At 40.8% G+C, this 71,320-nt stretch overlaps 2 protein-coding genes across 8 annotated transcripts; both read left to right on the top strand.

Moving 5' to 3' along the window:
• Nucleotides 1-11,571: 11,571 nt before the first annotated feature.
• TJP2 (tight junction protein 2) lies at nt 11,572-58,480 on the top strand. Of its 7 annotated transcripts, XM_086478995.1 has the most exons (25): nt 31,405-31,476; nt 32,095-32,113; nt 33,610-33,617; nt 35,277-35,330; nt 37,146-37,270; nt 39,661-39,763; nt 40,481-41,060; nt 42,535-42,638; nt 42,794-42,947; nt 43,970-44,078; nt 44,193-44,332; nt 44,865-44,931; nt 46,951-47,101; nt 47,869-47,977; nt 48,675-48,885; nt 50,205-50,392; nt 51,450-51,545; nt 51,654-51,733; nt 52,809-53,019; nt 53,424-53,524; nt 54,229-54,441; nt 54,795-54,905; nt 55,793-56,131; nt 56,553-56,638; nt 58,312-58,480. In XM_086478995.1, the coding sequence occupies exons 1-25, from the start codon at nt 31,405-31,407 to the stop codon at nt 58,478-58,480; spliced, it is 3,600 nt and encodes a 1,199-aa protein (XP_086335121.1). The 7 variants fall into 7 exon arrangements, with proteins under 7 accessions (XP_086335124.1, XP_086335121.1, XP_086335122.1 ...); XM_086478996.1 differs by lacking the exon at nt 33,610-33,617 and having other exon boundaries at nt 32,095-32,118; XM_086478998.1 differs by lacking the exons at nt 31,405-31,476; nt 32,095-32,113; nt 33,610-33,617 and adding an exon at nt 11,572-11,634.
• An 11,326-nt stretch (nt 58,481-69,806) lies between these two features.
• On the top strand, nt 69,807-70,364 carry LOC104353719 (interferon kappa). The gene has a single exon (XM_009960404.1). It carries the CDS (start codon nt 69,807-69,809, stop codon nt 70,362-70,364), a length of 558 nt encoding a protein of 185 aa, XP_009958706.1.
• The last annotated feature ends 956 nt before the right edge of the window (nt 70,365-71,320 follow it).

The following is a 71,320-nucleotide window of genomic DNA, read 5'->3' as shown; positions in this document are numbered from 1 at the left end:
CTGCCTCAGCGTGGGGTTCTCCTGCAGGAGACAGTCCTCCAGGACTTCTCCAGCATGAGTCCTTCCCATGGGCTGTAGTTCTTCCTGAACTGCTCAAGCGTGGGTCTCCTTCATGGTGTGCAGTCCTTCAGGAACCAACTGCTTCAGTGTGGCCCCCCACCGATAGGGTCTCTAGCAGCAAACCTGCTCCAGTGTGGGCTTCTCTTTCTCCACAGGGCCACAGGTCTTGCCAGGAGCCTGGCATGGAGTCCTCCATGGGGTGGAGGCAGTCATCTGCTCCACCGCCCATAGGCTGCAGGTGGACAGCCTGCCTCACCATGGTCGTCTTCACAGTCTGCAGGGGAATTGCTGCTCCAGTGCCTGGAGCATCTCCTCCCCCGCTTCACTGACCCTGGTGTGTGCAGAATGTTTCTGTCACATATTCTCCCTCCTCTCTCTCGCAATTACTGCTGCGCAATAACTTTTTCTCTTCTTAATTCATTTTCCCAGAGGCGCTATCACTATCACTGATGGGCTCGGCCTTGGCTAGCAGCAGGTCCATGTTAAAGCTGGCTGGCATGGGCTGTATTGGACATAGGGGAAACTTCCAGCAACTTCTCACAGAAGCCACCCCTGTAACCCCCCTGCTACCAAAACCTTGTAATGCAAACCCATTACAGAGTTGTAGAAAAAAAAGTGCCGTTCTTTTTGTAGCTGCAGACTGCTTATTAGTAACTCACTTTGCTAACATCAGCTTATCACTCAACTTCTAGAGGTACCCTGTCACATTCATATAGTAAAGGTGCTTTAAAATTAAGTGTGTGTGTGTAAGATAAAAGCAAAACATAAGGAGACAGTTTCCAAAACCTAATACTGAATGTAGGATATAGAGATCTGCATCTGTGATGCCTCACTGCACAAATTTGGGTGCATGCTTAACTCAAATACTTCCCTTATTTCTCTTAATTATCTCCTAAAATAAAAAATAGCGTTAAAGCGTGATGCCAGCTCCAGCACCATCACTGGAAAGTTGTGAAAATGCTGATTAAAAACCCAGACTAAGCCGCAAAAGAAAGTGGGAAGGGCAAATACGTTATTTTGCTAAGGCGTTCACTTTCATTTCCATATCAAAGACGTCATAAAGTATGTTTTTCTGCCTCCATTTTTGCTTGTAATATTGATGTGATTTCTGTGACAGATTGTTTTTTGTAACTTTTGGCATCTTGACACAGAGGCAAAATGATGGCAGCAGTGGTAGTTTGGGTTTAGCTTGCTTGTGTAACTTTCCTGCAGCCTCTGGAATAGTATTCTGTGTACAGCCTAGAAAAAATAAAGCTGATATTTGTTCATAGTGCACAGCATAGCTCTGGCTGCTCGTTTGTGATCATGGAAACTCATATTAAGCATCCCTTTGTTCTGTGGCTTCTGATATCATGCCTTGTTTATTACTTCTAGAAGGATGCTTTTAAGCTGGAAGAATCAGCAGAGAGGGAAAAGGGCCTTCTACTTTCACAGTGTGATTGTCTGGCCAGTGCTTGCATCTTTGAAGTTTTTAAGAAGTTAATCTGACACCAAATATATTTTTAAAGTGCCTTAGAAGTTCTAAGTTTGCTTTGTTGAACCTGGGACCTCATTACAATTGTGCTCAGGAAAAAGTGGGTGCCGTACCCAAGACACAGCAATAAAATGTGGTGTGGACTTGTAGATAATTGTTCTGCAGAATCCTTTCAGTATCTCTTCCTCATGGCTCTCCTGCTGTCTAGAAATGGCTAATGGGGTGTTAACCAGAACAGAAAACCTCCAACATATACATTGGAGAGAGGAAAAAAAAAAAAAAGGCGAACAACAAACCTGTTGCAAGTATGGCTCTACCCTTCTTTGAAGATGGAACACTTAGGAGAGATGCTCTTTGAGAGGAATTAAATTGATTGAGATGTATGTTTGCTTTCCTTTTAAAAACAAAAAAAACCCCAACCAACAGACCCTAGCTTCTGTTTCTATTTCTGTCAAAAGTTCCTCTTTCACCTCAGTTAAACCATTAATTTTCTCTTTTCCTACACAGGATAAGGGCTAGGACAAGGGGTAGGTGAGAGGAGGAGCCCTCTGACAGGGATGCTGAATGGAAGCTAACATACTGCTTGTGCATAGGAGGGGTAGCTCAGGCCTGTTGAGCAAGGCAAGGAGTAGAAAATTACATTGGGAATTGTTGCTTTTCCATCATTTGGCAACTGGAGCTGTTAAGTTACCAGTTGAAATCACTGGAGTACATGTGTCTGTTCTTACTGAGGTTATGCTCAAGATACAATGCTCTTACGAGCTTAACTTTGTACAATCTTGTGCAAGCTAAGCTATCAGACTAACAGTAAATTAAAGCAAAAGGCCTAAATTCCTTGTGGAGAGAACCAGTGCAGCAAAGGGCATACAGGCACACTTCCTGTCTATACCCTTTGCAGGTAACAAGAAATTAAGAAGGAGTCTTGATCTGCTCGAGGGCAGGAGGGCTCTGCAGAGGGATCTGGACAGGCTGGATCGATGGGCTGAGGCCAGCTGTACGAGGTTTAACGCGGTTGAGTGCTGGGTCCTGCACTTGGGTCACAACAACCCCACGCAGTGCTACAGGCTTGGGGATGAGTGGCTGGAAAGCTGCCCAGCGGAAAAGGGCCTGGGGGTGCTGGTGGACAGCCGGGTGAACATGAGCCGGCAGTGTGCCCAGGTGGCCAAGAAGGCCAACGGCATCCTGGCCTGTATCAGAAATGGTGTGGCCAGCTGGAGTAGGGGAGTGATCGTGCCCCTGTACTGGGCACTGGTGAGGCTGCACCTCGAATTCCTGTGTGCAGTGTTGGGGCACTCACTGCAAGAAAGACCCTGAGGTGCTCCTGGAGCGTGTCCAGAGAAGGGCAACGAAGCTGGTGAAGGGCCTGGAGAACAGGTCTTGTGAGGAGCAGCTGAGGGAAGTGGGGTTGTTTAGTCTGGAGAAGAGGAGGCTGAGGGGAGGCCTTATCGCTCTCTACAACTACTGGAGAGGAGGTTGTAGTGAGGTGGGTGTCAGCCTCTTTTTCCCAAGTAACAAGTGATAGGATGAGAGGAAATGGCCTCAAATTGTGCCAAGGGAGGTTTAGACTGGACATTAGGAAAATTTTTTTCAGTGGAAGGGTTGTGAAGCACTGGAAGAGGCTGCTCAGGGAAGTGATTGAGTTACCATCCCTGGAGGTCTTCAAAAAATGTGTAGATGTGGCACTTTGGGACATGGTTTAGTCGGCTTGGTGGTATTAGGTCAACGGTTGGACTTGATGATCTTAGAGGTCTGTTCCAACCTAAGGATTCTATGGTTCTATTTAGTTTGCAGAAATGCATTGTTACCTTGTGTGTAGGCTTGTGTGGATGCTTGAGGAGGGACAGAGCTGGAATTGAAGTTTGCAGTGTTGCTGTAAGTGTAAATATTGCTGAGTATCTCCTTTATTCAAGCACCGTTTCCACTTGATTGCCAGGAAATCAGGCCAAACTAACCGGGGAAATACATTTTATATCCTCTTTATCCCTGGGACTTCAGTGTCCCAGGCTTCACAGTTGCTCTTCTGTGATTATACGTGACTTAAATAAAACCTCTTTTTTTTCAGGGAGCAAACTACTGCACTGCCATCTCCTTGTGAGTGGGACTGGGAGCACAGCTGTACACCAAGCCCAAAGCATCTTGCAAGTAGACAAAGACACTCAAAAATCATCATTCCTCACAAGGTACTAGTAAAGTTGCATCACTTAGAACTGGCCATTAGTTTAAAATGGTGGATTCTTGTCATGTGCTAGCTATAATGTTACTCATTTAGTGATGTTTTAAAAGGTTTTAAGAAATTGTACTTAATAGAGTAATATGTTGAAATCGAAACTAATTCTTTTGGATTCCCAAAGCAACTTAGAATGAGCACAGGCACGTTTGCTGAAAGCTTGATGATGTACAACAGGCCTCCAGAAGAGGAGAGACTTCTGCAGTGAACTCAGTATTCTATTAAAGTTATGCAAATGATAATGCACAGGCCTGTACTAGTTCATCTCTTAGTTAAAACATTGGTAAAGAATGGATTTAATCTATGGTGATGTGTTTAGCAAATATAAATATTTAGCAGGGATTTGGGGATAAATGAATTACTTCAAGCATGGAGGGTAATATTAATGGGAATTGCTTAGTGACTCAGTAGAGTCCTGGGAAACAGAATAGCCACACACAGGGAGAGTTGTTTTGCTGCATATTTTCTTACAGTACATCATTAAGGTAAATATAATCCTTTTGGCATCTTAACCTTGCTTTTGAAACCTTTTCTTAAGTGCTTCCAGAGAGAATATAAAACGCGTCCTTAGTTTTATGTGTTGATCAAACATGCTTGGCTTGTTTTTATAAGTCACTAACATGACAATTTGAAGAGAGTGAAAGGTTTTTCTGCTGGTGTGTCGCAAAACTGTGGTTGACTTATCTTGCATTCTTAAGAGATGAATAGCTATTGCTGCTTTATTAAATTAATTTGCTTGGAAATGTGGATATCTGTTGTCCTGTCTTTCTAATTTGCGATATACTTAACCAAGGCTACTCATCTGGTAGTTTAATGTTCTGAGAGTGAGGGGAGAGGATGCTAGTTAATAAGACTCTACAGCCATTATAGAAAAGCGGAGGGGGAAGAAAAAGTTGGCATTATATGAAATAGCAAAACAAGAAAGCCCTGTTCACTTTGGGCACTGTGTAGGGGAAATTACGATATGAGAGTATCAGTGAAGCATAGCTAGGCAGGAATGTCCCAGTTGAGGTCTCTGGCAGACTCTAGCATTTTCCTCAAAATAAAAAACTTTTCAAGACATCTTGTCTGTGGGCTCCCAGGAGTTGTGGAACTGGTGAGTGAATGACTGGGGTGGCTGTGCCCATCTTCTTTCTCCCTGATGACTAGTCTCACTATTCTCCCTTGGACTCCCACCAGCTCATTTCAGTCCTTCCTGAAAAACAGCACCCAAAAGTGAGTATAGTACCCTGGCTGGGACCTTGCTGTTCCTCAATAGGGCTGCAGAACTGCTTTGTTCTTAATGAGCTCGTCAGCAGGAGGTTTGCCAGTATAAATAGGTTGGGGAGAGGCAGAGCTTTGAAGCATAGTTTTAGTGCTCTAAAGGACTAAAGTGGATGAAGAACTGCTGTCTGGAGCTTTGTTTTTTAAATTAACCTCTGTATCAGAAAAAAATCAACAAGAGTGTTTTGTGTGTGTTGTGTCTGGTGTGTTCTGCATATTCTTTTGCTTGTTCTTAATAAGTATAATGATCTCTATGAGAATGGAATCTTTGTTTTCTTCATTGTGTTGTCTTAATTAATTTGAGCTGTAACAGTTGATTACCATGGTAAAGTTTTTGATGATGTAGGGCTCGACTTTTAGTGAGGGAAGGCAGATAAATTGCTGAAAGCAGAGGATTGTTTCACAGCCTTGCAAGGAGTAGTCAAGAAGCATGGAGAAGAGAGGAAGGAAATGAGATGTAAGCAAAATGGGTGTTCAAACAGAACGTGCTCAATGTGGTCCCTCCTGTTTAAAGTGAACAAGATGGGGGTGGGGAAGAGATTTCCTTTCCAGTGTTGATATGCGCTTTTGTATGGTGTTTGAGGAGAAAAACAGTACACACTTGGGTGGTTTGGATCTGTTTAAATGACTTCATTATTTCTTTCTGTAGGTAGGTACTAGCTTTTGTGGCTTCCTGAAAAATAGAGGTCAAAGTGCTTATGCCAAAGAAAGTTGCTTCAATTTGCATAGTCCGTAGAGGAAGTGGGGTGGTGTGTTCAGGTAGGATCACTGTTAAGTCCTTGTTTCACTCTAGCAGTAAGGTCACCCTATTTAATTTGCTTGCCTTACTTACCAGTGTAATTTTCAAGGCACTGCAGTGTAGTTCAAAATACTGTACAGCTAAAACTGTGTTTAGAATAAATAGACTGTATTTCTTCATTCTCCCCACTAATGTTTTTATTGACTATTATCAAACACCTCTGCTTCTTTTATGATGTTTTATTAAACATCTCATGCTTTTTATCTGTCCTATGAAACGTGCTATACATCTATATTTTCTAATTTGCATGTTCTTTGCAAAGATAGAGAGACAAACAAAACAAGCAGCCTTCTGCTCTTTTTAGCAGAATAAACCTGTGATGTGCGAGACCTAGCAGAACCAATGACTAATATTTCAAAATTGTTGAGAAAAATATATTCCTGTGTTTCATATTGTTAATATCTTTAGTGCTGTTCCTAGTTGTTCAGTATATAGCAGTGTGTGTCACGTTAATATTTTTTTTCTTTTTTTTTTTGTGGTCTTGAAATTGAGTTTGTAATTGGCTTAGAACAGTGCTGCTTCTTGCTCTAGATAATTATCCGTGTTTTAAATTTTGTTGATTTGAAGCATCTAAGTAAATCTGTGTGTCTAGGTTTAAAAAAAAAAAAAAATCCTTACCATAAGAAAACATCAAAATAGATGGCCAGGTGAGCCACAGAGGACACTGTACCGTTGATTATCCCAGAAAATGTATGAATGGGGGATGGTGTTTATGTTGGGCTCTGCTTCTTCCAGGGACATCTATGCTTTCTAAAATAACAGCTTTAGAATTGCTGCTTTTGAACTCTGGAAAGTGTATATAGCTGTGCATCCTTACACTAGACCAGAGATGACCAGCATACTGGACCCTGCAAGCTGCATGCCAAAATATTTATGCTGCATAATCACAAGCTAACTCTGGAAGTGGAGACAAGGGGCAGGATAATGGACATGTTAGTTTGCTTTAAGCTGGACTTCAGTTGTGCAGTAACCGAGGAATGATAGTCTACTTCACATAGAAGGTGACCTCAGGAGGTTTCTAGCCCAACCTCTTGCCCAAAACAGGGTCAGGTTGCTTGGGGCTTTACCCAGTTGGGGTTTGAAAACCTCCAAGGACAGAGGTGGTACAACCTCTCTGTGCCCTGAGTCCATGGCTTGGCTGCCCTCATGGGGAAGAATTTTTTCTTCTTGTATCCATCTGAACCTCTCTTGTTTGAACTTTCGCCCATTGTCTCCTATCCTCCCAGCACACGCTGCTGCATCTTTTCAGTCTTCTTCTGTCAGCATGAGTGGGCCACTGTTAGGTGTCCTCCAGGCTGAACAAGCCCAGCTGCCACAGCCTTCTCTTGTAGGGCCAGTGCTTCAGCCCCCACCATCTCAGTGGCCCTCCAATGGCTTCACTGCTACACATCTTAAAAAGTGCTGAGAACAGCGTTCATGGCCTCTCTTCTCCAGTCCCCCCAAGACAGAGATTAAGATTACTGTGCCATGCATGTGACTTAACCCCAGCATAGAGCTGTGTGTTAGAAATCCATATGTAGCTCCTGAGCAGTTTGAGAGTCAGAGGTCAGCTACCTGCACATCCTCTAATCCTGAAGGTTGAATCTGTTAGGGCCCAGCTTACTATATAAAGAAGCGAGTGTAATTGGATTTATGAATCTTTTACGTAGGACTGGGCTGACTGATTTGTGTGATTTTGCAGGCTGATGACAAACAGCAGTCTGAAGAGATTGCCTGGAAGGGAAGGGGGAAAGCCTGTTTGCCAACATGGTATTTTTAGAAACTTCTGCAGTGCCTTTCATCAGAGGATCATGAACACCTGCTTAAAAACAAAAGCAAAACTGACATCTCTGTTCAGACACTTCAGCAACTGGCCTAACAGTCTACATTCCCAGTATCTCTTGCTGAAATCAGTTCCCAGATCTTTAAGGAGTTTGACTGTTGGCCCTGCTGTCTAGCAGCACTACTAAGTGTTGAACTTTAACATTTTAAAAAAAAAAAAAAAAACACCCAAAAAAAAACCCCACAAAAAACACCAAAAAACCCCACCAAAACCCAAAAAGAACTGATTGTCACAGGAGCCAGTTAAAAGGCTTGATGGTGGGGAGGAGGCACGGAGAACCCGCGTCACTACGTGGTAGCTGCTCTTGGTTGCGGTAGGCAAGTTGCTGAATAGACTTAACTTCGTTGGCAGGAGTAACTGTGAGAGGCAGCGTCTTGTTTTAAATTTGCATCTTGTAGTGTAAGTTGAAATGGGTGTTCCCTTTGCTGATGCTGGAAGCACCACAACTGCTTCATTCACAGTAGCATTAGATAATTTATGGAATACGGCCTAGGTTTTGCATGACTCAAGCTACAGCAAGTGATCTCTCTAAATTAGCGCTACACAGACCGTAGATTCAATCTGATTGTAGGCAAACAATGTCTGCCTTGATTACTTAAACTGAAAATCTCAATGGGAAATGTTGTCACTAGAAGTTATTTGCATGTTTGTCATAAGATTAATTGGTATTAACTCTTACATGGAAGTTACTTTTAAAATCTCTACCCACCTACATCACATTTCATGAAATCCCCTTCGCATGATACTGCCTTGTACAGTTACTACACGTGCAGAATAGCTGGTCCTAAACACTGCAGAGGACAGAGCTGTGCATTTATAACCCAATTCATGTAGTTTTGACACGGTACCCTGCCCTTACTCTCCATGATGCAGTATCCCTTCCGGGACTGATGACAACTGTGCCTGCACCTCCCGTTTCAAAGGGAGACAATGAGTGAAAAGTGCATGCAGCCATGCCTCCAAACACTCTGAAGCGTGCAGAGACCTGCATAGACAGAACAGACCATTTTGCTGGGTCTCCTGCCCCTGTTCTGCTTGTGCTGTTGTCCCAGGTCAGTTTTGGCTAGTTTGTAGGTATTCTGCATAGCCACTTGTGATCCACAGTGCAGGGTCTTGTGGCGTTTAAGAGAAGCTGAGTCAGGAAGAGAAGTTGTATCCATATGCTTAAAGATGTGCTGCTTCAAGCTGCGGTTTAGGAGTTTGGTTTTGTTTTCCTTTGGCTTACAAAGGACAAGAATGGGGATGCTCTCCTCCTGCGGAATAGCTGTTAGGTGAATCGGGTGCTTTGAGTACCTGTTCCCCCTTTTACTGCCACAGGAGGCAGGAATTTCCTGCAGCTTTTGTCACTGGTTACACTGCTATCTTGTATTCTTACATTTTTGGTTTAGGTGGCGTCATCCTCCCCTTGTAAGGCCTACCTGCGTATCCATCTTTGGAGGGTAGCTTGGTCAAAGGGCAGAAGGTACCCAGGAAGGACTGAAAGTGTGTTCTCTGCAGTTGAATTGCAGGATAAGTAACTTGTAAATTGTTATTACATTGATATTTACATCAGTCCATGCCATCAGTGTGGACATTGGGCACTTGGCCAAGCTCTAGTGTGAGCATGAGCACTAGAGGTCACTTACTGTTCACTTTTGCAGCCTGGTATGGGATGATTTATTTGCCCATTGTGGCAGAGTAGCTGTTTGGTTTGAGAAAAGTAATAAGAAAGCAGAAAAATACGTGTGTTTTCTGTACCTTTGCAAGTGAGAAATTTTATGGACAAACATGGGAAATATTTTGATAAGCCCAAATGGGTTGTTCTCCATCTGTTACTGCAGGAAACTGAATGGAGACAAACTGATAGGTCCTTCCCAGGTGATGATTTGTGGTAAGGGATTGAAAACCAGCCCACTTTGCTTTCATAACTGGGCAGTTCCTGCATCTGTGTTGCACTTACCTCAGGCTAGCTAAGTGTGTTGGCCTTCATTGCTGTCCTACAGCTCAGGGAAGTATAGCCTGGTAACCCCGCTATTAGTGATAACACCACATGGCTTTAATGAAGTCACAGAACATGCTAAAAGGAAGGCGTAAGCCAAGCCACAGCTTTTGTCTGGAACAAGAAGTAATCCTCCTTGGCCTTGGATGGGATAGGCAGACCCTTATATTGCTCTGACTGGCACTGCCTGCAGTCCCCAACAGGCTGTGTTTAGTGGGGTATCGAGTGCTAGCTCTTCATCTTCTGTCAGAGCCTGTGTGGAGGCAGGCGACTGCAGGAGACCGGTGCTCTGTTTTATGCTGCCATAAATTTGAAGTCTGTTAAGAGACTGCAGCCACAGGGATCTAGTGGCTTCTCCTTTCTCTGTCCCACCTTATGTCTAACAACTGCTCTCTTTGAAAAAGTATATTGCCATTCAGCTGAAAACAAAAATTGTTCTTGTGTCTAAAAGTAGTCGTCTGCAGCAAAATCCTACCGTGTCCTATCAAAGCAAACACCAGCTCATGTTTTCACCATGTCTTGTTGTTTTCAAGGAGGTAAGTATTGCACAGTGGCTTTCTCTCCTGACACCATGGCATAATATCCTATGCTGATGTTGCCAGCCAGTGCCAGCTCTTTGGAAAGTTGCCTCCAGATTGCGGAGACATGCAGAAGCCCTCAGCGGTGTGGAGGGCGGCAGCTGTTTTGCCTTGCCTTGCTGTGTCTCGTGCAGAAATTCTTGATGCCAGATGCTATCGCAGAATCCTGTGTGTGTGAGGAGCCTGGCCCCCTGCGCTCCTTATTTCCGAGTGGTCTTGACTTCGGTCATACATGACTGCGAGTGTTGCGACAAAAGTTGGATGGTATCACTCACTTGTAAAACTGAGAGGAGGGACCAGATGAAAGCAGAGCATAGTTCATGCTTTGGCATTTTTCTGCCTTTTTCTTTCCAAATTTGAGGGTAGGCCGTACAAAGTAACACACTGTTTGCATTCCTTTTTTTAAAGCATTGGCTTAAGAAAGCTCTTCCCTTACCGTTTGTTCTCATTCTCAATTTCTTCCTTCCAAGAGTGGATTCAAGTATTGACTCATCCACCCAAAATAATACAACTCCAGGAAGACAGGAGCACTGGGAAAGAAATCTTTATTTCTGAATACAAGTGTGGTTGAACTTCTGCCAGTCTTCTCCTCCTTAGTGCTTTCAGTGACCAGTCATTTCTGCAAGTTCTTGAGAATACTGTTACCTCAAGAACATGCTTTTTTTTAAAATATGTAATTACAGCCTCAAACCCAAGCAATGCTGTAATAGCAGCAGTGTTGACTGAGGCTGATGTGGAAGGGATGTTTGGTGGGAAGGAAACCCAACTGAGGCATCGGGTGCATGGGGGCTTTCAGATCCGTGTCCTAAAAGAAAATGTAGAAATGACGGGTGTCTTTCTGTTTGACAAAACAGGGCTGTGGATACTGTCCGAAAGCCTCACGTTGGAAAGGCTGCCCGGGCCTGGACCGCGGGGCCTATCTCTCCCGTTTACCCTGTGACAGGCGTCAGCTGCTGGCCGCTGCCAAGGGCAGGCATACAAGAAATATTTTTGTAAATGGAGAATAACAATTCTTTTCTTCCCGGGGAGAATGAAAATGTTTCTTCGCCTCCCCGGGGCGCTTGCAGGCTTGATTGGCTGGCGGCGGAGGGCGGCCGGGCCCCGGCAGTACAAAGTCGCTCTGTGGCGGGCGCCTCAGAGCCGGCTTTGTCCCTGGCGGGCCCCGGCCGCCCCCGCCGCTCGGGCCTCCGGCGCAGCCCCTCGCCCGCGCCGCTCCCGCCGGCCAGCGGCCTGGGCGGTTTCCTCCGGCCCTTCCCGGGCAGCGGAGTCGAGGTGGGGGAGCGGCATGCCCGAGGCTGGCGGGTTCGACCGCTAGCGCCCGGGCCACGGGCGGCAGCGGCCGGCGGCGCGGCGGAGCCGGCGATGTTACTATGGGAGCGACGCAGGGCTCCGCCGGGAGCGAACCACGGGAGCCCGCAGGGGGGGTGGAGCAGGTCGGTGGCCTCCCCGTCGCCCACCGCGATCCCCTTTCTGCCAGGCGCCCCCCGCCCCGGCCGTGGTAGCGTCCGCCCGGCCGGGACCCCGCCGCGGCGGGGGGGCGGAGGAGGGGCGCCGCGGCCGAGCCGGCTCCCGCCGCGGGGCGGGGGCTGCGCGGCGGGCGGAGGAGGGGGCGTCCGGGCGGGGGGCGCATCGGTGGCGCCGCCTGAGGAGCGTGTGACAGGTGTTACCGCGTGTTTCAAACCCGCTTCGTGTCCCTGTTGGCCGCGGCGGCGCCTCCGAGCCAGGCCGGGACCACCCGCCCTTCAGGCGGAGAAGCCGCTCGGGTGAGGCTCAGGACCCGGTTAGTGCGGGCTTCGGCTCTGCTGCCTTCTTCCCCATCGCCCCGGGCTGGCCGGGGGCACGGCGGGAGCAGAAGGGCGGTGGACATCCCGTCTTTTTTCCGTTGAGTCGGGGCGAGGGGCTTCAGGCCCGCGGGCAGGAGCAGGGGGCGTTCGGCTTTCGGGGATGGGCTCGACTCTGCAAGCGCTGGCCTCTTTCGTAGGTCTTGAACGCTGCGATACGATTTGGGTTTTACATACTGCTTGTGCTCCGGATGCAGGTCGGTGTTTTAACGGAAAGTACCCCTGTTTCTGTGGAGAAACGAACTCACAAGTTTGAAAAAGAAAATCCTTTTCTTCCTCTCCTTGGCTCCAGCTTTTTTTTTTTTTTTTGAAGACTGTTGGCCTTGTTTTTATAGGAAAATGCATTTTCCTGCACCTGTTGCTGAGCTGCGGTAATCCGTATAGCTACGAAGCACCTCAGGAGTAGCAGTGAGCGTCTGTCAGGAGTGGAGAGGCAGTGTGGTGTGGGTGTGCGGGAACCAGAATTTATCTGCAGTCATCTCCCCCACCCCCACGAAAACATGCATGGAAGCCATAAACAGAACTTATTTATGTCTCATAGTTTGTCTTGTGGCTTGCAAAATAATTTGTTCTGTAAGTATCCTTTTTGCGTATGGAGTTTGTGTGTGTTAGCCAATATCCCATATTGCACGTGTTACAGGTATTTATTTGCCATCAGTGAACTACCAGTTCATCCTTTTTTTTTTTTTTTTTAATGTGATTATTTCCAGAGTGCATGTTTTGGGGTTGGTTTTGCTTAGTTGATTGGTTTGGGGTTTTTTTGTTTGCCTGGTTGTGTTTTACTTTTCTGTTTGTGGGTGGTTTTTTGTTGGTGTTTTTTTTTTTTTTTTTAATAAATCACAGAGGTTGTGTCATCAATCTGAGTAACTATCCCATTCTTACTCCACCTTTCTTGTTCTGTTATCTTCATCATCTCCTGTACTTGTGTGTTTCACCTCTTCTGAATCCATGTTGTATTCTCCTTGAAAAGGATCCCATCATATTTGACACTTTTGTCGCTGCAGTGCATTTAGTTAAGTAGATGTAATCATTTGCTGATGGTCCTGGTGAGAGAAATGTGACAATTTCTTGATGACAGTATGTCCCTCCTCTTGGGAATTATATTTAAATGTGTTGACCTGAGATGGATGGAGAGCCTGACTCTGCAGGTGTGTGCTATACAGTAGTTACAGAGCTTGTATTTACAGATGTACACTTTACATGGCCTTGCTTAAACACTTAATTTAAACAAAATCATAGTGAGTATGCAATGGTTCCTGAATTAAGAGACCTTGCAGTTTATTTCAGCAAGTGGTGCACGGGTAAGCTGTGCTGTCAGTCTCCCTCCCATTTGTCTCAAATTTTTTGGACCTGCTTTTATCTGCGTTGGTGGAATCCTTGCCCTTTTGAGGATAGTAACACTTCTGTGGGTTTGATAAAAAATGCAGGTTGTCAGGTCTCTGCTGAGTGCATGGGGTTTCTTCAAACCATTTTAAGGTCTGCCTTTCATGTAAAGAAATAGGAATTAAACAGTTTGGATGCAGCTACTTTTTGTTTCACAGCTATGAGCCCATGTGGTATGGAAGTAGGCTGTGTTGGGTATGAGTTCACTGACAGCTTCTCTGTCAGCAAAAAGGGAGCTTTGGCTGATCTTTCCTCCTGCCTATTGTTCAAGGCTGTGAGAAAGGTCATGTTTCTTGCGCGTACTGAACTGAAGGAGGGAGAAATTGTCAGTGTGGATCCTGCAATGGTTATATTCCTTACATTCCATTTATTAATAAGGCCACAATCCTGTTTCTTATATAAAGACAACAGTTAGTCCATTATTTTGTAGAAAAAGACAGAAAAATAATCTGGAGGAATACTAAAGCTATGATTTCTCGTTTCCTCTTTATTGTTCTTAATGAAACTATGCAAATGATATAAAATTTATAACTATACTAAGAATTCTGTTTTTCACAACTTGTGATTATTAGAACTATAAGACAAACGAGGATTCAACTAACACTGGAAACATTTTTGGAGTCCTTTGTGTAACAAAGTGGTAACTTGCAGTATTTTCTTTAGGAAGGTGATGTCATTGGTGCTGCAGAAACCTCTTCTTTGGATGACTTGAACAGTAGATAGTTTATGAGCCAGATAGCGTATTGTAATTCATGACTGTGTTAAAATTGCAAATGAAGAACTCACCGAGAATTTTGTGTCATCCATGCTGATAAGACAGATGCGTACTGCAAATACTAGCCTTAAGGGCAGAATTGTGTTCCTGAATGCATCTTAGCTGGAATGTACAGTGGAAACTAATACATACATGCAATTGTTCTTGATGTTATTTAAGAATAAAACACCATCTAACTTACTAAACAGCAGGAGAGATGCGTTCATGAACCCTCCAGACATCTCTATCCAGTAACTTAAAAAATACAATAAAGATGAAAACACTTCTTCAAGGCCTACAGTGGTAGCAGTTAACTAAGCAGGCAAGTGATTGTCAGCAGCTTTCCTGGTGTTTGTGCCTTGTGTCATGCCCTATTAAGTAGTCAGAGAGCAATATCTTTTTACATATTCTGCTGCTGGAGTCTCTAGATCTGATTAACAATACCACGTTGATGTTTCACAACTGAAATTTGGATAAATTATTCTTGTTAAAAACCGCACAATATCAAAAAAAGAAAAAAATCTTGCAAAAAGACCAGCTGTGATCTAACAGCTTCTTTATATAGCTACAAGAAATGATACATCTATCCATTATTTATTAGTTAATGACGTAGGTACTCAGCCTGCCATATCTTTCCCGTGCACATGCATGCCTGTTCTATGATGGCAAAAGCATTTCAGATCCTCACCCCTTACGATTCTTAGTCATTGTGAGCTTTTTAGAGAGAATGGAGGATGTCCAGCTAGACTGTCATTCCAGGCTCCACAAACAAAGCTATGAGAGGCAAACTGTTGGCCTTTCACTGAACTGAGCAGCTTGCTGCCAGGGTCAGCGCTTGGCACTAGTTGCTCTTCTTTCTGTGTTCCAGCACTGCAAAAATCTGCTGGATAATGTGGGTTTCTTCTAGTGGCCAGGGCTGAGGATTCTTCTGTCCAGTTGGTGTTTCAGAAGCTTTTTGAAGAGTTGCAGAACAGGATGAAAAACAATTTGCATTTTTGATTACTTTGTTTTCCTAATTTTTATTCCAGAAACAAAAAGTTGTCAATGGTTTTGATTTTTCTGTTCATAGAGTTAAGTCAATACATTTTAAAAACGACTGAGAGACAGGATGCCATCCAGAGGGACCTGGATAAGCTTGAAGTGAGGTTCAGCAAGGCCAAGTGCAAGGTCCTGCCCCTGGGTCAGGGCAGTCCCGGTATCAATACAGGCTGGGGGTTGAAGGGATTGAGAGCAGCCCTGCTGAGAAGGACTTGGGGGTGCTGGTGGATGAAAAACCGCATATGAGCCAGCAGTGTGTGCTCACAGCCCAGAAGACCAACCGTATACTGGGCTGCATCGAGAAGTGTGGCCAGCAGGTCGAGGGAGGTGATTCTGCCCCTCTGCTCTGCTCTGGTGAGACCCCACCTGCAGTGCTGCGTCCAGCTCTGGAGCCCCCAGCACAAGAAAGACATGGATGTGCTCGAGTGGGTCCAGAGGAGGCCACAAGGATAACCAGGGGTCTGGAGCACCTCCCTTACGAGGACAGGCTGGGAGAGTTGGGGTTGTTCAGCCTGGAGGAGGCTCTGGGGAGACCTTATAGTGGCCTTCCAGTACTTAAAGGGGGCCTACAGGAAAGGTGAGGGCAATCTTTTTAGCAGGGCGTGTTGCAATAGGACAAGGAGTGATGGTTTTAAACTAAAAGAGGGCAGATTTGGACTGGATATTAGAAGTTGTTTATGACTAGGGTGATGAAACACTGGCACAGATTGCCCAAAGAGGTGGTAGAAGCCCCATCCCTGGAAACATTCAAGGTCAGGTTGGACGGGGCTCTGAGCAATCTGATCTAGCTAAAGATGTCCTTGCTCAGTGCTCGGGGGTGGGACTAGATGGCCTTTAAAGGTCCTTTCCAACCCAAACAATTCTACGATTCTATAAAGTAACAGATGATGCCATCAGAACTCCTGTTTCTGTGTGGAATTGTACTTGCATTGTTTTGTCAATGGACAATGTAATGGTTACAGTTTGGCTGTAAATTTTTATTTTCTAGCACTTAAAGTTTCTTGAAGATCTTGCAGTTTAGCATCAAAGTAGGGATGTTGTTCCTGACAGGGTACTTCTGCAGGAACTCCCTTTCAGTTGCTGACACTTGACAAATACTTGTATGTGCTTGCCTCAGACACACGTGTCAAACTCTTGGTAAAATGTGAAAAGCCCTGTACCAGGGTGCTGTTTGTACATTGGTCTTTGCTGTCTCTTCGGTGTATGTGAAATACTTATAATCTAGTCTGGCATATGGGGATACCTTGAGTACAATTTATCGTTTTCTGTGTGGGTTTTTGGTTGACAGGTTGTTATGATGCCTTCTTAGTTTTAATGTTGCTATGGTATTAAGCTATAGAATTTAATTCATTAAATTTCATCCATTAACTTCACTGCCTGTTGCAATAATTTGACTTAATTTTCCATTCTTTTCCAAGCTTTCTTTTCCTGCTTTACCTCGTAGAAGCCATTAGATATGTTCCTAATGCCATTTGCAGCAATAAGGATGGACTAAAACTCTTGGATCACAATGATTTGAAAAGGGATTACATTTTTCTTACCTTTTTGTAAGGCTTGTTTGTATATAGGCAGGTACATAATTTCTTTTTCTTCCTGATGGGAAAAAAGCAGAACACTTCATCATGGTTTGCTTCTGCTTTGTGTGTCAGAAGGTCTTTGAAGTGTGTAATGCTCTTTTATGTGGCTCAGACCGCAGAAGAAAACTTTCTGTTCCAAATCTCAGTTGAGAATGAACTTTCAGTTGCTACCAAAGTGAGCTTTGCTCTGAGTGGTAATTTAATGGAAGCATTTCTAGACCTTAATGATTCTGAGATGTTTCATTTCCCTTTAAGCCACTTATGCAAAAGGATTCTCTTGTTTTGCTTTCCCAGTTCTCTTCAAAGCCTTGTATGATTTATGAAAGTGACAAGTAGTTGCAAAAGGAGGAACAAAATTTGTTCTGTCACTTGCTGATCTTGTTCTACTCAGCTTATTTTTTGTGCACTTCAGTTTTCAATTCAATGGAAATGACACTATTTCACAGGGATGTGTCAGTTTGGTTTCATTTAATGGTTGAAGTGAATCCTGAAGTTCCTTACATTGATGTTACATGGATGTGAAATGTTGACCTGGTAGAAAGATTGCATCAGAGGTTCTAGTTTCAAATTGTTCTTCTGGCATCCTTTCAAGTGAAGCAAGAATGGTTGCAGAAAAACTCGGATGAGTGCTTCGAGAATCAACCAGCCAAGTGAAAGTTACTCTTTTGATACTAAAGAAAAAGGGCAGCTGACTTCACCCTCCTGCCCCTTGTGTTGATTTATTGATTGACTGCTGTCATTAACAGTATTGGTAGGAATCGTTTCTACATTAAGTTGGTGTTCTTTATAACAACATGTTTGGATGTTAGCATAGTTGTGCCCTCATACATAACTGCATGGTATACTTCAGCTTCACATCCAACCTTACAAAAGGACTGAGGAGTGGAAAATACTTGAATTTTACTCCTTTCATTTGCCCTTCTCTTGTTTTATTACCTCAAAGTCGTTTATCGGTACATGGTAAGTTTCAATGTAACACAATTTCATATTGGATGATAGGTTGCTGATGACACTCTCAGAAAAGTTCGAAGCTGTGAGCAGCATTTACACTTAGTTTTATTGTTTGAAAAAGCAATTATACTCCTTTGGAGGCCCTGAGGAGGAAACTTCCCTGCGAGCAAAGGCATTTTGATTGTGTTTTACTGAAGCAGGTGCAGCTGGCTTAATCCACTGTCTCAGGGTAATTGAGATGTTGGGAGGGGCTTGGTGATTGTTTGTTTGTTTGTTTCCTCTTCTTCCAAATATACTGGAAGGAGTATCAGTTAAGACTTACGGATGTAAACCCTTCAAATGCAATCCCCAGATTTGCATCTGCATCTGCGCATCCCACTGTATGGATGACAGAAAAATTACTGAACTCCCTTTTGCAACAGGTTTTGCGTTCATTTTAGTTATGTGCAAGACACGTTGAAGTTTAGGGGTGAACTTCAGCAGTGCTTTCTGGTGTGACTGAGTAGGCTGTTGAGACACCTTGAGAGGGAGAGGTGAGTTGCTTAAGACCTTGAAGGCAGGACTACAGTGGTAGAAAGGAATGCGGAGAGATATGACTAGTGTGACTAGAAAACATCTAAGAGTTGGCTAATAAATCAAGCTATTGTGGCATGTATCTGAGTGTTGCTGAACATATGACTTTAAGCTCAAACCAGGTTAATTTTATAGAGATTTAATGTCTTTTGAATTGTCAATTTTAACTTTTTAACATAAATTTGAATTAGGTTCTTACTGTTATGGACATTTAAATGCATTTGAAGCTTTTCTCTACCTTGTGTATTGGTGACCTTCTGTGATGTTTATGTTTTGTGATGTTTATGATACGGCATTGGTAGTTGTATGAAATGCTTTGTATTGGCTGAATTTCGAGGGGTTTTAGTCTTGAATGTGGTCAAATATACTGTTAAAATTTGTGCATTATACAGAACCATAGTCAGGTTTATTTCCATCAGCCAAGAAAAGAAAGCTAATGTGACAATATGTAATCTTACTGCCACAGGAATGCTTGAACAAAAGTAAAATGTTTCCAAGAATACGGCATATCACTCTTCTATTAATAGAGTTAGAAGAAAGGATACTAGAAACCTTAACAGGGAAGGAAAATCTGGATTGGTTTGGGACTAAGCTCAGAAACTAACAATTGTACCATTGTTTGAATTGTCTTGCATTATGACTGGATGATTAAATATAAACACTGACCTGATTGGATTATATCCCAGCAATGAATTGGCCTTTTAAAAACCAGTTACAGGAAGCAGTAGACAGGTATCCATCTTGTTTTTCTTATATTCGGGAGCTGTACTTGTTGTGTACCAACATTTATACAACCAGAGAGTCTGTAAGCATGATGGAATACCAGAAATGCTGTTTATCACCAGTAGTTGCTTGATGCTAGAGTTGGTCATTTCTGCTGGTTGTTTGCTATTTGGATATGGACGCAAGAAGGGGAAGAATTCAAAAAACAGTAGCAGACAGGCTGAGAGAGTTGGGGTTGTTCAGCCTGCAGAAGCGAAGGCTCCAGGGAGAGCTTATTGCAGCCTTTCAATACTTAAAAGGGGGCTACAGGAAAGATGGGAAGGGACTCTTGATCAGGGAGGGTAGTGATAGGATGAGGGGTAACTTTTTCAAGCTGAAAGAGGGCAGATTTAGATTAGATATTAGGAAGAAATTCTTTCCTGTGAGGGTGGTGAGACACTGGAAGAGGTTGCCCGGAGAAGCTGTGGCTGCCCCCTCCCTGTCAGTGTTCAAGGCCAGGTTGGATGGGGCTTTGAGCAACCTGGTCTGGTGGGAGGTGTCCCTGCCCATGGCAGGGTGCTTGCAACTGGGTGATCTTCAGAGATGCCTTCCAACCCAAACCATTCTGTGAGTGTAAGGTGTATCATTGAAATTGAATAAAATTGTAATCAGTGCTTTGGACCATGTAATACATATGGTGCTTTGGCTTTTCTTTTGATTTTTTTATTTTAAAATGCTGCAAGAGTAAAAGCTATGCTTTGTCTGCAGAGTATAACTGATTCCTGAATGAGACACTTAAGGAATGGCAGCTGCACTTCCATTTTTCACAGTCAATTATTTTTTTATTAGTTTATCTAGCATAGTGACATTGATTATGCACACCTAGTGAGTTTAATTTACCTCCCCATCAAATCCTGATACTGCAAGTACATCAGAACAAACTTTTTTTTGTATGATGCCAAGCAAAAACTGGTCCTCTTTATGAACTTAGTTTATACACAGACTGCTCGGATTCTCAGACTTCATTTGCATGGGCATCTTCAGGAGCAGAAGATATAGAAACAGTGTGACTGGAAATAAATGTGATAGGTTTTACAGTTAAAGTGAATGGGGTGGTTAAATCAGAAATAGCCTTTAAAGCTGATGCTGATTGGGTGAACTGAAAGTTTAGTGTCCCTTCAGGAGCGTTACCTTCTCACTGTGTATATGAAAAAATTATCAGCACCTTAGTCTGTGCGACAAGGTGAGAGTCTGGGAAAACTGTTCAGAAAATGAAACAGCAAATAAACTCTCTTCACTTTCCAGTGTGTATATACATAGGCTATATACACAAGAGTAATTGATCTGTCACCCTTTTACCTCAATTAATTTTGATCTTCAACTGGAATTGCTTGGCTTCCATTTTTTTTATCCCCTGAAGCCTTGCTATGTTTTCAAAAAAAGGGGTGGTGGGGAAATCTACTTTATTACAAGATTTGGCATATGCTGTACCCCAAGAGGTGAGGTTTGTTCTTTTCTTTAGAACCCCTTCAACACATATGAAGAGTGAATAAACGTTTCCAAGGCTCCTCCACGGGACCGGTGCTGCATATCCTAGAACACTTGGAAAAACAGCTTCTGGCTTTCCTCTGTGAAGCAACGTGTGAAAAAGAAGAAAAAACAATGAAAAAAAAATGTCAGCTCCCAGAGTGTTATATCTCAAGAGGCAGAATTTTTTTCTAAAAAATAAATACTTTTAAATATTTAGCTTTTTCTTTTTTTTAAAAAAAAAAAAGAAAAAAAAAAAGGATCAGTTTTCTTCTCCAAAACAGCCATTTTGTATTTCAGTTGAAGCTGTTCCTTCACAAATTTTGAACAATTGGTTGCTTCCTTTTGGGGAAGCACTGGAACAATTGCAGTGTAATTTTACTAGGGTAGTAGTGGAACTGTTGTTGGGCAAAAGACAGTACAGGGAACTTGCTCCTTAAAGAGATCTAAGCTATATTTTTATGAGTTTTAGGTTTTCAGTAGGTAAGACCTGTGTAACTTGCAGCTGTGTTTTGGATAACATCAGTTTCGGGTTTTTTCTCTCTATCTTGAATAGGCTTTTGTTTAGTTTGTAATGGGATATTGTCCTGGTTTTTGATGATGCATATGTATGCATCTAAGCTCAGTAGAATTAATCTGTAACAAGTGTAAACTAGTCTCTTCATGTCTTCCACCTCATCCCAGAAAGGTTTAGAAGTTTTGCCTGTGTATTTTTAGTTTGTATAGCATGTGAAGGTTGTAAATTGATGTTGAGTTTCATGTTCTGAATTTGCTACACTTTGCTGGGTGAAAACTGCTTTTTGCCGTTCTCACCATTTCCCCCTTCCCGCCCCTGAAAATGGTAAATGAGGACCTGCTCCTGGTACCATACCATCAAAGCCGTGCAGGTGGCTGCTTTTGCATTTACACCCTCCCGATACTTACAAAGGGAACAAGTAGTTGTTAAAAAGGCAGGCGTGCAATGAACGTCATAGGTTTAAAAAGGCACCACACAAGCCTAAGTAATTTCTGGATACTGAATTGAAATTATTAACTGTTGCTCTTGCTGCCAGACATCACAAGTACTGTGAAATAGAAGTGAATGAATTTTAGAAAATTCCAGTGTCTCTGTGTGTGGCTTGACTTTCCTAGTGTAATGAGAAATTATGCCTTTATGTCAGCAAAATCAGGATCTTAAAGGACCTCGTGGTGCTTCTTGGAAGCATTAAAAAGTTAAAAGGTTAAAAATAGCCTGGAAGAAACAGCTTCACTCCAAAAATATAACTACAATTCTTCTTTTTATTGTTAGTGTTAAAATGTAGCATTTCTAACTTTAGGTGCAACTGCCCTGTAGTGCTTGTTCAAAATCTCATTTAGAGTTTTTCAGCTATCCATTTCCATGGTGTCTTCGTGTGACTGATGAGTGCACAGTTTATCTTTGGAGTACCAGATGTTTCTCTCTTTTCAGAACATAAAACTGCTTGGGGAATATGTTTATTTCCTTTGTAAAAACAGTGCAATTAATTCTTGAAATAATTGTGGTGGAAAGGCACTTAAACTTAAAGCTGGAATTTAAAAAAAAAAAAAAAAAAAAAGAACAGTCTGTTTGACTGATGATAAGATATGTGCTTGATCTTAAAGAAACAAAACAAAAACCACCTTGTTTTAATATCACATTTCCTGTCATTTTCAGTCTGAAAGGGAAGTTTTGAAATAGGATTTTGGCCGAACAAGTTGTTAGGCCTTTTTCAGAATTTCTTAGCTTTCACAAATTGTATTTATGAAAATCACTCAAATGCCACTCTGTTTGAGAAATAAATAAATGAAGATATTGTGTAATATTGAGTGTAGTTCTTCAGAGCAATAATACCATGCTGTGTGCCAAAGCAAACGCTTGAAGTTGTATTTCTAAAACTTGGAAGAAGTGCTGTCTTTGATATTTTTATATGGGGCCGAGAGGCGGTGTGTGCCTCAGTAGCAGCATCACTGCACCACCTAGTGTCTCTCTGGTTGTAAGCTGTGCACTTCGAGTCTCGGCTCTTGAGTTTTGCTGGCTTGCATGGATTGTCTGCATTGTGCAAGAATATGTTGTCAAAAACTTGATGAATTTCTTCTGGAATACGAGGTTTCCTACTTGTTTTGCTGATCTGCTCTAGCCTTCTAAGTGCCCTGCAAATTCAGTACGAGATGGAAATGCAGCTTCTGGTGCTTGTATGCCTTTGGAATGTGCTACATAAGAGGGAAAAAGAAGCTGGCTTGCTTTTAGTTCATCTGTCCTACAGGGACAGATATATTTAGTGTGTGTATATGTGTATATTAAAATATGGTTTTATTAATATATCTTAATATATTTATGTATCAATTATATCCTAGTATTATATCAATGCCTGCAAAACCTTCATAAATGTTTCTTCTAGAATATGGGAAGCAGACAAGACATATGACCTGTTAATTGCTATCAGGACATGCTAGGGTAAATTATAAGCATGAGGGTAGTAATCTGATGTTTTATCAAAGATGGATTAAAAAGCAAGAGAGAATATATTTTCTCAGTCTTAAGTACCCTTAAAGCCACTTAGGAACTTTCATTTTCCTGTCTTGTCCATTGCTTTTTTTTTCCCTGCACCTGGCTGGATGGCCGGGCCCAAAGAGTTGTGGTGAATGGAGTTAAATCCAGTTGGTGGCCAGTCACAATTGGTGTTCCGCAGGGATCAGTACTGGGGCCTGTTCTGTTTAATATCTCTATCAATGATTTAGATGAGGGGCCCGAGTGCTCCCTCAGTAAGTTTGCAGATGACACTAAATTGGGTGGGAGTGTTGATCTGCTCGAGGGCAGGAAGGCTCTGCAGAGGGATCTGGACAGGCTGGATCGATGAGCCAAGGCCAACGCTATGAGGTTCAACAAGGCCAAGTCCCGGGTCCTGCACTTGGGTCACAACAACCCCACGCAGCGCTACAGGCTTGGGGGTGAGTGGCTGGAAAGCTGCCCGGCAGAAAAGGACCTGGGGGTGCTGGTTGACAGCCGGGTGAACATGAGCCAGCAGTGTGCCCAGGTGGCCAAGAAGGCCAACAGGGTCCTGGCCTGTATCAGAAATGGTGTGGCCAGCAGGAGTGGGGAGGTGATCGTGCCCCTGTAGTGGGCACTGGTGAGGCTGCACCTCGAATCCTGTGTGCAGTGTTGGGGCACTCACTACAAGAAAGACCCTGAGGTGCTCCTGGAGCGTGTCCAGAGAAGGGCAACGAAGCTGGTGAAGGGTCTGGAGAACAGGTCTTGTGAGGAGCAGCTGAGGGAAGTGGGGTTGTTTAGTCTGGAGAAGAGGAGGCTGAGGGGAGGCCTTATCGCTCTCTACAACTACTGGAGAGGAGGTTGTAGTGAGGTGGATGTCAATCTCTTCTCCCAAGTAACAAGTGATAGGATGAGGGGAAGTGGCCTCAACTTGCGCCAGGGGAGGTTTAGATTGGACACTATGAAAAATTTCTTCAGTGGAAGGGTTGTCAAGCATTGGAAGAGACTGCCCAGGGAAGTGGTTGAGTCACCATCCCCGGAGGTATTTAAAAGCTGTGTAGATGTGGCACTTAGGTACATAGGTTAGTGGTGGACTTGGCCATGTTAGGTTAACAGTTGGACTTGATGATCTTAAAGGTTTTTTCAAACCTGTTTAACTTGTCCCTTTAATAAAATCTACCTTTGCTACCCTGATGTATCCTTGAAGGTGAAGCTTCATCTGATGGCTGAGTTGATCTTAGGTGCAGAGTTCTAACATTCCTTCTGCATCATCTCCTGGTATTCAGCTGTTCCTTGGCAAGCCTCTTCAGCTCACAGAAATGGTGATGGAGTGATCCAGTGGGAAAAGATGAGCAGCTTTTTGATGCTTTAGGAAGCTGTTTTGGCTTACTTTGAAGAGCCGATCAGCATAATTCATGAAGGCAGTCAAGGGGCCAAATGTAAAGGAGCAGGAGTGTGGCAATTGTGGTAGTCAAAAGGAAATTGTTGTTTAGTTCATGTCTTGTGAAACCCTACCCAGCTTATGATGACACATGTTTGGGAAGAGAAACCTGCATTGCCAAAGATGAAAAGAAGTGTTGGTCTTCTGTGAACCTTCCAAAGGTGTTTGTTTCTAGAGGCCAGGAAACCTTAATGAGCCTGAGAAGAAGAAAGCCTCTAGAAGGCAAGCAAGCAAACAAACAAAAAACCACCTTGGATTTTCTTTAACTATTTCTAAGGTGGATTATGACTTGAACTTGAAATGTTTTAAGAAAACCCTGATTCTCTCCTTTCTTCCTTTCAAAGTGCTTGTCCTGCTTTCTGGAAGTCTTCAATATAATTGGTAAATGGCTTTAAATGTAGAGGAAGCACAGTTTTCCTAGGCAGTATCTTACTGGCACAGACAGGTAAAAATTTTCTGAAAAACAGTTGATTCCCACCCACCCCCACCTCCCTGAAAAGAGACTAGTGTATGCATTACTGAGATGTTTATACATACAGCCTCCCCAGTTTTATTTAGGTGTTTCTTTAATACAGAGTTGAAACAAATAAAGCCATTCAGAGATTATCTTCTTTACTCAGTAATCCAGCAAAAAGGATGCCTAATGCCACATTCTTTACTGTCTTCTTTTCAGTGTCCAGGTTACTTCTTATTCACTTTATTTTTTGCAATAGCAGACTAATTAAATATTTGCAAAAATCAAATCCCATACCTCTATTTTGATAGGTTTTTTCCCTGTACTCTGGCAGATTTCTGCAAAAATTCTTTCAGATTTCATCACTGTGAACCACTTGAAGAATGCTAGTGCAGGGGCTGCTATTATGGGCAGATTGTGTGATATCCTTCATTACATCCAAGCATCATTTGTCATTGGCGTGCTGTGAGCTGGATTAAGTGATACATTTTGAACTAAAAAGCACACAACTTGTCAAAGCTCCAGATCAGCGACAATCATCTGTGTGTATGCAACTTTCCCATCTCCTTTGCTTATTTTTTAAACAATTTTTGTGCACTAGAAAATCTGGGGTATTATGCTGTGAATGTTCATAACAGGGCTACAGTGCAAATGAGACCTAGATATATTTGTCAATTAATATTAATAGTCTGGTAAACAGTGTTGTTCTTCTTTGCTTCATCTTCATCTCTTCAGTTCTACATAGGACTGGATTCTGGTTCAGTTTGCAGTCTGGAAGGCGTTTGGATGGTCATAATGCAACAAGAGATAGAAATGAATGCAAGTTCTGCCACCCTGGAATTTCTCCCCATCTGTTAGCTGGCTAAAAATCCCACAATGGGAGAAGATTCACCCTTGTTTTCATATTACAGGGGCTGTTTTCTTATGAAACTTCTGTTTGACAGAAATGGAGGAAGTCTGTGTGTTTGTTTCCTTACTACAATGCATTTCAGTGGATAGACTACTTGACTTCAAGAAGCCTGAGTTGTGCTCTTGGCTCTGCAGCAAACAGCTTTGGCACTGGGTATTTTTTAAGAAGGAGCAGTTTTGCTAACTGGAAGTAAAATATGTAGTGAAATAGTGCTGAGCACAGTGTCAAGTAATGACTGTGGGCGTTGTTGTAATGCTGGATTCAAGCTGTTTCTGAAGGAAGCAGAACAAAAAATTATTGTCCAGTAAACAGTTCTCATTTGATGTTTTTAAAAGTTTTCATGCAACTTAAGAAGATTGGTCTTTGAATGCCTGGAATAGGTATATTGTACTTACGTAGCATTTGCCAGTGCTGTTGTAGATAGAATTTGTGAATTATAGCAAGTGAATTGTGTAACTTTTAAGTGAAAGACGATGAAGAAAAGTCTCTGACATCATCACTTCTTTTCATTGAAAACAGTTAACGTTTGTGTTTCTGTGTAATGATATTTAACTTATCAAATCAATGAAGAGCGATTTATTAGAAATGTTATGCTCAGATTATGTTTTCTTTAAATAAATCTTTTTAGGCAACCGTTATCTTGAGATTACTACTTCTAAGTGCATTTTGAAAAAAAATATTTCTTGCACTAAGTCTGATAATACGTGAGGACTGTGCTTGTTACAAGAAAAATACCTTTGCTCTGTTAGCAAGGTGTTTGTTCTTGTTATATAATCTGGGAGAAAGCAAAGGCTATATCTAAGTAATCACCATTAGAGGGAAGGGGAAGAAAGGATTGTCTGCACAACTTATTTCTACGTGGATTTTTTTTTCGCCTTCAAAAGTGGTCATTCCAGTGCAGTGGTATAGTTACTTGTATAGTATGTGACTTCTTTTAAATTTCTGCATCCTGATAATGCAACCGTCTTGATGTTAACAACCATCTTGATTTTAATGTGAATGTAGAAGTGTGAATGTGTTGTCCCTTAAGTGTGTTTTTCCTTCATGACCCTAGAAGGGGGAAAAAAAAGAAAAGGAGTTTCTGCCTTGTTGAAGAGCAGTTGCGTGTTACTTCTAGTGGATATCTTTTGCAAACTATTTGTTATCACTTCTCATCCTTTAATCTGAGCCATTTGTCATTCTGGGAACCTGTTTCTTCAAGACAGTCTGTTGTTGTTCTGGGGATTGCTGTTACTGGTGCAGGAGCCTACACAAAAAGTAGGAGATGCTTCTCTGAATTAGAGCATTTATTGGTAGAAAATGAGGTACCTTCTTTTTTGTGAGATGTTGGCTGTATTGTAAAAGATCCATGGGTAAACAGTTTTGGTTTTTTCATTCTCCTAAATCCTTGTCAAAGATCTGCCACACCATATGCAGATCCTTCATGAAAACACTTTAGTTGGAGACTTCTTACTTCAAGGTGGCTTAAGCATTCTTCCTTACTGCAAGGGAAAGGCCTGATGAAGGTCCTCTTCCTCTTCAGTCATTTTTTACAATGTTAATTGAGAATACTGGGCAGGCTTTGGATATGCAGCTTGTGTTACATGTTTTCATAGTCATCTGTGATACCCTAGTAGGCTACGGTCTACAGCTAAAAAAGAGGGGGTGTGGACCTTTACGCCACACATGGATGTACATATTGCTTCTCATTTTACTCAGCCTCAACTGTCTGTTGGGAGGGTCTCTGGGGATCTTCCAGAAATTGACGTGGATCAGTGTGGTGGTTTGGCTTCCATTTTTTTTATCCCCTGTAAGAGGCTTTGAGAAGCTCCCCTGCGGCCAATTTCGGACCCACCTCTGGCCAAGGCCAGGCTAGTGGTGCCTCTTCGAATAACTATTTCAGAGTGAAAGAACCTGTTGATTGAGTGCTTTGTTTTGTCTGTCTGCATTGGTGAGTGGGAGAGAGAGCCCTGCGGACCCCCGGTCAGTGAGGCAGGAGAGGGGCAGCTGTGCCGGAGCAGAGGTTCCCCTGCGGCCCGCGGTGGGGTGGCGGCTGAGCCCCTGCAGCCCCTGGAGCCCAGCGGTGGCCCAGAGGTCGCCCTGCAGCCCGCGGAGGGCCCCGGGCCGGAGGAGCAGGGACCGGGCCCGGAGCAGAGCGCGGCTGCGGCCGCGCTGGAGCCGCCCGTCGGTGGGAGGGCGGCAGCCCCGGGAGGGCCCCGCGCTGGGGGGTTCTGGGGAGCTGCGGCCCCGCGGGAAGGACTCGCGTTGGGGCAGTCCCTGGAGGGCTGTCTGCCGGGAGAGGGACCCCGCGGTGGGGCAGGGGAGGGCTGCGAGGGCCCCTCTCCCTGAGGGGGAAGGAGCAGCGGGGACACCTTGTGCCGGCCGGACTGTGACCCCCATTCCCTGCCCCCTGCGCTGCTGGGGGGGAAGAGGGAGCAGAGCTGAGCCCGGGGAGACTGGAGGGGTCGGGGAGAGGGGGGGGAAGGGTGTGTTGTATTTAAGACCTGGTTGTATCTCCCATTATCCTTGATGGTGGGGGTTGTTTTGTATGAAATGTGTGTTGTTATCCCCAAGTTGAGTCTGTCTTTTGCCCGTAACCATAACTGGTGAGCGAGCCCTCCCTGTCCTTTGTCTGGACCCTCAAGCCCTTTTGGTTGCATTTTGTCCTCCTCATCCCTCAGGGGACGGGGTAGGGGTGAGTGAGCAGCTGTGGGGGGCTTTTGGAGCCAGCTGGGTGGGCTCAGACCACGACAATCAGTATCTCTAAATGCCTATAAATCTAGGGCTATCCAATTTGGTCTGTCATAATTGCCTTTATGCAGGCAGGTGACGTGTGAGGGCAGTTTCTGGACCCTCTGATAAGGCATCTAGTCTTTGAGACCAGGTATGCTGCCAACATCTTGATGCAGCTCTGGAGTTCCTCCACTTGGCTGCTTGTATCAGTGTCTAGAAGAGCCTCTGTCCCCATCCTTTACAGGTGGGTGACTTTCAGTTAAACTTGAAGTTCTTGATCACCTTTGGTATAGGAGTCTGTCTTTAGGGAAACCTGGGCTCAGCTTTCAAGATTTTTGTGCATAAGTCCATGGTAGCAGATGAAGGGGGCAGGGGGAGGATGGGGAAGGACCTCTTCTTTAATACCACTTCCATAACTGAGCCAACAAGACCATTTCAGGTTTCCCTTCTGCTGAATTACACAGCCTTTTCTAGATTATGTGTGACTTTTCTTCACTGGCTAGAGAGGAAGCGATGAAAACAGACCAGTGTCAGCCTCTAGTTAGGTTTTCTGCTGAAAACCTAACTGAAAGGTTAGGAAGCTGAGGTAAGGAAGCTCTTTCTTCACCTGGGTGAGTGGAGAGATGCTGCCTTCTGCTGTAAGGCTTTGTTGTGACATTCTGAGGTTGCTCTGTGAGTTTTCTGAAAGCTCTGCTTTTCTTTTCACAGTCCCAGTTTATAGAACAGATCATCATGCTTAGTTTTCCATTTATTTTTCCCCGCATAATTAACAAACATTTTATTGTCTCAACAGACTCCCACAAAGAACCAAGGGGTGTGTGTGTCTCATTGGAGTTGAGCTTGCTTTCAAAAAGAGTTTCAGTTTTAAATGTCTGTGGGTAATAGATGTCAAATAGCTGTGAAATGTGAAAGGCTTGTCTGTAGTCTTGTGCTGGGGGTGAAGTTAGGCTTTAGTTTCCTTTATAAAGAGGTATACAGGTAAGGTCAAAAGACAGTGTCTGGGACAGTGCTTGCTTGTTAGTTAAAAAAAAAAACCAATTTTGCCTCACTTAAAAAAAATCCTGGAGAAATTGTTTTCCTCTAAAATGAAATATCCAAATGCAAAAGCCTTCATTTTTCTGTTAACTCATCAAGTCTTTTCACAGCTCCTGTTCTGACTATGCAAGAAAATTTGCAGTAACATTCCTAGACTTCCTGATTATTTTTTTTTTAAATTTCTTTTCAGGTTCCTTTTAAATTTTGCTGATGTCAATCCATCTGTCATTCTCATTTTCCGTTAGAGATAAAACAGTCCAGAACCAAGAAAGAAGAGTCTTTGTTGTTATAACCACTGCAGCTAATGGGCAGTTTTGCCTTTTTTCTTCTCCATGTCATCACAATCTTTTTTTGGTGATATTTCTCTGTTTGGAGTGCTGTTGAAGCTTTGTCAGGGCAAGGAGGAGGAGAGCAGGAGAGCTAAGAAAGGGCTAGAGAGCTCTCAAATACATCCTAATATTTGTTTCTGCTTCCTGCTCTTTTTGTAAAAATAAATAAATTTAAAACAGTTCTGGAAGCTGCGAGTTTGAGTCTGTTGAGAGGAATTAATTTTTTCTTTAGAAGTGTGGATGGGGATTCTAAACTTTGACCAAACTCTAATGACAGTCTTAAACTATGTACATCCACACATGTGCTCTGGAAGTGGGAAGCCCCAGTCAGAGGCTAGTGGCCGTGTGCTTCTGCTGGGTCTCCTGAGTGCAGGCTGAATGGTGTTCACCTCTGCAGCCGAGCGCTGAAGACACAAGCCTGTGTTCATCCTAGTTCTGCTGGCTAGTACAGAGATGGAGTCACATTCAAAAAAGGATGTGAATTTAGTCTTGATTTTTAAATGGAAAAACTTAAAAAACAAAACCAAAAACCAACACAAACAAAAAACCACCTCCACATTTTCCATTGATGTATAAATTCTTATTCTTCAGCGGGTAAAGTTATTCCGCTAACGAAAAATGCAATCTATGGATGGCGGTTTTGGTTAGCATTGTGTTCCTATCTGTTCACTGCCTGTGGGACATGCTTATATAAAGTCTAGGGGAAAAGTTTGCTTAAGGCTTAAATTTCACAGCATTCACGTGGCATAGATGGAACTGATAGATTGACCTATTTTCCAATAAAGTAATCTGTTTGGCTGTATGATTAGCTTATCATACTTAGAAATATCTTACTAAATGTTTGAGGGCAGAGGGAGTGTCTGTTATTTGTGGCTATTATAATTTTGTTTCTGTTTTTGCTTGCTGGAGCCAAATCCACAGTTCTGCAAGTGTTTATGTGTAGCTGAAGGGATTACTCACATGTATACAGTTATTTCTGCATAAGGACTTCCTGAATTCAGCAGTTAAATTATTAATACTTGATAGAGGCTGTTAAACCACAGCGTTGCTCAAGATAATGGAGTCAAGTAGTAATTTTTACTATAAAATATTGTAGTCAGAATATGAATTTTCAAATAATCTGCACTGTGCTTCTTAAGCCTTTTTTCTTTAAAGTTTCAGGTAGGTTCCGGGGGGGGGCGGGGATGAACTTGTATGTGCTTGGAAGAAGAATAACTTGCTACATATTGATCTGTTTCTGACAATTTTTTAAAAAAACCCATCAAATTACAGTACTGCTTTTTCCTGGTGTCTCTTATTGTGAGAGTTAGTTAAACTCCTGGTAGATTTCCCTACTGTGGTTTTGATGTGTTTCTGTGTGAAACTGACGGCAGGATTTGTTCGAGTATGTAGGCCACTATTGTATTAGAATTACATAACCGTGTTGAGTGGTGGAAACGGATGAAAAGACGGGGATGTACAGCGTCCCCTCACAGATTATATCCTGCAACAATGAAGACAGCTCAAGCTCTGCAGAGAATGTGGTCACATGCAGTTAAAAAGTTGGGGATTTTGAAAGGGCACGTGAGTTGCTTTTTATGCATCTTGCTCCCGGTCTTTTCTCCCCCCCCCTCCCCTCGTTTATCCCTCCCCTCTCCAACTCACTTTAATAGCCAGATAAGTGTTGTGGCAGATCTTCTGGTTTTGTTCTTCTTTCAGCGTGAATGAAGTTGTCTTCGATGATCTCTCAGTAGCAAGTAATTGCTTAAATCTCTGATGACTGTCAGTGAGAGCTGCAACAGCTGCCTGTTCGTAGCATACAGACAATTTTAGCACTTTGACTAGTTTCTTGCCAAAGATTCTGTTAAGCGGTCTATTTTGGGTATGTAGAAAGCACCTGTCATTTTGATATATGAGCATTAGGCAGATTTAAGCAAATCTTGACTACAGTGTTCTAATTAGAAATGGACTGACTTTAGTCACTAATTAATGTAGACTAGCTAATTAACGTCATTTGCATTTACTGCAGGTAGCTTGCTATCTGTGTGAAACCTGGGTGGACTTGCAGAACAGTTACTATTAGTAACTGGAGGTGGGGCTCTTAACCATTTTGCTTGCCTTTCTCTCTCTACTCTTGCAGTGAAATTGCAATCCTATAAGGGATGCACAGGCTGCTCAGGATCCTTTTGTGTTTCCTTACAGATGAAGTATGAAGAAATTGGCAATGTGATGGAGAGTTTTTGTAACCATCACTTGATGCACTCAAAGGAGAATGGTATTATTAGACATGGAATACAGGAATTTTGTGATTGTGTTGGAGTCTTCAGTCTTATGATTTATAACACTTTAGCCTCTCAATCTTCTTCATTAATCTGTCACTATGGCTGGCATTGTGGCAATGGCAAGCAGCAGTACATTTTATAATGTTATAGAGATTATTGCTTAGAGATTTGAGGGAGTACAGATGTGTTTTGTGTCTTATGGGCTTCCAAGGTGACCATTCAGTTCTCTGAACTGTGTTACAGAGGCTGTATAGCTTTATCAATATGGCAGAACTAGTTCTGTTGTCTTGGTAATTATGTTGCACAAAATCAGCTTTGCAAATACCTAGTGTACTTCCCTTCACTAATACAGCCTACAGCAAATGGGAGATGGTTTCCCAAGGAGCAGTTTCTAAAAACTTTAACGAATACTTATGAATTTAAAAGTTATTTAATTAGCATTTGTTTAATGTTCAGTTAACAGTTTCAAGCTAAAACTAAACCTCCAGAATTTACGCAGAAAGTACCTGAGAGTCACTGATACTTTGAGGAACTTTTTATAGGCACAGATGAGATGATACTGTAGGCTTAACATCTTGCAAGACCTTAATTGTGTTGTCTGTAGGCAGTAGTTTCTCTTCCATTCTTATTACTTATTTTTGTGACCAGATACCATAAGACTTATTTGTCAGAGCAAAATAAACTTAACCCTGTTAGTTTACGATGCTTTGATTTGCTGCACAATACATCTCTCCAATTGTGCACAGGATTTTACGTGTGCCATTGCTCACGGGAGGTCTAGTTTTCTGGAAGGAAATTCCTGTAAGGTTACCTGTTTCATACCTATAAATCGTCCACAATATCTTTACTATGCTTTCCTCAGTGCTTTTTTTGTGGTGTTGTACTGAATAAGCCATCATTTCTCAGGCCTTCCTTTAGTATGCAGTGTATTGAAAGACCTGGTGTTAGTTTCTGGAAGAGTAAGGCAACTGTGCTGCTCATTGTCCCCACGGGTACTAAGCTCTCATTGATTGCCTCCTGCCTGCCTTGCTGTTTTGGCTGCACAGAGCAGGACTCCGTATTCGAGGCCAGGAGGTAATGTTGGTAAGAACTGCATACAGTGCAAACTGAATTTAAGTGATGATCTTGTTTCACAGGTAAGTTGTTGATGCCTTTGTAGAGTGAGAAGGATGGAAAAGATTTTTCCATCTCCCCCGCTTCTACAAAATTTGAACCCACCTGCTTGTCCTTCAATTTTTACCCATCATTTGATACTGTCTTTCATTTCTATAACTTTCTTCAGTGAAGTAAAATGGAATTTAAATGACACTGGAACCCTTCTTTAGCCCAGACTGGTTTTCTGCAGAGCTTAAAAATACCATACAGAAAAGCAGGACAGTGAAGGTGTAGCCCAGGGTTAGTAGTATGTAAACTGTTTACTTTTCATACATGCCAGACAAGCAAGCCTAGTCACTTCTGTTTACAGCAGCATCACAGCAGGTCAGAAAAAGCACTTAGTTGAGGAGAACACTTTTACTTAGGGAGGGTTCTCTGTGTAAGGAAATATTTGTAGTGAGACAGTTCAGTGTCAACTAGTTGAAGAGTTAGACATGTCAGCTGGTTAAATGAGAATATCAGATAAAATAATTTCACCATGTGCTTCAGCAGACTAATTCACTGACCCAAGACATACATGTTTTAATACTAAGTTATAAATGCCACTCATTATTGTCTGATCTAGACGAGTAGAAATTTAGAAATACTCGTATTATTTCTAGTATAAGTCATCCTCCAGCTATTTGAAACTAATTTTTTAATTAGACCCAAAATGTTCTGGAAACTGGAGAGCCTTGTTCATTTTCTGGGAGAACAGTGGAAATTTAACACTGTCCAGTGTTGCAAACTTCCTGGTGAGAATGCTGAATGTTTTGTGTATTCTCTCAGGAACTCTGAGCAGGACTTATGCTTTGTTTTTCAATACAGTGAATGTGCAATGGAAAATGTAAACCTAGCTCATCTCTGAGGTGCTTAGAATTCACTAGAAGAATACAGTGTGGTGTTCTTTGCATTTGAGAAACAGCATCCATAGCTTGTTAAACAAAGGTGTACTGCCTGAAGACTTTTACTCTGGAAATACAGGGGATGCTTTAAAGTACAGGCATACCCTTCTTGTGTCACTTCTCTGTCTATTGTTTTGGAGTTTATTGCCAGTAATCCCTCTAATGTTTTTGAAAGACCTAATCTCAAGAAGGAAAACCACTCTTAGCAGTAAAACCAAATAAACCTGCAGCTTGAGTATGTGCATCCACACACTCATGCAGTGCCTGAATTTTTCTTCTCTGATGGGTGCTTTGCATTCTGAAATGTTCGCAGTGTGTCAAATATTGTGGCTCATTTTTCTTCTCGTTTTACAGGGCAGGCACTGAAGGGGTTGGCTGTGTACTATATGATGCATCACAGCTGGGTGATTATTCTGTATTATATTTTAAGCTGTGATGTTGGAGAGATTTCAGGTTCTATCATGTAAGATAAACTGATCAGTTCAGGATCAGTTTTAACTGGAAATGGGGAAAAAAAGTGTTTCTGAGAAGTGTCACAGAAATGGATATGCCAGTGCTATATAGTGATACACTGTGTTTTCCTGAAAAAGTTCGTTTCTTGAGGGGTTTATGTAATTCATAGTGAATGAAACATTTTGTTAAACCCATATGAGCAAGGAGTAAAAGATCTGAAGGCTACTTTGTTTTGAAAACTTCAGTTTCAACTGCTAATCTTGTTGAATACAGTAAGGGAGAGGTGTTCCTTAAGTATTTTGTGTGAGTTTTGAATCGAGGCTATACAGTGCTGGTGTGATCTGAATGAAATGCTTTTGCTGAATGAGACTTTTCCAGAAAATCAGAATGAGCTGTTAAATTGGTGAAATGTGAAGGGATTCTACCACCCAGACCGATTTAATATTTTTTGCCTTTTTAAAGAAAAATAATCTTTAATTGAAATACATCTCTGGCAAATTATTAGACTATGTGTATTGTTTTTATACCTGTGTTTTAATGGCATATTTCACATTTTAATTTAGGTAGTTGTATGCTTTGTGTTTCACTAATTGGTTTCTGTGTGCAACAGGCCCCAGGCATGGAAGAGCTGATATGGGAACAGTACACTGTGACCTTACAAAAGGTGAGTGAGTGCATGCTATATTTTTAGTTTCCAAATATTCAAGCACTGGTTTAGTCTAAATATGTTTTACGATAAAAGTTATTAGCATATCTGACTCTAGAGTAGGATTGATTCATTGTCCAAATCAGATATGTTTTCCACTGTAAAGCTTAATTGCTAGTTACTCATACAATAGCGTGGCTCTTTGATGTTAAGAGTAAATTAAACTAACAATGTAAGTGCTGTATTTGCTACTATTTGGTCTTTGTAATGACAGTATAATATACCACATGCAAGCCACATAGCTAAATTCATCTTTGAATAACCTTAAAAAGAAAGCAGATGGTTCTTTCAAGCAGTTGTGGTTAACATCCAAGCTTTATAATAACCACTGAACATGATTCCACTGGTTTTATTTTTTTTCAATACTTTAATATCTACCAGTGTAGAATCTAGTTGAAAACTACTGTCATCAAAAATTCTAAATACATGGGTTATGGATGTCACTTTTAACAATTCTTCTATCAACTTGATGACACAAGGTAAAATAGAGATCTTTGCTACATAGCCTGTTTTGTGTGCTGAATTGTTGAAAAAGGATTGGGTTTCAGTTTATGGAGGTAGGTAGGAGAAACATTGCAGAAGCAGACCTTAGTTCCTGTAATTTCCAGCTTTTCAGATCTTGAATATTATGTAAATGAGCATTACTTCTTTTGCCTGCATTCAGGCTTGTACTACTGAAATGGCAAAGGGCTATGGGTCTTGCTTCATCAGCCACTACCAATGAATTTTACAATGATTTTGAATTCTGTAGTGGTTTGGCTTGAAACATCAAAATTGCTTTCTGTAAAACTAAGGTGCAGCAAGTGAAGTGCTGATTAAAAAAAAAAAAAAAATTGCTTTTTTCCTGCCCAAAGAAATAACCACTCAATATTGACATTAGTGGAGCATTAGCTGGCATATGAAGAGCTACACACGCTGAGGGTGAGTTGGGGGAAAAGCACCAGTTTAATTTGGTGTATTACTTTGCCAGTGTGTTAAAACATTCTGTTTAAATGTGGCATAATTCGTATTTTATAGTGATAGGAGATATATGTTAAATAGCGGATAAAACGAAACCTGTGTATTTAACAAAATGTATGGTTTTGTGCATACCTTCTTGTCTGCAGTTGAGTTACACTGACAGTTCTCAGGTCTATTGTTATACACACGCCTCCTTCACATCCTATTAAGTATTTCCCTGATTTTATGAACGTGTCTTAGGGTCTTTCTATGACAACAGGTTTGATATAAATTACGTATTTAAAATAGTTTATTGTGAGAGAAGATAGTTATAGAGAATTCCCAAGTTCACTCCTTACTTTTTGTGATCAGCCATGTTTATGTTTAGTTTGATTGAGGAGTAAGTAGTTGTCACAAACTAGTTAGCAATCATAATGAAGATGGGATCCTGGAAAAGCTGTTCCAGTTTCCCAAGCAGCACTAACAAAATAGATTTGTCTAACAATAAATTTAGTATGAATAACCAGTGGGATGGTGGAGCAAAACACAGGCTAAGCTAGTGAGTCCTTTGCTTAATTACTAACCATCACAAGGCTGTACACTGATGTTTTGGAGCATGGGAACATGCCGTCTTGTTACATGGATGTGTAAAACCATTCTTTTTTAAATGTAGAAGTGCTGTGTATTTCTGCAACTCTCTGCATGCAACTGTCATATTTTAAATAATATCTAGGTAGAATGCTATCACAGGAACATTTATGTTACTCTTCTTTATCCCTATCAAAATTCCTGTGGGTGGAATTTAGTTTTGTTGTATTTGCTTTTTTTGTAAAGGATTCGAAACGAGGATTTGGGATCGCAGTTTCTGGCGGCAGAGACAACCCTCATTTTGAAAACGGTGAAACATCCATAGTTATTTCAGATGTTCTCCCAGGTGGTCCAGCAGATGGATTACTTCAGTAAGCAATTTCTTATTTCTCTGTCTGGCATATTTTGAGGGGCCTGTCTGTAGAATACATAAAATCTTCAGACAGGATTGGTTGAAATCCTGGTGATTTAATCCACTCGAGATTTGATGCCCTCCTAAAAACATAGATGTGTGTTTTAAATTTAGGGGGAAAAAAGCCACACAGAAAACCCCACAACAAGAAGGCAAACAAACTTCACCTGGCGTTATTTTTATTTGCTGTTTTCTAAGAAATTAAATTTCAGTGGTGTTGAAAAGCTTTTATAGTTAAGTGTGTTTCTCTTAAGTTTGCATTTCTTTTAAAGAAACAGTAGGAATACTTAGTATCTTAAAACATTCTTTCTGTTCTTCTTCCTCCAGGAAACACATTTAGTGATCAATCATTAGTTTTCAAGAGAATGGCTTAAGTCAGCCCAAAGAAGGGTCTCACTCCTGGGGTGTCAGGAGCAATAATGGGGAATGAAAGAGAAAGAAAACTACAAAAGTGTTTGCTAAATATTTTATTTTATATTTGAAAGAAAAAAATATGTCAATAAAGTGTTTCTGTAGTCCTCCTGGTAGCATCATCCTTAGTGAGGCAGCATCTATCATGAACATGTAATTTTAAATCTGTAGGCTGAGATAAACAGTTTCTAGCTCACTGTTGATCAGTTTTTCATCCTTTGACCTGGAATACCTGATGAATACTAGACAATTTAGAACAGTGTTGAAGTTGTGCAGTAATAGTAGTTCAAAAGTGTAGATTCTGGCTATTTTGCCAAATGTTAATTTTTGGTGAGGTAATGAAAAGGCTGACATGGGAGTAGTGATTGAAGGACCAGATAAAAGGATTATTGTGAAGCAGGTAACAAACCATTCTCAACATAAACGTGTAAAACCTTCTTTTTATAGCAGCGATCCCTGCACAGCACCACTGTCATCCATCCTGTTCCATAATTGCCTGTGATTTGGGAACAAAGTCATGTCTACAATTTATGTAAGACCCTGGGTAAATTGATCATGACAAGGCAATAACAAACCATTTGGGCTCATTCAGACAAAACGCATTCTGAACAAAACTGAACGCAAAGTCATTCCTCCAACAAACCAAGGAATATAGGCCTAACCTTCAGAGTGTTGGGGAATTACAGTCCTTCAATCCTTTTTAGGGTAGAGTGAGCATAAATAGATGGGAGCTCGTGGTGTAGTGTTACAACATGAAGTTTGATACCATCTTTGGATGTATGAACTGTGAAGAGAGCTATTTTAACTGTCACGTAAAGCCTGGATAAAACTGATAACTGGAATATAGTGTGCCGTTCTGGCGTACTCATTCCATAAAAGGAATAGGAAGGGTATGAAAAGAGGCACAAAAATCACTCGAGTTAGAGAAAGTGCCTTACAAAGAAAGGCTTAGAGTATGTAATCTTCTTATTTAAAAAGAAGATTGTGATGTGACTTGATTACAGTGAAGAGAAAATAATGGGTACTAACCATTTCTTTTATGTAGCAGAAAACGGCTTGGTAACTAGTAGCTGGTTGAGCTAATGCTCTGACTGTAAGGTTAGTAACTGAGTAGTCACCAGAATAAACCAATATGAGGGCTGGTAGATCTTTTGGGTTTTACTCTCCTGCACTCTTTGCACTGAAATGACTTTCAGGAAGATACATTTCATTTTTTAATTATTCATGTGTTACAGAGCTGTCTCCTGGGGGTGACTGAGTTAAGTCTTAATGATCTATTTGACATGCAGGAAGTCTGAATAGACAAGTTGCTAATCTCTTTTGGCTGGTGTTTTAGAGCAGGGAGGGCTTTTTGTGTATAGTAGTTCGATTGGGTTCTTTTCTGCCCAGTCATCTTTCTTCAGAGTAGATAGCATCTGAACACTGGTCTTCCAGAAAAGTGTGCTAGAGTGGTACTTGTCAAGATTTGTCTGAATATTGCTATGGCTGCTATGGCTGCAGCAATATGAAGCTGTCTTGAAATTTTTATGTTGGTGTGAAAAAAAAATCTGGCACTAGGTGTGAAAGACTAGAAGTTCTGAAAGAACTGAAAAAAGAAGTGTTAATGGGCATCACAAATATTCTTTAAAAAACAAAATCTTCTTTGACATTATGGCAAGATATTTAAGCTGGACACAGTACAGATATGCACTGCTACTCAAAGTCTAATTTTTAAACATAGTGAAAGTTTCTCTTAGTACTCAGGTATTATAGTGTTTGTACAAAAAAAAAAAAAACACAACACGTTTTTAAGCAAAACTCCCTGTTAAAGTGAATGAAATCCATAGTTTCCCCTGGGGAAAAAAAAAAAAAAAAAAAAAAAAAAATTTGTTCCAGTGTTTTCATGAAGATTCTTCTTAAATCCTTTTTTTCTTTTTTTTTCCCTCCCCCCCCTTCCAGAGAAAATGACCGGGTGGTCATAGTTAATGGGACCCCAATGGAAAATGTTCCACATTCTTTTGCAGTCCAACAGCTTAGAAAAAGTGGAAAAGTGGCCACCATTGTAAGTAAATTACAAATGTATTCACTCTACAGTGGTATGTACCTGTGTAACCAGTCACAATTATGGTTTTCTTCTATAAAGTGTACTATAAATGCATAAAGCAAAGCAAGCCTTTGCCCGATAGAATGTACAAAGAAATAAAACAAAGCAAAGATGTTGTTTCTACAGCTGAAACAAATGGAAATTAAACTGTCACAGAGTTATCCTGTTGAAAAACCGGGAATAAAATTAATGTCCTGAGTCTTTAATTTTACTGAATAATGAGTGGTAGCTAGAAAAAACTAAAATTAAGTGAGGCAACTGATGTCCTACATACACAGACCTTGTCCAAGAATTTGCTGTCCAGATTGGTTTTTGCTAGTTGCGAGGATCATCTACAGCTCTGTCTTTTGGGGGCTTGTCACATTTTTTTAGAAGTCATCTAGAAAAAGAAAAAAGTATTCTTTACTCACTTTCATGCTAAGGTAAAAGAATGTGCTTGCTGATCTGATTTTTTTTTTTTTTTTTTTTAATTCTCCTACTGTTCTTTATCCTCTGAATTAGAAAGTATTTCTTCTGCACGTCTAAATAGTATAATTTACTGGTTGTTCTATAGCACACACACACCCCCACACACCACCCCCACCTCTATTTGAAGTGTGAATATTCATCTGTTGAATTTCACATTCTGACCATTGGAGGGCGGTTTTTTTGTTTGTTTCATGTTGCGCTGAACAGGTAGTGAAAAGACCAAGGAAAGTGCAGGCTGCTGCATTCAAAAGAAGCCCCTCCCTTGACTATGAGGACAGAGCTTTAGATGTAATGGATGACCATGCAGAATTTGATGGCAAAAGTGCTCGAAGTGGCTATAGCGACAGAAGCTGGCACAGTGGTGCTGGAGGGCGCAGCCAAAGCTGGGGAAACAGCCTGGATCAGAGCTATAGAGATGAACAAGACAGAGGGCGTAACCGAAGCAGAGACCATGATAGGGAACGCGGCTACAGCCGTGATCGAAGTCGTGGTAGGAGCGTGGACAGGAGTTTGGATCGAGACTATAGAAGAGATCGAAGCAGGGGAAGGAGCATCGACAGGGATGGCGGCTATGAACGGGACTACAAAGGAGATTACAGCCCACCCAGTTACAGTCATGGATCTCAACCTGATGCTAGATATGGGAGGGAAGTGAGGAGTAGAAGTCGGGACAGGCTTCGTTCCAGAAGCCCTTCGCCTGAAATACACCATCAGCACGAGTACCTGGGACTGCAGGATCAGAATGGACCAATCAGTGTTCTCTTAACGAAAGGCAGACATAACGAAGGTAGGTACAGTAGGGAAGGAGACAAATTGAATTTTAATACAGTATGTTATTTTGGTGGGGGAGGGAGAGGAGCTGGATATTCTCTGCTTTTATAGGTTAAATGATGAGTTTTCTAACTGATTGCTTAAGTTCTTTTATTCTTCCTGGCTTTTCCCCCCAGCACCTTGAACTTTACTTTCGAACAAAGAGCTGTTCACCCACATAGTTCAGTCTTTTCAGGCCACTATATCCTTTGGTTTTCCATTTTCTCTGCCCTGTTGACTGGATTCTGGTGGGAAACATGGATCTGATAGTCATTCAGGTTACACTTGGCACATCTACAAAAGGGTCAGCTACAAAGGCTGAAGAGTAGGCTCTGCCTTTAATAGTGCACTTATTTCTTCCCTTCAGGATAATTAAATTAGTTCCAAGGATTGTTTGGTTCTGAATACTTCAGAATGTAGTTAAAGAATACTGCTACTGAATAATAATGCTACTGAAATAACAACAGTGAAACAGCCTTTCCTTGCTGGGTATTGGAGTGTGTAAATGAAAGCCAAAAGCCTGATCTTTCATGTGCTGTGAAATAAAGACTCTTGTACTATAAAGCGTATCTGAGATTAGATTGTGGATTCTTTTCTGTTAGGTTTTTTTTGGGGGGTGGGGTGGTGGTGGTTTCTTTGTTGGGGTTTTGTGGGTTGGTTTGTTTTTCTAATCTACCCTGTTGTGATTTGCAAGAATTTTCTGCTCATGTACCCTTGTATGCAGGAGCTAACCTCTTTTTTCATTGACTCTGGCAAGGATTTATTTCCCTCCTTCCTTCTCTTCGTCTGCGTATAATGATTCCACTTGCAAAGATAAAGCAGAGATGTATAAAAATGAGAAATTTACAGCATCTTTGTTAAGTTTTATATGTAGCTAGTAGTGCTGTAATAATTCCTGTCATCATATGGGTACTCTGCAGACTTGCTCAAATGTGGTGATTTTTTTTAAACCAGACAACTGTTTCTTTCCTTTTCCATTGTTCTAGGATGTGTGTGTTTTAAGAGCGTTGCCTTGCTTTTTAAGTAGCAAATATATTGATCCAAGTAATTTGGATCAAAGGGAAAAAAAGGGAGTAGGAGGGAAGGAGAAAAAGATCCTTGTCCTGAAACAACTGTGGCACTTACTGGAGTACAGATAGGACAGGGTCAGCAGGCAGCAACTGATAGAAAAAGAACAGTTCTTCTATTAGCACTTTTTAACCTCCATTTGTTTTGCTGTCAAAGGTGCAGACTGATCACCCATGATTGGTTTTGGACTACTGTTTGTTCACTGTGGTGACAGCACAGAAATAGGAGAGTTAGCCTAGGGTTAAGTGGTTACTAGGTCCACATTTTTTTTCTTTTTCTTTTCTCATGGTGTATTGGGGTGTGCTGCATGTAACTGTATAGTTTTTAAAAAATGCGTCCTTGCTCATCTTCTAAGCTACAGTGTATTATTTTCCTGATTCCAGAATATGGTCTTCGGCTTGGAAGTCAGATCTTCATAAAAGAAATGACTGGTACAGGCCTAGCAACCAAAGATGGCAACCTTCATGAAGGAGATATCATTCTCAAGGTCTGTTCTGGTTATACTGCTAGCAGTTCAGCAGGCACTTGTTAATAGTTGTTGCTCTGGAACAAGTCATGTTATAGTCAAGTTCACTATTAAACTTGAGCACAATATAGACTTACTTGTTTACTTGAGTGTTATTGTTGCCTTTTTATGTCCAGATCAATGGTACAGTGACAGAGAACATGTCTTTAGCTGATGCTCGAAAATTGATTGAGAAGTCACGGGGGAAGCTCCAGCTGGTTGTCCTCAGGGACAGAAAGCAGACGCTGCTCAACATTCCTTCACTGAACGACAGTGACTCAGAAATGGATGGTAAGGTTTGACGTCGATAAAAAGTACCGGACTCTCTCCAGGGACAGTATTGAGCTTACAGTGTTTTGCTGTGGTAGAGTGCTACTAGGTTCTTCAAAAAAATAAAAAAAAAATAACCAAACACAATCAAACCTAAGTAATAGCCAGTTAAGCATCAAGCCCACTTCCTTTACATGAAAGAATATTTTTTTAGTAATCATAATTACATTTTGAGCAGAGACAAAGATAGAAGAAGCAACATTGGTGTAGCAAAATCAGTCTTGCTTCTCAGAACAGGCAAGGCAGTTGCTTTAATAAAAGACTTCAGTTTTAAAAACAAGTGGATTGGACTGGTCTTTTCTTATGATGGAATTAACGTTCATGATAGCATTCAATGGGAGGGAAGAAGTGTTAGAACAAGAGGAAATTAAGTCCCCCTGGACCACTGGTTTCTATTTCCAGTGTCTATTCTGTACAAATGATCTCTCACAGCATATGAGCTATATCTTTCAACGTAGTCTTGGTTTGGGAAGGGCTCGGGATGTTTGCGGGAGCAGGATGTTACATTATTTAGTGCAAGATACGTGCTTCTCTGGTGCTAGAATACTGGTGCAACTTTTTGTAGGTTTTACTGTGAAGACTGAGATACGGTTCAAATCTGAGGTGTACTCTGTTTCTTTTGTCACTGAAAGCAATGATGTGAGCACTGTTAATGTGAAGGTGGGCTTCTGTTTGGGAACCTCCATGAGACCTCAAATAAAAGTCCGTTAATGCTAGTTAATGAGTCTGTGGTATGCTCAAAGAAGTTGTGTGGTGTGAATGTGTTTACTAAAGGTTGTGGGGTTTTGGGAGGATGTGGGGGTGGAAGCACTAAAACGCGTACAGCACTTTTTGAATCCTAGTCAGACTCAACTCAGAACAGGAGTAGGCTTAATGGTTTCAGCATATCTTATATGTGAAAGCTTTGTAAATAAATGTGGTGATCAGACATGCAGATAATTTAAACAAATCCTGCATTTCTTGATTTGCTGCTCTCTTTACAGACATTTCTGAAATAGAGTCAAACAGATCACTCTCCCCTCAAGATGACAGATTACATCATTCTGATCTAGATTCACATTCATCCAATGAAAAGCTGAAAGAGAAACCAAAGTAAGAAATGGTCTTTTCTAGTCCATTTTTCTAATGCTTGTCAAAGAAATTCTTAAAATACATGGCATTCTTATTTGATTTCACTGCACTTTTTTTTCTTTTCCTTTCTTTTAGCGCCAAAGGTGACCCATCTAGTAAAATGTCCAGGATGGGAGCAATGCCTACACCATTCACATCGACTGGTGACATTGCTACTCCTGCTGTTACAGTTACAGACACAAACAAGGAACTGAAATACCAAGATGAGCCAGCAGGTCAGAGTTTGGAGTTTTTGATTGCTTCTTTTTTGCCCTGGCCGCGGGATGTCTACTCCTCTACTCGTATTTGCATATCTAGTATACTCTTCAGGTAAACCCCATCCTTCCACAGAGAGAAGAGGCCTGTCTTTGCGTTGTGCTGCAGAAGGGGAAGAAACAGTTGAGATTATTTGAAGGCAGTTGCTTATTAGAATTACCACCTCAAAAAGCAAGTGCTCTCCTAGAGCATCTAATGTAGCCTGTTGCCCTAAGCAGCCAAATTCAGCTATTCCTGAAATCTGATCTGGCTTGCCTGAAAGAGTTGTGTATTCCTCCCTTGACCTTTTTCTTCTTTTTCAAGATCTGAAAAAAAAAAAAAAAGTAGGGGTGGGGGTATGTAAATCAATTCTAGTCAAAGAGATGCTTGACATTTAAATCTGGTTTAATCTTTGGCATGGGGGGTTTTGATTGCTCTCTGATAGCTAAAAATTGCTTCCATTTAGAACTTTTTTAATAGCTTAGTAATTTCTGTTGGCTTTTTTACATACAGTATCTCAACCAAAAGCAGCTACAAGAACGATTCTTAAACCCAGCCCAGAAGATGAAGCAATATATGGGTAAGGCGGCACTTGCTGTGTTCTTTTGCACCCAGTGTTCTTCCAGTGACCTGTACCTGGTTCTTGGTTGCATAGGTTTTGGGTGGTTTTGCCCACTTGAAGTGATACTTGCTTTATAGCTTAATGCGAAGAAGAGGTGACATGGCTTCTAACTGACCATATTTGAGTTAAACTTAGTTTTAGAAGTATCTGACTGAAAGGTATAGAACACTGTGCTTCTGAACTTGCGTGGGAATGTACACAATGATACATTTTAATATTTTTTTTATTCTACTCCATTTGGCACTTTGAGATAGTGTTTGGAGTACTATGTCCATTTGTCCATTTTGGGGCTCCCCAGGACAAAAAAGACATTGACACACTGGAGCGAGTCTAGGGAGTTGGTAGCTGCAGCATATAACGTATGAGAAAAGACTGAGAAAACTGAGTTTGTTAAAGCTGAAGAGAGGACTAAAAGGACATCTTATTGCTGTCTGCAGCGACCTAATGGGTAGTGGGTGCAGAGAAAACAGAGCCATCCTCTTCTTAGAGGGGTACAGTAGTAGGACAAAGAGCAAGGGACGCAAGCTGGAACATAGGAAATTCTGACTTGATATAAAGAAGAAAACTATTTATTATGAGGGTGGTTAACCATGGGAGCAGCTTTCCCTTGTAGGCTGTAATATCACTACCACCAGAGATACTCAAAAACATAACTGGTCAAGGCCCTGAACAACATGCTTTGAGCAGAGGGCCATTCTAACCTGTAGAATTCTATGGAAATCTATTTACACCTCTTCTGTTGTTTTATATGTACACAGAGGACAACCCTCCCACTTCCCCACAATATTAAGATACAAAGAGAATGTCCTCTAATTAGTAAACAAGCCTGTTGCAAGACAAGGCCAAACATACACGTGTTTCTGTACAAGCTGGAAACCTTTGTACAGAAATTTGTGTCTCTTCTTCAAATCTAAGCCTGTGCGGTCCATATTGCAGTTCTAGTGTCTGCTTAGAAATGGACAAAATATTGCTTCCAAAGTTTATTTTTATGGGTGTTTTTTTTGATTATTTTTGTAAGTGGTCAAATGGAAGCTGGTACTGTTGATTCTTTAACAATTCAGATGCTAAAAGTTGCAAAGCATATTAATAGGAAGTCCACTTTGAGAGTTTCCAAATACAGGAAATGAAGGGAGAGGAGCACTGAGATTGTAAAGAGAAGCCTAAAGATAAGGTTTTGAAGATACTCTGTTACTTGGAGTATTTTCTCAAATGGATTTCCTTGTCAGGTCTTTTCTGTGTTGGACCCTGCATATGTTGTCATTGATGTACAAATTAATCAAGTGATTATTTTGGTGAAGGGGAGTTTATAATACAGGCTTAGGGTATTACTCAGAAAGGCTGACAGATAAGTACTGTCCTCTGTGTTGGAAGGTCACTCAGGCATACAGCTTTTCTGACAGTGAAAAAGCTGAACCTAGTCCAGTAGCCTCTCTCACTGCAATATGCAAGGCCTTGTTAACATACCAGTAGAGTATACTTGAAACTATTTCTCATTGCAAGAAAGCTCGAAGACTTCTGTCTAACAAACTTGTTAAACTACAATGAAATTAGGTACAAATTTAATTCATATGGCAGTTCTCAAGCATGTAGAGGAAAAAACAATGAACATGATTACTAATAACTCAGACTGTTTTTGCAAAAAAAACAGCTGCTCATCTGAGAGAGGATCCAATACATAGGGAACTATTTTGGGACTTCAAGAACATGGAACTGTTCTCCTGCACAGTCAAGACTGTGTATAGCACTTAGTCACGTTTCCTAGTTCAGTTTCCCTATGAAAAAAGCAAATTCTCTGCTTCCTTCCCTTGCTGAAGTGTGACCTGGGTAAAAACAGCCTATATAGTAAAAGAAAGGAGCTAAGAATATTATTACTATGATTTTGTTGAAAGGGTTTCAGTTTTTTTTCTCTGGACAGCCTGTTATTGTCATATGCTGAACATCTGGCCTTACTTCCTTTTCCTGCCTGTAAATCCGTAGTCCTAATACAAAAATGGTGAGATTCAAGAAAGGGGACAGCGTCGGTCTACGACTGGCTGGTGGAAATGATGTAGGGATATTTATTGCTGGAATTCAAGAAGGCACCTCAGCTGATCAGGAGGGTCTGCAGGAAGGAGATCAGATTCTTAAGGTATGAGTATAAGTATGTGTCCCTGAAATGCAAATCGCTTTTGTATTTTTTGTTTTGCTTCTTAGTGGAAATGGGGAAGAAATTATGATCTTAGGAAGTCAAGTTACTGCTTTGGAAATGTGTATGTGTGGTGGAGGGATCTCACTGAAATGCATTTTTGAAGGAGAATTGTATATCAAGCTTTAGTTTGTTTAAGATTCTGTGGAAGAGGTAGGTAAGAGAAATATTAATCAAGAAAAGTTCCCTGAGATGGGATAATAAACTTTCTGAACAGTGCTTCTTCCTAGCCTTGGAGGGGAAAAAATTGAGGCCAGTATATTTTTCTTCTCTCATCTTTCTCCAGTTTCCTCAGGTAACAGTAATTTATATTTACGGTTTCTGAATTATATAATCTATGCCATTTTGTCCTCTTACGTTCTCCTTTTTTCCCCTGAAAATTTGAATAGGAGACTAATGTAATTTTCTCTTCTGCCTCTTTTTCTCTTGTGATGGCCTTGCTTTTCAAGGCCTTTTGAAGCCTGTTAAAATAGAAGAAACAATCTAGCAGTGCACATCCAGGACCTTGTTATTTCAGAAAGATTACTGTTAATGACTGGAATAAAATGTTTCTTATGGCAACAGACATCCATATTGACTTTAAAAAAAAAAAAAGTATAGTAAGGGAGGAGAATATTTATGACGTTTTAGATGAAACAAAAATCTTTGGTTATTCCTTTTATTATTGATTTTTGAGGTGATGATTTTTTTTTTTTTCTTTTGGTACCTAGGTGAACACTCAAGACTTCAGAGGCATTGTTCGGGAAGATGCTGTTTTGTATCTCTTAGAAATTCCCAAAGGTGAAACAGTGACAATTTTGGCTCAAAGCAAATATGAAGGTAGGTGCTTTGAACAAAACGTGTGTATATCCATGAAGCTTTTTAGCTGTTTTGTCAAAGGAACAGTAAATAATCTCTCCTGTGCTTATTCTTGGTAGCATTTTAGTTACCCTGCTTTCCAGTGGTTTAGAAGATAGCCATATTCCATACCACAAGGGTAATACAGATGTGCATGTGCGATGTGTTTTTCAGAGTACTTCCCCATCTCTTTCATTATTGGCAAATAGCATCTCTTCTTCTCCTGAAGAGTGGCAATGTACTGCTTGTTCATTCTGCTTTTCTGTCTGTAACAGCTGGCTCAAGATCTGCTGTTAGCATTGCTTTTCTGCTGTGTCTTGGCAGTCATAAAGGATTCAGTCAGCAGCAAATAAACAGTTTTATTGATGAACCGTTAAGGAGCAAGCAAAGCCGCTTGCTTTCCTGTTGGAGACATAGGCTGCCATGATATTGAAGTACCATAGTTCCCTTTTGCTTTGGGAAGGTGCAAGTACCTTGTTCCCTCAGAGCTGTAAGGGCTGTACAAGTACAGAACTCTCTTGATAAGGTGAGGGGAGGGAGTTGTAATGGATGTGAAAGGCTGAGTTTTTGTATCTTTTTGAGTGGAGGGGAAGAATTTCAAAACTAGTCTTTAGAATGACAGCTTAATCTTTCTTTTAAGTGTATAAAAATATAAACTAAAAGGGAGTTCCTGTTTTAGTGTACAGAGACATCATGGCATGTGGCAGAGGAGATTCATTCTTCATCAGGAGCCACTTTGAGTGCGAAAAAGAGTCACCACAGAGCTTAGCGTTCACCAGAGGGGAGATCTTTAGAGTAGTTGATACACTGTATGATGGCAAACTGGGAAACTGGCTGGCTGTGAGAATTGGAAATGAACTGGAAAAGGGCCTCATTCCAAATAAGAGCAGGTAAGATGGCATCCTGTCTTCCTACCCATTGTTAGAAGTCAGATTGATATATTTTTTTCCAAGTTATTTTTGCTTCCCATGTCATACTGTTCTTCCTTTTGTTTTTCCCCTTGCAAGAATGGATAAATTGTTTTGTCTTTACTTTCACAACAATTGTGCCTGTAAAACTAGGTTTTAGAACCATCATGTGGAGACAAGATAAGAGAGGATAGTGTTACCTACATACTTGATCAGGTGTTTGCAACACAGACGTAGAGCTCCTGTCTCAGCAATCAACCAAGCTTTGACCACTAGGTACTTCAGTACCTCTTCTAGAAAATGGGTGGAGGGTCCTATTTTTGACTTTTTTGGCTTCCCCTTCCCTGCTGCCTTCTCCTTCCCCAGCCCCTAAATCAAATCAAACCAAGCAAACAAACAAAAAACCACCCAAAACAGAATAAAAAAAAAAAACCCAGACCCCTGCACCTTAGGAAGCTCATGACTGTGTGTGCAAGAATACTCTGATAATTAAGCTTTTAAAATAACTTCAGTGCTTGAATTTCTTTTTCATAGTTTTACGGAAAATGTTTCAAGAATCTATTCCAAGGCTAATATTTCTTGGTAGCTGTAGTCCTTATTTTTGTGTAAAATACTGAGTGAACCACGGCAATGTTTTATTGCTTAAATAGCTTTCCCAGTCAAAATTCCTGTGAGGTAATAATAAGTATTCAAGTGTGCACAATAAGTAAAAGTATTAAAATTCATCAGGAAAAAAATCAGGTCATTTTAAGACTGTAGCTTTTAAGTTCTTGAGCATGGTTGTGATTTTAAGATGGAGGAAAAAAGCTCACAATTGCGTTGTACAGAAGTTCCTGAGATAGCCTTCTTATGTGACTCCTCTGCCTCTTTCCTGGTTAGTATGTTTTGTCCTTACTGTTAACTGACCTGACCAAGTCAGCCTGTTTCTGTGCTGTAGTGACTTAACTTATAAGGCCTAATGCAGAAGAGAACAGTGACGGTAATCTCATAGGCATTCAGTGCTAAGTTGCACCCTCTCACCGCCTCTTTGTGGTTGCATTCTTTTATTTATGCTTGTGTGAGTTACCAGTTTAAGACCTGAGAACTCATTCCTGCACAGCTGTAGCAAGTCAGAACATGGTTCTGACCCTATGTTTGCTCCAAGGCAAAAGAACCTGGACTTCTCTATTCTTTCCTCTGCTGATGGCTGTTTATCTGGCAAATTAGGTATTGCAAAATCAAAATCTGATGTTCTTCAGAGAAAGAGCCTTTGCCCTCTTTGACTACTTCTCTATAAGTGAACTCTGTACTTTCTCTGTCAGAGCTGAGCAGATGGCCAGTGTTCAAAATGCCCCAAAAGATGGCTCAAGCGATAGGGCAGACTTCTGGAGAACACGTGGCCAGCGATCTGGAGCGAAGAAGAATCTGAGGAAGAGTCGTGAAGATCTGACAGCTATTGTATCTGTGAGCACAAAATTCCCAGCTTATGAGCGAGTTCAGTTGCGTGAGGGTAAGTGAGACTGCTCTGAGCCAGCTGCCCATTTATTACTGGCTGGTGGTTTAGTGTCCAAATGATTGGTCAGCTAAATAAGTGATTTCAAACAACTTGAGTTCAGTGTTAAATTTGAGCAACAGGAAGGGATGATGTTTTCTCGGAATGCAGATTTCTGGGTGCTATTAACTGCTCTAAGAAAAAAGCTTTTTATGTTTATAAATTGCTCCTGTTCTCCTTTGCCTCCAAATTACATGTGCCAATTTCAAGGTTTAAAATGAAAAAAGGAAGAAACAAGCAGGGTTTTCTTGTTTCCTCAGCTTCCTCTTGACTAGCTCTGAAAGTACAATCCATAGGCCTGAAGTCAATCACAATCTTTAGCTTGGACATAAATACCACTGTAACATTACCCTGAGAGCAAATAAAACACAAGTATTTTCAACAGATTGTCCAAATGTAATCAAGATTGATGTGCTCCGTCTCTGACTCTAAACTAGCTATATTACTAGTGATGTTGGGAAGTCAGGATAATGTTCAGGCTATTCGCACATCTCAGTATTATGGAACAAAACAAATAGTAAGTAGTATTTTAAAGGAGCTCCCAGATGTGAAGATGAAGACTGAGCAATAGAATGCCATTCCCCCATTAACTTATGAGGACCGGGTTTTCCCTTGTTTTGGCATAAGCTTAAGGGAGTTTTGCGTTAGTATTTGTATCTTCATTTACACAAAACCCACTGGGTCAAGGTTCATGCTGTCTTGCTGGATGGAAAGATTACTGAAGACTTGTTTTTTTTTACGGAATGTAGAATCCTCTCAATACATCTTCATTAGAAAGAATAAAGAAGCTGTTAAATTGAAACAGTCTCTTTTGCTTTCTCAGCTGATAAAAGTAGCTTTCTGTATGAGTTACACTGTTGCACAAACTTTTGAGAATTTTTTTTTAGATATTTTTTAATACCTTCAACTTACTCATAACCTTGCCTAGTAATTGGGGATCTTGTCTGTGACACTTCAGTTATATATAAAACCACTCTTATCAGACTTATCTTTTCTCCAAATATTTTTCTTGCAGCTGGTTTTAAGAGACCTGTGGTGATTTTTGGCCCTATTGCAGATGTTGCTATGGAGAAGTTGTCAAATGATTTGCCTCACCTGTACCAGACAGCAAGTAAGTTGTCCTCCTAGCTGCCTTATCACTCCTTAACTGAGAAAGTGGATAACGTAATAATCACAGCTGCCTGGGCACTCTAGACGTGCTAAAATGTTGTCTTTGCAGAAACAGAACCCAGAGACGCTGGTTCGGAGAAGTCAACGGGGGTGGTGCGCTTGAACACTGTGAGGCAAATCATTGAGCAGGTAGAGTATTTCTCTGAGAGTTGCTTACACTGAAAGGCATGTTGGTGTGATTTGTGTGCTTCCGGAGTCCTCAAATCTTCAGTGTATCTGCGTCTACAATAAGCAGATTTGGCTTAATCATAGGGCTGTTTCGAAATTGTTCAACAACAATTTTTATAATTTTGATAGCTGTCCTCCAAGTGGGTGGGTGAACCTGATACTAGAAATTAAATTCTCCTTCCTTAGTCCATCCGAAAGTTGCACAGAGGGGCATCTGTGTTTTACTGTACACTTTCTGAATTTGCTGTGGAGGCTTTACTGTTGTGCAGTAGTCTGCTTGCTCTTACTGTCATCAGAAAGATTGTGTTGATTGCTTCAGAGTTGCTACTATTGAACTCAACAGGAAGTGACTATGGTAGCTAAATGGCATCTACTGAGTCTGCGTTAACTCTTTATAATACTGTTTAGAGATCAAGTAAATAGGTGTAAATCAAGAAGCCTAAAATTCTTAGGCAAAAAGAATGTACTCTGTAGCTTACTGCCCTGAGCCAAATAAAATCCATGCCAGGGGGGTTAGAATGTCACACAGAAGTCTGTTTACAGCTCAGGCCCTGCTGAAGCACACATTTGAAAATCCCATTCATCTTTGCACTAGGAGTAGCAAAGAAGGAATATATTAAATGAAAAAAGATTTGCCTCAGCTGGTAAGTGTAGATAAAAGCTCACAGATAGCACCCAAAACAGTTGTGCTAGTGAAAGCTGTGGTAGGGGCAGGTAGAGAGAAAAGCTTGTTAACTTTCACTACCTATTTAAAAAAAAAAAAAAAGGTGGAATAGGTGCATTTTATTTAACATGAGAGTTAGTTAACATAAGTATGTGGACATTCAGGCAAAAGCTGCTCAGAAGAGTGGAGCTGAAAGAAGGCGGCTGCCCACTGTGGCTTCTGAGTGTGATAAAACTGTGGGAAAAAATCCAACAAGTTGTGGTCTTATTTGGACAAAAATATCCTGGTTTTCCTAGGATACCATGTCTAACCACCAACCACTTCCTCTTGTTCCCCACAAGCAGCATGCTGACTGGGTTTTCTTGTTAACAGGATAAACATGCTCTGTTGGATGTGACTCCTAAAGCAGTGGACCTGCTAAATTATACCCAGTGGTTTCCAATTGTGGTCTTCTTTAACCCGGACAGTAAGCAGGGAGTGAAAACCATGAGACAAAGGCTATGTTCCACATCTAACAAGAGCTCAAGAAAACTTTATGAGCAAGCAAACAAACTGAAGAAAACTTGTTCCCACCTCTTTACAGGTAAGGAAGAATGTGTGTCTAACCTGCTTGCCGAGAGGGTAGTGGATGTGACTCTGTGAGTCTTGAGACATCCACCTACTGCTCTGCATTTTAACTCATGCAGACTGGAACTTAAAAGGTGTGAAGGTATGGTCATGAGCAATCCCTTCCTTAACATTTTTCAAAGTTCCTTGTTCTGCTAGATTCTGATACAAAAGAAATTGATATACTGTCATTGAAAGATAAGTGATTTAAAAAGCTTCGGGAATGGATGAACAATAAAATGAAAATACTATGCTTCTGTCGGTGATCTAAATTAAATGGATGTTTAACATAACTAAACCAAAAAGTGTTAAACAGCAAAAACTGGATAAAGGATCACAGTGCATGCTGTGTATATATACTGTTTCCTTCAATTTTTACAGCCACCATCAATTTGAATTCAGCCAATGATAGCTGGTATGGTAGTCTGAAAGATACAATTCAACAACAGCAAGGAGAAGCAGTATGGGTATCAGAAGGAAAGGTAAGCATTCAGTTCGTACTGTACTAAACTATTCAGACCTCTCAAGATACCCATTGCCAGTAAAAATTGTTCAAAATTTTGTTTGCCAGTGCTGAATAGGTTAGACAAGTAGGCAATTGATGTCTGTCTTGGTGACAAAAAAAAAATTATTATTGTTCTTTCTGTTATACTTTGGAGGTTTCATCATTAATGCTGTGGGTAGGGAAGAATGGTGAGGACGGATGAACTTTTAGAGGGCTTTCCTTTATGATTCTGCGTTAGAGTTTATTTCAGTTCTGGAGGTGGTTGGCGCGATGTTGGGACCTAACTAGACTCTAATTCTCATAATTAAATTTAATTCTTATATTAAACTACCTGAAAGGAGGTTGTAGTGAGATGGGGGTAGGTCTTTTCTCCCAGGTAACAAGTGATAGGATGAGAGGAAATGGCCTCAAGTTGTGCCTGGAGAGGTTTAGATTGGACATTAGGAAAAATTTCTTTACGGAAAGAGTGGTCTAACATTGGCACAGGCTGCCCAGGGAAGCGGTGGAGTCACCGTCCCTGGAGGTGTTCAAAAAACGTGTAGGTGTGGCACTTTGGGGCATGGTTTAATGGGCGTGGGCACGTTGGGTTGATGATTGGACTTGGTGATCTTAGAGGTCTTTTCCAATCTAATGATTCTATATTTAATCTTTGTTCCTTAATTCTTACTGACTTTTCTCTAGATGGATGGCATGGAAGATGATGCAGATGATCGTATGTCTTACCTCACTGCAATGGGTGCTGACTATTTGAGTTGTGACAGTCGGCTGATCAGTGACCTAGAGGATACAGATGGAGAAGGAGGTGCATACACTGACAATGAACTTGATGAGCCCTTAGATGAACCAAGGATTTCATCTGTTGGCCGGTCCTCTGAACCTGTGCATCATGAGGAGGTGAGATGATTGGATTTTCAACAAGACAGTACTTTGGACTTTTTGAAAGCCCTGTATGTATGGCTTAAAAATGAGAGGTTTTTAAGCTGCAGCTTTATCTTACCTCTGATCATGTTTTAGAGCTACATTGTGTAGAGCAAAAATAATAATAGCTCTGCTTTTCTGCCTGATTCTGTAGGTTTCCTGTCTCATCACCTTGAACTTGGTAATTACATCTGCAGTGGTTGTGGTCACGTTGCTGACAGTCATTTGACTCGTTGTTACTATTCCCAAAATAGTAAACTTGAGGGAGAGAAAAAATGATTGAGTTACTCGATACTTCAGTGATTTTTATCTCTTATTTTCTTTCACAGAGTTTAAAAAAATTTAGTCCAGAACCAAGGGCTCAGTTGAGAAAAGCTGGTAGCAGGGAGATCCTTAGGGAACCGAGCCCACCTCCAGCATTCAAGCCTGAACCACCTAAGGTAAAATTGTAAAAACAAATCTGAATACAGAGTTCCTCTTTCTGGAGAACTCTTCATCATAGCACGTTAGGAAGAGCAAGAAGAATCACTAGAAAACACTGTAAGTCTAGAAAGAAGGAATGACTGAAGGTGTTGCAGCATCAAGCAGGGAGGAAACTTAAAGGATAACAGTTCTCTTCAAATACATGTGATCTTTATATGGAGTAAGAAAGTAGACTCCTTTTTGTGTCTGCTAACAAATGGAAAGACTCAGCAAGAGCAAATACAGGCTAATCATCAGGAAAAGTGCATCTGATGGCCGTTACTCTTTTGGGTTTTTTTGCACAAAACCAGAATCTGCCACCTCTGAAATCAGTCTCCATCACTAGAAATTGATGTTAACTGTTGATTCAACCCTTGCTTGGGAAAAAAATTACGGTGTTTGGACACCAAATTCTATTTTAGCAATTCCTGATTTCCCCTGACCCCAAAGTCCTTTCTTTATGAGGGTGGGTGCTCTCACATACTGCATGCCTGCAAAATATATTCAAGTATGTGTTGATAATGGAGATTGGGCAGAGCAGGACATGTGTAAGGAAAATAAAGATGGAATAGAAAACAGACTTGGGTCCTGCACACGTCTAAACTCTAAACTGGTAGTGATACTCTATATTAGGCAGTACTGACAGAGCATTTGGGAGGTCAGTTTTCTCTGTGCTGTCCACTAACACACATTGCTAATCCTTAACAAATGGGACAAACAAGTATCTTTCAAGTGTTACTTCAGATGAAGGGTGACACTGTTAAATACATAGACAAAATGATTAATTTCAGATTAAAGCCTTCATTTGAAATTAAAATTATGAAGTTGCTGATGTAAACTTCGTTTGCATGTTTTATACTTACAGGGAAAGTTACAAAACAAAGAGGATCTCTATGACTTCCCCAAGAACTATGACTCCAAGTCAAGTAACATTGCTGTCAGCAGTGAGACTTCAACTGCATCAGCTAAAGCAGCACCACCACCTGTTTCTGTGAAACCTGCCTTTGGGCGTCCCATCCTGAGAAACTCACAGCCAGCAGTCCCACCTGCAGAGGAGGAGGAGGAGGCAAAGTTGGAAGAGGAAGGAAGTGAACAAGAAAATACTCCGAAATCTGTATTGCGGAAAGTAAAAATATTTGAGGAGATGGATCATAAAGCGAGGATGCAAAGAATGCAAGAGCTACAAGAGGCCCAGAATGCCAGGGTATGAAGAGATACATTTTCCCCCTGCTGTGCTTTCCCACATAGAGAACAGCTTGCATCCTGAAAATAAAAATCACGCCCTTGCATTGTGTTGCTCCTGGAGGGAGAAGTTTGGGAAACCACACATATGGACATACTATTGTGTGGATTTGGATGTGAAAGGAGGACATATTTTAAGGCTTCCTATTGTAGCTACAGAAAGCTGCCTTCTAATAATCTGTTGCCTTTGGCAATCTATTGTTTTAACGTGCACTTTGAATTACTACTCTAGCAAAGGATTGTATGATTGTAAAAATATGAGTAAGATCGGTTATCAATTTATGCTTTGATTGTTTCAGATGTAGCTGTGACTTGCTAAATCTACAGTCTAGGATCCTTAATGGATAGACTTAAAAAACATTTTCTCCTACTTTCTTTTAAAGCTTGAAATAGCCCAGAAGCACCCGGATATTTATGCTGTCCCTGTCAAAACACAGAAGTCGGAACAGAACTGGCCCCAGCCTATGAGGTAAGGTGTATCCAGTTTAAAGCATTCTGTCTTGATTGTTTGCTTCACCAGCAGGAGAAAAACTGATCTTGCCAGGTTTTATTCATACAAATAATCCTGCCTCGGTATGTTGCTTTGGTTTTGTGCCTCAAAGATTACTGTAAGGTAGGACAAAACTTCAGTGAACTCTTGTTTTTCAGGATATTTTTTTTCTTTTAGTTCATTCATAGCATTTGAGTTGCTTAGGAAGAAACACTGTATTCTTCTGCTGAAATACTTGCAGAACCATTTTTTTGCCCCAGTCAGTATTACTGAGAAGCTTCTCTGCATTCATGGTCTCTGATGTCCATTCTTCCTGTGCTAGACGGTTAATGGCTCTTAGTCTGTCCTAAAAATAATTGCTGTTTTAATTACTTAATAACACTTACATTACCTAAACGCTTATTCAGTTACTGAGGTATATATACTGTGGGTAGGGAGACTGAGGCTGAAACTTGCCTGAGGTCACCCGTCAAGTCTCATGAAAGTAGTATCTTCGTTAAATTCAGTGAGTTCTGGACGGGTTCGCTGTTGTGTCATCTTACCCTATGCACTGCATATTTCTATGACTTGAGCAGTCACCTGTGCAAGAGCTAACAGTGTATGATGGATTTTGTTTCCTGCTCAGCAGGATTTTAAGTTTTTCTTGCCTCTTAGTAATAGCTGATAGAAATGGGACTTTTTTTCCTAGTGAATCAAATCCTTTGATGTCATAGTACCTAATCTGCAAAAATGGAAAACATGAAGTGATTATTTTCAGGTTTTCTTGGTGGGTTCAGAAAAGCATACGTTTTTAATGTAGCCTTGGAAGTTTTTAGAAGTAGGGAAAAGTAATCTTCAACCACATTTGCAGAGTGTTTGCTTTACCTACAGAGATCGGTGCTGTTCCCTTTTTACAGGAATGCTAGTGATTGCCCCAGAGGCAGTGTTTAAGCACTGGGGCGATACAGAAGGAAGATAACATCTTGTTTTTGTACAGTGTGGATTGTAAAAATCATGGCTTTTGAAACTTAAGGAAATGCCCTGCCTTGGCAGATTTTATTTCTATATATCTGCTTAGTCACAGTAAATGGATGGCACCATAATGTATAAAAATGTGTTGGGTTATTCTGCCCACTTTTAAGATAAGAGCCCTAGTGAGAGCCTTGAGTGAGGAGAGGAGGCTATCAATTTAAGAAATGTCACCTAGGAAGTCTTCAGGCTTTGGGACAGGAAACTGGGGATGCAAAAGAAGCAGCAGGCATAGAAAGAATGTGGTGCAAAAATAGTTGAGGAAAATATCAATTGGGGTAGCAGCAGTGGCCGAAACCCCCTCTGCTCAGGGAATAAAGTTCTTTAAAGCTCGGGGGGGGGGGGGGGGGTGGGGGGGTGGGGGGGGTGGTGGTGATGTTTAATGATTTTAAATTTCTCATTTTTCCTGGTAGGTTGAGTAGATCCAATCTGAACATCAGGCTCGAGCTTGATGGAAATAAGATGCCTCTCCAGATAGGCTTTGGCCATGCAGTCGTTTGTGGGCTATAAGGGGTTTCATTTTCTCTGTGTGCCCTTCTAGGTTGTACATGGCCATAAAGCCAATACTAACTATAATTATTTTTCAGCTTTTCAGAGTGGAAGTAAGAATTATGTGTGTCTCTTTCCATGTCTTGCTGTGTTAGCTCCAGACCTCCAGAACCCCAGAAACCTCCTATTAGACCTTACGTAGAGAACCGTGGCAGTTACGGCAGCGATGCAGAGGAGGAGGAGGAGTACCGTCGGCAGCTATCAGACCACTCTAAGAAGGGGTATTATGGACAGCCGTCCAGATACAGGGACACAGAATTGTAGGCTTGCTAGTATGTGCATATATAATGCTCTTTTGAGCTCTCCACGGCCAAAGTGGAGCGGTAGTTAGTCTGGAAAAGCTGTATATTTGTTGGGGGTGGTGTTAGAAGGTACGCTACTCAACTTAGACATATCTATATGCTGGAACTGGAAGAGTTCATTTTTGGGGATATTATTTTATTAGCATCTAAGAAAAGAAATCACTATTGCCTGAATGCTGTTGCCTGTTTTATAAGGACCAAATCCTGAAAGTTTTTGTTAATTCTTGGTATTGTAATATTTTAACATAAAACCCTGTTTTTCCCTTGTATTAATGCTGCCTTTTTGGACTGTTCTGCTGTGTTATGAAAGTATGATCCCAGAGATACACTTCTTAATGCAATAGAACTAAATATGAAAGTGTATTTGAAGAACAGTAAGTGCCTTTGACAAGAAGCATCTTAAACTGTTTTGACATCTGATACTTGGTGCAAAGCCATAACATACTAAAAGGGGATTGACTAGTTTACCTTTCTCTTTTTTTTTTATCAGTTTCATGGTAACAATTTCCCTTGCATGTTATTTTTCTAAGTTCATAGATTCATATGCAATATTTCATAAATACTGACTGTACATTAAAAAGGTGCAATTGACTGGGTTGTTGGAAAAGACCAGGATGTGCTTAAACAGAGAAAATGGTGTTGAAATTCAGTCATGTATTAAATTTACACAGACAGGAAATAATAAAGGATATATTCTAGACAAACCTTGTGTATCTTATTTTTCAAAAGAAAAACCTTCTAGAGTCTCTGACTTTCATGAGTATACTTGTAGCAGTACACTGTTCAATTCAGGGTCTCATCTCCTGCTGTTCAAGTAACTGGGAAACGTCACTGTTGACATTGCTTCCCAGTGTTCCAAACATTTTGAAATTCTTTGTGATTTAAAAGAAAACTAAGTATGCAGAACTATGGACTTCCTTTACTGCAAGAGACTTACCTTTTGGAGTACTAACTTCTGCCTCACGATTCCTGCTCCTTGTCCTTAAATCTGATATATAGAATAAAAATTCTTGAAAGAGTCGTAGAGAAATTTATTTTTGGTTATGCAATGAGAAAATTGGTTTTCTTATGCTCTCTTATAAAAGGTAGAATATTTTTGTTGAAACAAAGGAATAGATGCATCTCAGATGAGGAAACCTGTGATGTTCAACATGGATTAGAATCATGGGATAGAATCGTTTAGGTTGGAAAAGACCTTTAAGATCATCGAATCCAACTGTTAACCTAACGCTGCCAAGTTCACCTCTAAACCATGTCCCAGAGTGACACATCTACACGTTTTTTGAACACCTCCAGGGATGACGACTCCACCACTTCCCTGGGCAGCCTCTTCCAATGCTTGACAACCCTTCTACTGAAGAAATTTTTCCTAATGTCCAATCTAAACTTCCCCTGGCACAACCTGAGGCCATTTCCTCTCATCCTGTTGCTTGTGACCTGCGAGGCCAACCCCCACCTCGCTACAACCTCCTTTCAGGTAATTGTAGAGGGCGATAAGGTCTCCCCTCAGTCTCCTCCAGACTAAACAACCCCACTTCCCTCAGCTGCTCCTCACAAGACCTGTTCTCCAGACCCTTCACCAGCTTCGTTGCCCTTCTCTGGACACGCTCCAGGAGCACCTCAGGGTCTTTCTTGCAGTGAGTGCCCCAACACAGGAATTCGAGGTGCGGCCTCACCAGTGCCCAGTACAGGGACACGATCACTCCCCTACTCCTGCTGGCCACACCATTTCTGATACAGGCCAGGACCCTGTTGGCCTTCTTGGCCACCTGGGCACACTGCTGGCTCATGTTCACCCGGCTGTCAACCAGCACCCCCAGGTCCTTTTCTGCCGGGCAGCTTTCCAGCCACTCACCCCCAAGCCTGTAGCGCTGCGTGGGGTTGTTGTGACCCAAGTGCAGGACCCGGCACTTGGCCTTGTTGAACCTCATAGCGTTGGCCTTGGCTCATCGATCCAGCCTGTCCAGATCCCTCTGCAGAGCCTTCCTGCCCTCGGGCAGACCAACACTCCCACCCAATTTAGTGTCATCTGCAAACTTACTGAGGGAGCACTGAGTCTCCTCATCCAGATCATCGATAGAGATATTAAATATAAAATAAATACATAGAATAGAATTATCGCAAAATACTATATAGAACTATATAGAATATATTAAAATAGATAATATAAAAATATATCAATATAAAATATTTATAAAGATAGTACTTTCATTAAGGCGTTTTATATTCATAGAGAGAGAATGTGTTAGCATTAAAACTTTTTCTGTTCTAGCTATATGTTTTTAGATATGGGTTCATATGTAGTTCAGTACCACACCTCTTATCTTTGAAATGATAAAGTGCTGCCTGTTAGTGTAGTTTATAGTTTGGTTGTGTAATAAGAAAGCTAAAATAAGCATTGTGATCCGTCAGTTCTTTGGTGTGATTTTACTCACCACAACCCAAGATCCTCGACTTACTCATTTCATTGACAGGCCTTATTTAGTGGGTAATTATTCTGTGGCTTTTTTTTTTCCTTGGTGTTCAGTATGTGGGTCCCCTACCCTTCATCACAGTCATCAAATAGTATTAGAAAGTATACTTTTGTTTATTTTCATAATTTCAAACAGAATTCTCAGTGCACTTGAATCTTTCTGGAAATCTAGAGGGAAGCATCTGTTGAAATGTAGTGCTTCCCAGTCAAGCTGCTGTGACTTAATACCTTGCTTGCTGTGGAGCAGCTCTACAAACATCGGGAAATACACTTTCAGAGCAGGTCTGCAGCGTAGGTGACACACAAAACTATGTGTTGATGTGAAGCTCATCTGTTCATGGAAGCTTGTGCTTTCTTTGGTGTAGGAGTGAAAGAAAATAATATGGGATTGCATCTTCTTTCTTTTTGTTCTTTCCCTACAGAGAAGGAGTGGTCCAGAGGTGGTAGAGGGGTGGGTTGACTCCAAGGTGATGATGGAACAAATCAGAAGCAAAGATTGAGCTGTTCCTCCCAGCCAGTTTCCTGAGTCTGTAATCTAGTATGTAAACAATCCTGGTACTGTGGCTTTATTTTGCTCAACCAATTTTTAGGGATAGATGTTGATTCTCTCACTTCAGAAGACTTTTTAAGGTGCCATGTAATGCAGAAAAAGTACTACTCCTTCACAGTCTATCCATGGAATTTAAAAGAGAAATGTTCAGCTTTCATTCTCATTGCAGTATTGGGGTGTCTGAACTCTAGAAGAATGTCTCAGTACTCTGTAGGGTGCTGAAAGTCTATGCACTGTGGCTAATATACCGTTCTTTCCCTCTGAGTCCCAAGGGAAACTTAAATCTCAGCATCCACAGAACAGACTCTTGTCTTGGAATGACCAGCTTTCTCTCTTCCCCCACGTAATGCTGAAGACAAAATAGGTGGGTTTTTGTTGTCCTATTTTAGTGGCTTTTGTACTCGTTAGCAGTTACCATTTATGACTTCTCTTCAATAGAGTCAAACTTTTTTTTTTTTTATGACCCTGCCCCATTCTTGTGCTGTTTGACATGCGTAAGTTCACTGCTGCTATAAAAAACTCAAACAATGGAATTGCACTTCTGTAACTGGCACTGAATTTTCTTTGCTGGTTCCCCCTGAACGTGTTTGTAGGCAGTAGTTTTACCAGGGGATTTCAACCTTGGATAATTCCAGGGTATGAAACTTGGTGCAGGGGCATTATAGTAAGATGCTGCCAAGCCTAGCAGCCCAACTGTGACAGCCCAACAGCTCAGAAAAAGCAGTAGCATTTTCACAAGTATTTGGTGAATGTTATTATGGCCCTCAGACTACCAGAGCCTTGTAGCCAGGTATTTAAATTCTCTCTATATCCTTTTCTGTGTCGAAATCAGACCAAGAAAATCTAAGCCCTTTCAGAGTATACATATTTTCAAGGACATTTTTATCTCAGCAGTTGCTCTAAAATACCAAATTCACCAAAATAAAAGGGTTAAGAAAGGTCAGGTGATGAACTGTAACATGGCAGCTCCTTCAAGATTCAAAGCCAGTGACTTCACAGAAACTTGACTTTGTTTTGCCACAACACTTGACTCTACCCACCTTTCTACTAATTAGGTTATCCAATTACTGACTTTCATAAATGTTTCTTCTTTCTAGGAAATTTAACACTTGCATATTTGTGCACTCTGTCATTGCTTACCTGCAACTACTGCCTATACAAGATTGTGTTGACTTCTGATCTAACTGTCATGAAGACTGGTCAGAAGCAGAAATATGAACTGTGTGGATGCAGGATGCTTTTGTCAAGCAAGTTGTGGAATTTGGTTTGGGTTTGGGTTTTTCTTTGCCCTGTGTCTAACCACACATACTTATTCTAGGCATGTGTCAGCAGCATTTTATCTGTGGATTGATACTTTTTTGTGGCTTCAAGAAATGATGGCTTAAAAATAAATTATAAAACAGTCTAATGCTGAGCTAAAAGACTGCATTCTAGCTGTGTGATCTCCACCAGATCCCAGTAACGATTCCAAATCTTTCTGGACCTCCTTAGCATACAACTCATTTACCTGGGCTAGCCAAACAGATTAAGAAATCATAAATAATCTAGACTCACTATAGCAGTGGACTTCCAAAGGCCTCTGCTGTCTCAAAGATACTAAAACATTCAGGGAAAACCTGAACTCCACCTACTTTTCAAGACAGTGGAATGTTTATTTAAATTAGGCTTTATTTTAATAACTGCTCATACTATTTTGCAGACAAAATGAAGACATTTAAAACCTCCTTGAGCTTGTTGCATCGCTTAAAAAGAGGGATGTGGGTGTTTAGTGTTAAAAAGAAAATCGTGTTTATCTGTTGTGGTACTGTTACAGGAAAACAAAACCTAAGTTTGCCCTATTTCAATTTGACATGTTTGTTATAACTCACATTAAAAAGCTAAAATAGCTGGTGTAACTGGATAGCCACCTGCAAACACTTAACTTCTTATAACCAGCCAGAGATCAGAGGCTAGTCATGCAAACAGCGTGCTTATGCTGCCTTGGAAGGTTCAGAATGCCAAGAGACATCACAGCAGGTAGTGTTGATTTTTTAGGTACTGGGGCTCAGCACGTAACATAATCCCAAGGTCCACAAAACTATTTGAAAGAAGGAAGGAGAAACCTTAGCAGGGAATAAATTCTGCCCTGTCTGATTCTTACTTTTGATAAGAGCTTGCTCTGTTTCCTAGTAGACAACACATGCCACTTTATCCCTTCCAAAAGCCTTATAGTAGCCTGAGATGTGTATTCTGATGAATTACACTTGATATGAATGTTAATTTCATAATGTCTAGATTGCATCTCAAGAACCTAAAAACAATCTTTATATTTTCAGATGTGTGCATTGCAGTAACAGAAGAAAACCTTATGTAACATCTTAAGAGTGTATAAGGCTTTTTTAGAAATTGCCTTGAAATCACTGTGGATGCTTATAAAACTTCAAGTTATATATATTGCAGTAAAATAGCTTGTTTATGCAAAGCAGATTGCATAGATTGTGGTCTGTGCTTTTAAAAAGGGTGTTCAAATATCGAAAATCCTAAAAAGTTATCACTTGACTTGGTTACAATTTTAATTTAGAGGGTTATGGGAGCGGTTAGCTTGTCTTTGGTTTCTTGATTCAAGATAGTATGTATGTATGGAGGACACCATTTTTGTAAATACATTCAAGACACCATTCAAAATACGAATTTGACAGAACTGCAACTTTTTGGATTTAACCCGTAGTCCTTACTGCTCCTATTGTGAAATGGCAAAAATTTGCATTTTAGTATATGCAATAGCAGCAGCAGTGTTGTTTGTAAAAGCCTCTGGGATATTTTTCACTTTTTGCAAAGGCTGGATAGTTACTCTGAGAGTTTTAACACGGTTCTAATGATAAACAGCTTTAGTGGTCACTTGCCTTTGTATGGTTTGGCTGCTCAGTTGTCCAAGCCTGACTAGCTTGTTCCAGACAACTCCAAGATCTATGGTATTCAGGGTTGCTCCTACTGTTCTACTGATCCCAAAACAGATCCAAGGTCCATGACCTACTTCAGGGTAGTAGTGAGCTTGAATTTTCCCAAGCCAGTAAAATTGAATTTGCCTACAAAGAGCACCATTGGTATATTTTAGCTATGTTTGTTTCATGCTTGCATGGTTGTTTGATGGTTACATAAGTTGAGTGTAAGAATACACAGGGGGTGTGGGGGTGTATTCCTGAAGGAGGGAGTTTACTAACTGTGGGATTGCAGAAATCCAGAATGACAACTATCCTCGGTTTCTGTACCCTAATCTCTGCTCTTGACAATGCTAGAATGGGGATTTTACCAAGATCAACAGAGGGACCACACAAAAGATTCCAGGTAGCATAGGGTAAGGGGTTACAACCTAGTAGACAACTAGGCTTCCAGTTATATTGGGCATACAGAGGGAAAGCTATTTGTAGTCCCTGGGTTACGCCTGAAGCTTCTCGGCCACCTGGGCAAGACCTCCCTGGTCATGTCAGGTGCTGAAGGCTAGCTAGAGAAGGGCTTGGGGCAGTGGGGCAGCTGGGGGAGAGTGGGACACGAGTCCCCCCAAGGGAGCTCACCTCCTCATCTCCTGAGCATGGCCTCTTTAAGGTGCCTGTGAGCTGCAGCTCATTCCCTTTCCTCTCCCAGCTATTTCTGCCCAGCAGCCTCTCTGCACTGGTCTCTTCTTATTCCTCCAGCCCAGACCTCCACCTCCAGGACCGGACTACCCCGCTCAGCTGCCTCGCACCTTTTACTTCAGGGAACACTGACCTGTGTTGGTTACCCTTGTGGTGCCAGAGAAGGGAGACATCCAAGCCTGGCCTTTGAATGCACGCTACTAACCCCTGCCTCTCCTGACCTGCCAAAAAAAAAAATGGTCTGAGCTGCCTCCTGCTGCTTGTCTCTGTAATTATAAAACTACAAATGCCTCACATATTTGCCCATTTCCTTATATATTTGCCCCATACTTTATGCTTATTTTCAGGATTATATGCATTTAATTTTATCCTTTTAATTTTACATGCTCAAGTGGTTTTTATCAACTTTGCCATGGTATCCTCCAAGGCTATCTTTATAGTGCTTAGATTTCATAAAAATCAGTATTCACATGCAAACCTATCTTTTGAAAATGTCTGTCTCTGTGAGATAAACAGGGGGGTTTGAAAAGCATTTTCAGCTTGAGCACCTGTGCTTTTTCTCATTGCAAAATGAATGTGAGAGATCCTACATTTTAAGAAGGCAGCTGCCACCCAGAATAGTCTGGTAATTCTTTAGGAATTCACTTATTAAAAAATGAATTCCATGTGTATTCAAGAGTTTAAAGTCTGAGCACTCTTTCAGAGTAAATGCCCATTCATCATGATAAGTCATGTGATGATATTTCTAGGAAAACATCCAAAGAACCTGTGTATGCCCAGTGGTTTTGATGGTTAACATTACCAGATGTAAAAGCCTCGGTGAGGGCAAAAAATAGCCCCAGTGTGTGCTGATCTCCAGCTTGTCAATACAAGAAAGTAAATACACTCCCAGATAATTTAGTTCCCTACAAAAAAGACTGCAGGTCCTGCTCCCTTTTAAGCAGGAAAAAAAGGTCCAGACAATGTTTTTACACAGTTTTACAATTAAGGTAACAAACCTTTAGTGAGATAAATGGAAATAGTAATTTTCTTTTTACTCCTGTGCTTCTGTGAAGTAAGTTATGATAATACCCCTTCGCTGCTACTTCATTGAGGACTGTTGTGTTAAATTTCTTTTCCAGTAAACTGAACTTGTAGCACTTAGGGGGTTTTAAAATTATTATTTAATACCCTTATTTGTAAAATTGTGCTTCTTGAAACAGTACTTTGCAAAAGCAAGCATGTACTGCACAAATGGTTTCAGTGAATTACTCAGCATAAGATAAAACAGTTATTTGGATTGGGACAGGTCAACAGGATCCCAAGAAATGGTCTGCTGAGATAGGAAGGTCACATGGCTAAGTTAGGTCTTAACTTCTTAATGCAGACTGTAATAGAGGTTGTAAATGAAATTGTAGCATATAAGCTAAATTAACTGTGCTTTAATAATTTAAAACTGAATAAGGTATTCGTCTTCATGGCAGCTTTCTTAGCTTTATCCATGCATGTGGAGAGGTTTCAGCTATAGTGATAAACCTGTACTATCCCATTTCTGACCAGTGCATGCACACTTTTGACTGCTCCTGCCTTTGTCCATCACAGCATGAGGCTTGCACCTGGCCAGTCACATGGTCGTAGGGTAAGAGCAAAGAATCCAATCTTGCCTGTATTTGAAGTTTTTGCTTAAAAAAAAAAAAAAAAAAAAAAAGTAACAGAGAATTTAGATGTGTAAAGGAGAGGACTGGCAAGTTATAGCTGTGGTGGAAAGCATATTGGAGAAAAAACAAATTTCTTTTAATATGGGCAGTGTCAGGCTGAACCTATTTGGACTCCTTTGTGGCATGTTGACTTGTTAAAATCAGTGTGTTCTGAATGAATTAAAGGAGAAAAGAAACAGATAGCTCAGGTCGATGCAATATTGAAAGGAATTGGTTATTTTGATTTGAGAAAGCTGATGCAAGGTTTATGAAGTGATTTAACATGGGGTAGTTATCAGAGGCCAAAAGCATGCTATTTTTCAGGAATGTTCCCTCACAGTGCTCCATTTGCCAGTATACGCATAGGCTGAACTTAGGCTTACCACTTACCGTGGTGCCTGAGATAAAAGAACCCATGCCATAAGGGGCAGTGGATATTCATTTCATTCCTCTATTGCATTATAAAATAAAAACTTCAATTAGGGAAGCAATTCGTAGTATTTTAAAGGTGTTAGAAAGACATAAAATTGTACATATGTTTAGGTCTACTCTCATATTCCTGTAACGAATACATATACAGCTAGATGACCTTTTAAGGGCATCGAATCGAAAATCAGACAATCTTTCTAGAAAAATGATCTGTTAGGTCTGCTTGGAGATACAGCTGTGCTTTGTAAACTTGTTTCATCTTTTCATTCTGGGTTAGAGTGGTCTGTGCTTCAACCACAGGCAGAGAAATAAACAGCAGTCTGTGCTGCAGCTTCATATCACTCAGTTACCTCTTCCAGTCATTACTTGTAATGAACTGTTTGTTTCTGAATTAAGCAATAAAGATAGATGATTAGGGGAGACTGTGTCTTGAAACATGCAATGTTACTACTCTGCTTTGTTCACTGCAATAATCAAGAAAGTGGGTGAGTGAGGAAGGACGATTTGTTGTTATTAAAAGCAAAGCAAAACAAAACCAAAAAACCTGAAAACCTGATGGACTAACTCAAATGTAACTGTTCGGTGAGGAAAAGTGAACAACTGATATGTTAACACAGGCAAGAAAATAAAACATCCGGACCCGCTCTATCTTTGTAAGCAATCTGGAAGCGACCATCTTCTATTTTTCCGCTCCGAATGTTTGTGACACCCAGGATGGCATCTCCAGCTCTCCACTGAGAGGGAAAAATGTAAAAAATTATTTTGCAAGAGGAAGGAAAGAACTTGTGTGTTTGGGAGATACAATGAATGTGAAGAAGTTTACCAGTTTAAATCAGTAGAAGAATTAAGCTCATATAATGACTGCAGTTTGGAAAAAAATACTTGTGTATAATTTATGGAAATAGATGTAGTAATAGTTAATATTTTTCTTGAACTAAATATATTTTTTACTGATTTCATGATGATTGTAATATATTATGTGTTTACCTTCTACTGCTCTATTTTTGCAAAAGTGGTACATTTCCTTGGTCATTTTCCCACGAAGTGGAAAGCCTTGGTCCCATGTTATGCATTTTATATCCCTCTCTGATTGTTCTAACTGATTTTATTTAATACTGTTGTAAGTGGTATGTGATTCATTTTTTTCCTCACATTGGCAGTACATCCACTCCAAGGTTGCTTAAGCAACATCAGGGCATCCAAGGAGCTTGCTCATAAGAATAATTGAGCTCAACTTTTAATTTATGACTTTTTAAAGCCTCCCAAATACCTGTGTGCTGAACACAAAGGAAGTCCTAAAATAGTATCATAAATCTCCTCAGAGTGGGAACGAAGCCAATGACATAGCAATGGGTGCAACAACAGAACAAAAATAAAGAGCCAGGTCCCAGACTAAAAAAAACCAGTTTATCTGACCTGTTCATCGAGACATAATCACCTGCAGAGAATTGCCTTTTCAATGACATATGTTTGCACAGGAGGCTGGGGAGACAGCAAAATGAGAGTTTAAGACTAGCTTTCATCAGAATAAAACTGAAGACAAAAGCCAGATTTCCCAAAGTACTGTGATATTCCTAACCTCCTCTATTATATGGCTAGGGAAAGCAAATGGCTGAATTTTAGAGTATTTTTTTTGTCTTCTCTATTCATTCTTTTCCCATTTAACGTCAGAATTGAGACCTGTACTCTGCTGGCATTGATATTAATTATTGCTCAGTTGGGGGTAAAAAAAGAATATTTTGTACAAGTACTAACCTGTTCCCGTATGAATATATTTGCATGGCACTTACAGTCTCTAAGTGAGATCAAGGCCTCATTTAATTAGCAGTGTGTATGCATTAAAATACACACAGGTATATCACTGCATATCCAAATTGAAATATGTATATATATATATATATATATATACACACACACACACAGACACACACATATTTTAATGACATGACATCTGTCTCTTGAGTCTAAATGGTGAAGAGAAAGAAAGGTGAGGAGAAAGAAAACATTTTCCCTGAATGAAAATAGGTAGAGAAAACTTAACTGAATTTTGGAAGTATAAATCATATTGAAGAGACAGGATGGCAGTAGTGTTCAGCAGGTCCCTGACCCATCATTGAGAGTGTTATTTGATTTCAACATGTTCTTCCACTGCTAAAATGTTAAGAAACAAAAGATATTTCTGTAACTTTTAATTTTAAATTCTCATTATACTTCCTGTAGAATTTTTGAGGGAGAGGGAATGGATAATCTAAGATGTATATAACGTTCTGATATCCAGCTGAAATAAAAAGAAAGTGGGAAAAAAAAAAAAAAAAAAAAAAAGACAATGAAGTCATAAAGCAGAAAATGAAAGTGGTAAGTGTCAAAAGCATACACAAGGGGGAAAACCTTAAAAACCAAAAAAATGATGAAAGAAAACTTCTCCTGCAGAATAATTAAATTTCAAGATTTTGAAGAAACAGGGCCTACAAGTGACCTTCAAAGCATCCCAGCCTGTCTCTCAGAATTTATATGCAGGAAAGGAGGAACATTAAGAGCTTTTCTTTATCATGAACACTTTTGGCTTGGTACAAATTGGCCTCATGCTGTTGTGCACCACCAATACCTCCAGTCTTCAGTGTAATCACCTTCCTTTACAGCAAAGAAAAGTGATCGAGAACAGCCTGCAACTTTTGGACAAAATGGGCAAAAAGTTTCCTCTACAATGTCTGAGAGAGAAAACGTCCTTCAGATTTCCTCAGCAGGTTCTAAAGGCCAGGCAGAAAGAGACTATCAAAGTGGCCATTGAAGAGATCTTCCAACACATCTTCTATATCTTTAGCAAAAATGTGACTTTAGCTGCTTGGAATGGGACAGCCTTAGAACAATTCCAAAATGGACTTTATCAGCAAATTGAGCAATTGGAGGCATGCGTAATCAAGAAGAGGACCAACTACTTTCAGAATAAAGAGGTCAACAGGCTGAAACTGAAAAAGTACTTCCAAAAAATAGACTGTTTTCTTAAAGACAAACAACACAACCTGTGCTCCTGGGAGATCAGCCGTGCAGAAATGAGGAGATGTCTTCAATTGATTGATAAAGTCGTAAGGAAGCTCAAGGAAGCTTAACAACCAAGGTACAAAGATTTTGACCTAACATAACTTAGCTTTAAAAATATTTATATTTATTATTTGTTCTATGGTCTATCTTCTGGCAGTGGTTCTAGTTCATTTTGATTGTATTTAAATAATGATGCTGTTGAAATTTATTTTTGCAAATGTAATGCATTATTCAGTGTTAAGTAAATTTTTTGCTTGGTAAGCAAGATGTCTACACTAGCTATAAATTAATCTATATGACTTTTCAGTGAGGGTTACTCCATAGGGAGGGATTGTAATCTTATGACAAATAGTGTCACCCTATGGCGTTTTCTGCTGAGAAAATGTGCTGCTACTTTCCATCTCTATTTCACCTGCATATAGAGAATCGTATGTGTGTGAATGGACTACACATCCCTCACCTTAAAGTTATTGCTGGATTTGTACTGATTGAGACTGCATCAAAAATAAAGTAGCATATTGTTTATTTAAGTGGTTCTGGCTTAGGTTGAGACTATTCATTATTCTTTCAAAGTCTGTATGCTCTTTTCCAGTAACTTCTTTTTTTCTGCTTCTTTCCCTTTGCTCACAGATTGGCCCACAGAAACATGTAGCCCTTGTATTCCAATTAATTTCCCCTCCAAACCACATAGCCTTGAGTAACAATTGCAATATGATTAAATTATTTAAAACAACTTGCAACAAACGGGGCAAAAATGCACTAATTTCTATGAGGTCAAGCCTGGATTTCACCATTGGGAAATTGTCCCTGGGTAACCCCATTTCAAGTGATCGTGTTTTCCCTAGTGACTTGCTGTATGTTAGTAAGGGGGAAAACAGAGCTATATCCAGGCTCTCTTACCTAATGAGTACCGGTAAAAATCTGGTAAAACCCCCCAACAATTTAAAAAAAAAAGCTACTTCCTGTGGCCAAGGCTGATGTACATTTGGCACAGGCATAAAGAAGCAGAGGAGAGAGAGCATGG

Source organism: Leptosomus discolor, chromosome Z, assembly GCF_034619465.1.
Source record: "Leptosomus discolor isolate bLepDis1 chromosome Z, bLepDis1.hap2, whole genome shotgun sequence".
In the NCBI taxonomy this organism is placed as follows: Eukaryota; Metazoa; Chordata; class Aves; order Leptosomiformes; family Leptosomidae; genus Leptosomus; species Leptosomus discolor.
The sequence above is the reverse complement of the archived record's forward strand: the minus strand, read 5'-3'. Positions and strand labels throughout refer to the sequence as shown.

Coding starts and splice junctions, on each gene's coding strand:
- LOC104353719 (XM_009960404.1), top strand. CDS start 69,807: ATGAACACTTTTGGCTTGGTACAAATTGGCCTCATGCTGTTGTGCACC.
- TJP2 (XM_086478995.1), top strand. CDS start 31,405: ATGAAGACAGCTCAAGCTCTGCAGAGAATGTGGTCACATGCAGTTAAA. Junction 42,948..43,969: donor CAGTGACTCAGAAATGGATG/GTAAGGTTTGAC, acceptor CTCTCTTTACAG/ACATTTCTGAAATAGAGTCA. Junction 50,393..51,449: donor GCGAGTTCAGTTGCGTGAGG/GTAAGTGAGACT, acceptor TTTTTCTTGCAG/CTGGTTTTAAGAGACCTGTG.